This window comes from Nylanderia fulva, unplaced genomic scaffold (genome assembly GCF_048542155.1).
Source record: "Nylanderia fulva isolate GAGA-0341 unplaced genomic scaffold, ASM4854215v1 Scaffold10, whole genome shotgun sequence".
Taxonomy (NCBI): domain Eukaryota; kingdom Metazoa; phylum Arthropoda; class Insecta; order Hymenoptera; family Formicidae; genus Nylanderia; species Nylanderia fulva.
In genome coordinates this window covers 3,250,108-3,315,951 of record NW_028189193.1, presented here as the reverse complement: position 1 = coordinate 3,315,951, position 65,844 = coordinate 3,250,108, and the positions used below count along the sequence as shown (strand labels likewise).

Genomic DNA, 65,844 nt, shown 5'->3' with positions numbered 1-65,844 from the left:
AATGGTCTAGAATGGTCGGCGTTAGAGCGTGGAGGCAGATAAGGCGTAAATTATAATAAAGCCGCACGCAGATCTCACGCTCTCTCATACGAGCGTCTGTCTCTCCTCGTCGCGATTCGACTCGCGAGGCGCGCCGATGTTACGAGGTCATTAATGACTTATTGGCATGTTGAATCATCATTAAGAGACTACTCCCGATTCTTTTCTCTCGACGCGCAGACTTCAACGCCGGCTTTCTTTTCTTCACTTTCCGTCGTCTACGAGGCACGCCAGCCTCGCGTGCGCGGATGCTCGTCCCTTCGTGACAGAAAGTGCAAGTAATAACACGCGTTGGGGCAGAGCTCGTCATTATTTCCTACCGTTTGATCGCGCGCGCGTGTGCGCCACGCGTGTTCCGGTCACGGCATGTATGCGCGAAAGGTTCGGTATCGACGTGCAAATGACACGTTAGACACGGGGAAAATCGCCGGCGCACTTATGTGCGTGTGTATCCAGCCGATCGAGGGTACCCGCTAATTTCGAAAGATATCGTGTTGCTGGGAATTTAAATTTATACCGGAGGCTAGACGCGAAACGCGCCTATCGCGATAATTTTCCACGATTTTATGCAGTCAATTTTTTACGATCGTTTAAACGCGGAATTTTTACGCCGTTTACGTTACGTATTTTTCTATCGATGTGCTTAGTTGTGCCCAGACTATGTTCTCTCTTAGAATCATTTAAAAATATGTTGCATATTCAATATAAAAAAAAAAAAAAAAAAATACACGTTTTACTTTCGCATCCGTCACTTTCACGAAGATCGTGTCATGATGCATTATATATTTATACACCTAGACTTTGTGTAGACGCGCTCGAGGCGCGTCTCGAGGCGAGAAATACTCGCTCGAGATTGTCGTGCAAACATTCTGACGAAATCACTGAGTATTTGACGGATTAGCATTTCAGAGATCAGATGATAGAGCAATGATTTTCAGCTTGGCGAGATGATAGATTAGAATGATTCGCGTGAGAGATTGGATTTTCTCGCGATAACGATTACGTAAGAGAGCGAATTATATATTTTTAAAAAATACAGTGTCTGATCGCAGTATCTGATCACAAAGAGGAAAAGCAATCTACGTATTAACATTGATAACCTTAATCAACATTATATTATGATTTTTTTATTCTCGAGTGAAATTTATGAAAATTATGCAAAGATATGCACACATAAAGCGTAAAGGAGGTAATATGATAAACACACGTTTACGTAAGTGCGTAACACGCGCGAGAAATTTCGCAAAAGTAGGCGTCGAAAGCCACTTATCGCTGATTTACGACGCGACCGCCGTCATTTTCGATCGAGCGGAGAAGAAAAGGTTCGCACGTCGCGTATCTTCACCTCTCGACGTACCGCAAAACGTCGCGTCTGCGAAAATCCCGCAAATCCCCAGGAGACACGTGTAAATACAAGACGAGGAAGATTACAGTGCTCTCTCCTCGCGCGTAAAAGATGCGGACGTTTCAACGAAGGCGGATGCATAATACATACACTTGTATCTCTCCGACAATGCCAGCGGAGACGTATTTATTGCAGACTCTCCATTGGAAAATGCCTCGACTGTGAGCGACCGTACGAAATATATATAACGCACACACAGCGTTATTACGGTCGCGGACGGTGCGTCTTATATGAAATCGATTTCGGCAGGGCGAGGTAGTAGAACCATCTTCATTCTTTCCAACTTGCCTCGCGAAAGCTCCAGGGAGACTCACCTATATTTCATGATACGATACATACCTCCAGGCCTCCGGCGTTTCTCCAATTTTCTCCGCTCATCGTTCCGTATATTACCCGCTTGTTGCCACGATAGCCGCAACAATGAACATTGCTCGGCCAAACAATGTCTTTGCTGTTTTCAACGCGCGATACGGCCAAGCCTCGTCGTTGAGGCAAGTTGAAGTAATGGTAGAAACGGCAAGGTCAGAAACATCGCGATTTGGTCTTGTCTCTCAAAATGGTCTCTCAAAACACGATACAAAGAGATCGAAAGATCTCAGTTGTGCGATTTACGTCAGATATTACTCGGGAAGTTGATAAAAATCTTTTCTTCCACTGTATTTCTTTCACATTGTATTTTATAAAAATTTATAAAAGTATCAAATACAAGGTGTAAATAAGTGATAATTTAGGAGATGATTCTTTGTCGAAAATTAAAAGGGGTTTCTTATATAAACATATAATTTTATATCCTTTCCTGAAGAGTGACACTTTTCTAAAGAGAGAGTTTTTATTTTATATTATTTTGTTTGAAAAATTTTTATTCGATTTCAAAATATATATTATCGGATTTTTACATCTCCAACGATTGATATCCCTATAAGAGAACGAGAAAGAAACTATCGCAATTGTATCGTCGACATACGTATCCACCCCTGCCAACAACATTGTCGACCTGGTTCCGAAGACGGCAGATATAAACGTCGGGACTCGTTCGCAAGCCCACGCAATTTTAGTGACTCACTTCGGGATATGCGAGAGAGGCGCTACGTTCTGTCACTTACAAATGGGTTTCACGACGGAGAGCAGAGCATAATGTACGAAAGACAGGCAGAGGTTTTATCGTGCGCGCTCTGCGAGATAGGATCGCAAAGACATACAGGCCGGTTCTTTCCCGAGCCTTTCTTCGCACAGATACGTCCAATTAAACACTTTCCCTAACTCGCGAGAGATGATTACACGACTGTAATTTATTCCCGCGTATAATCCGCTGCTCTCGAGCCATTACTCTTTCTGTTTAGTACGACGCGGCTTTCTTCCGACTAAACAGATGTTGTAATGTCAACGCGAGGGCAGCTGTTGATATGTATGTTTTTCGAAACGGTTTTTGATATCTTCGCAACGATACTCCGTCGACGTAGGCCGGTTACATTGACACACAACGTGGTAAATTTTACAGTCGTGCCCCTTTTTTTGCATCACCTAATAAGCTCTACATACCACGTCGCGTTGCACGTACACGCTGTCGCACTATCAAGATCCATTTTACAACGAACCCTTCTCCCTTTTTCAGTTCTGGCACATTCGTGTACCCTCTCTACCCTTTTCAACGCAAATATATAGGGTGTCCAGTAATAATCACCCCACATCGCGTGCAGATAGAGCGGGTTAAACCGAGTAGTCCTCTATCGTTTTGCGATCTTTACAATAATTAATGAGAAGTTAATTGAAAATCGGTCAATTGCGCATCACGCTTGTCGAGCGATTTTTTGTTTTCGTAATAGATCATTTTTTTCAATAAGTTTCAATATGTTCCATACTTTGTAAAAAGTTTAATGAATTCTATTAAAGTTCTCTGGGGTTGCCCTAATCGATACTTTGAGATCGAAAGAGAAATAGAGAGAGAGAGAAAACGAGAATTTATTTTTTTCTGTCATTTGTAAATAATATATTATCCCTTGTAAACAACGATGAAAAATAGCGTTGAAAAATATTTTTTAAAGTTAAAAAAGAGTGGTAAAAACGATTAACTTGTTTACGAAGAGTGTGTATTTATCGAGTGAAAAATCATGGCTTTATATGTTAAAAAAATAACCTTGGTTAACTTTATGTACACATATCTATACATATATGTAATATACGCATATTTTCATTACGTTAAAAAATATATTGCGAAATAAAGAAATTTTATCAGACAAGTTAAATACAGTTTATGCGAAATGCACTTGACAGTTTCGCGAAACCGTGCTTTAAACTAAGTTATTTGCGACGTTTATCATTTTTTTGTCGCGATTAAAAAAGAACTTTAAATATACTTCCCTCTTGCCTCTCTACATTCCCATTCCATATCGCTGAGCATACTGCCTTATACCCGTTTAATTTCCGGCACATCGCGTCGCCGGAGCGCAGCGACGAAAGTTTCCCACAATTCAGCAGAGATAAAGCATTTATTGAATCAGATAAAGTTTAATTTACCGTACTAACACATACAAATAGGAATGGAAACGTCACTCGCGTTTCGGTAATCGAGCAATTCCGCTCGATCGTCGAATTTATTGTTATTAACGTTTTTGTTTCAATCTATTTAAATTTTGCACATGCTCTCGCAGAGAAAACAATTGAAATAGACATGTGTGTACGCTGGCAAAACTAACTTTTATTTAATCAACGAAATATCCTCCTCTTCGGCATTAATTTTATCGGCGATTTTATCTTGATTCACACAAATTTCGCTTTTCGTTTTAATCGAAAGAAAGTCGATCGTGCTTTCAAATATATTCGATAGAGACAATATTGTCCTAGATATTTAAAGGTCTTTGTAGCGCTACGAATTATAGCAACGTCGTATAGATGGATTGCGAAAAGCTGTCCAGTTTGGAAAAGCTCGGGTAGGATTCGATAAAGGAAAGGCGAACCGAGAGAAAGTGAAGCAAAAGGGAAGAGAGAGAGAGAGAGAGAGTGCACACGTGACTGGTATCGACATTTCAAAATTGCAACGCTCCCGACGTCCATTGTCACCTATTTCCGCCTTCTTCAACTTCTATATAAAAAGCACGTACCTATTTTTGACGAAAGAAAATCGAAAGAAGGCTGCCGCGAAGAGCCCCGGGATCGAGAGCGGAGGTGGCGGAAGATAGAATATCTTGTCCCTGTCGAACGTCCGGAGACAAGCTGAAATTGAAGTAATATACAGCCCCTTGCGAGAAGGTGCGCCTTTAATACCAACCCCGAGAGAAGGATGTTTCTTCGCTGGCAAAAAATTATTGACAGTATGCCGATAAAGTACGTTTGCAGAGTTATTACGGTACAAGCAAAGTCTTTACAGTGTACAGGCAAAGTCTTGATATGAGATTTCACGTCAGAAAGTGCCACGTGGATCTCTTGGATTATATATTGCGTATTCTCGCATTTATTTTTTCAAGTTGTTTAAGCAAAGATAATTTGCGTATATAATTTCGAGATTAATATAAAGTGAATATATAACTCTGCTTGAATTTCGAGAGAAGTGAAACGCGTCTTGCGAGAATATATTATCTTAAAATATACGGGAGAAAAAATTTGCAAATTAATCGATTCGACGGAAAAAGAAATATATGGGATATATGTGTAGATTAATGAAAACGAGTGGGTTTGACTCTGAGGTATACAAGAATATTTTATTCGTCGAAAGTAACAAATATACAATTCTCTCAAATAAATCGTCGATTTAAATCATGTCTGTTATAATTAGCTCGTTTTATGCGATCGCGCATCATCGTCCTCGTGTAATCTCGCGATCTCTGTATTGTCGACACGCGTAAAAAGGATATTATATACGACATTCACGAAATTCTGATGCAACAATTAAGAAAACGGAAGTGTATACGTACGCTTACAAAAAAACCGAGGTAATTTTGGCACGATTTTCAGAAAAATAATCACTCGCTCGTGCTCGCGTGCGTTCGTGTTCATAACAAATCGATATAATATAATTGCGTCATCGCGTCGAGGTGACGTCGCGGATATTGTCGCGATCCGCTCGAACTTTACTTGGTGTCCTTTATATATAATATATATCTATATATATAACATATATTTATATAGAAACATCCATCTAAAATGGATATATTCATCTGCGCGCGCGTTTTCTTCTTTTTAAATGTATGTATTTACATGTATGTCCGTCTAAATGCACAGTCCCTAATTACTTCGTCACAATTATATATAATATACGGTTTTCTTTCTTATAAGCGGATTATACCGCTTTTGAACTCGCGGATAAGCATTTCTCAGTCCTTAACTCGCGTCTGTAGGAATCCCTCTTCTCAAGAGGAAATTCCCTCGGACCTGCCACCATTAACTCACGTTTATATATACAAAAAAGTACCGGCGCGTTTGTCGCGCACAATTAAGGCAGTGTTTCGATGAGTCCGTTTCGGAGAACTAAGGGTTCTCCCGCCTATTCTCTTGCTCCTTTTCCTCTTCGCATTCGATCCGGACTTCACTCGTGTTCACTCGCCGATCAATTTACCGTGTTCATCGGTCGCCGTGTTCGATCACCCACCGATATAAACACTGATCGCCCGGGTGGGCGTACAACGGCGTCGACTTTCACTCACCGCTGAAAACGCTCCTCCGGATCCGGTTTTCTGTTTGTTCAGAGCCACGGGCCGAGCTGCGCCTCCAGAATCGTGGCGGCGTCGGTTCTGCCCATTATTCTAAGATGGTTCAGCAGATCCGTCACCGCGGTCGGTTCCCGGTGCCTCGCCTCCCACAGATCGAGAATGTGCTCGGTCGGGCTGGCCTTGGTCGCGAAGTAATTGATGTACCTGTTACACACCAACGAAGGCACCGGCTGCGTGATTATACCCGGGGAAAGTGGTACGAGCGGATATGTATCGCTCGCCGAAATAGAGCGAGCTTATGCAACGCGAGACGAGTAAAGGTGCCTTTTCATACGCAGCAAATCGATCCAAATTGATTAGAGCATATTTCTTCGTTCTCTTATTATTTCAAGGTTGAAATTACGATTTTTGCTTTTATATATTCTCATAATCTATTTTTTTTATTCTTCAAATCCATTATTTGTTCTTCCGCTTTTGCTGGTCTTTCAATTGAACTTCAGCAAAAGCAACAAACTGCTGCAGCAGCATGCTGCACATGAAATGACATAGCTTAACTCGAAACTCCGTCGCGATATTATAATTTTCGAAATTATTATCGTGCGAAAAAATGAATAAACTTTATTGAACGTATCATTAATCATTAGAGAAATTCTTCGACTTTATTATCGAAGCAAATATTTGCCGTCGAGGTGCACGAACGAACGCATTTTATAAACTGTACTGTATAAACATACCGGCGTATCTAGAGAAGTCGTAGATTAAGTATGGATAATAAGCAAGACGAGAAAGAGAGAAGAGAGTCAAAGGCACTAACCTGTCGACTTGAAGCCTCTGCGCCAGCATTCTCCAGTCGTTCCCCAGCGCGTTCGGCGGGTCTAAACACTGGCAGAGCTGCTTCCTCAAGGATCTCGTAAACCGAAATGGTCGCAGCGTAGTGGAGTCCGTCGTGGCGTTGTTAGCGTGTCCGCTGCTTACCACGGTGACTTCCCTGAGTGGTCTCGTGACGCTACCCGAGGAGATTAACTGTTTCGCGCCGTCGTAAACGATTCTGAAGACCTGTCTCGTGTCAGAGTTGCCTTGCGAGACCTGCAGCTTGTAGCTCCTCGTGGTGGTCGGGCCGAAAGCCGTGTCCAGGCCGAAGGTCACGTGCTTGGCGTTCTCCTGGCAGTTCCAAACGTCCCGGAACGAGACTTCTTGGCGTTCCGTGGGCGACTTGCTCTGCCACTCGTTGCCGACTTCTTCGAGGCTGACGCAGAGCGATTCCCCGTTGTCTTGGAACAGCAACGTGCGCGGCTTGTCCAACAAATAGCCCCTGATCTGCGACTCCCGATCGACTATAGCCTTCATGGCCGCTCTCGTGTCCTCCACGGCGTAAACCCTGACGCAACACTGACCGGCTTGGCTGGCGAAGAGGGCTAATCGCAGTCTCTTCGTGGCGATCGAGCTCTCGCAACTCTGACCAGCTAAAACGTAACCGCGAAGCTGCTCGGTCACGATAAACGCCTCCGCGTGGTCCAGCTGCGTGAATAACGGTGTATTGATGGTCTCGTTGCCTAGAGTTAGCACTCTGCTCCATGTAATCGACTGGTGGTCTTTCGACGCCATCGAGGACGAACCGTCGTCAACGTTAACGCCGTCGCACGCCCAAACGCTCAGTTCCCAGGTTGCCGGATGCAACATCGCGCAATGCTCGAATTGAAGGATCACAGGCTTGTTGAAGGTCGCCGACGACGGACCGCAGGTCAACACGGCCGATAACTGGGTTATCCCGTCTGAGGAAAAAAAGGGAATCGAGATTCGAACCGCGAAAATATGCATGCATTGTCGAGCTGAATGCCGTTATTGTATACAACGTTATCGTTATCGCGTCACAATTTCCGTTACGTTAAACTCTCGCGTTTGATTAATCACATTTCATATATTTAATGTGATTTAAAAGCGAAAAACACACGATCGTCCAATAACAATTTTATCAGAGATTGTTTTCTTTTATCTTCGTTCTTTGCAACACAAAAGAATCGATGTGGCGCTGGCGTATCGAACATTAAACGCGGAGTATGTAATCCGAAGCACGTGCAGAACGGCATTGATATAAAAATAACATCGCGTTATTGCGAACATCTCAGGTTCGCAGCTGCGATCGTAAAGCAGCTCGGCATCTGCTTCTCGGCGTGTAACGCGCGCAACGCCATGAATAATTTGCACTCACCGGGTAATCGGGGCCTGTAACGATCCTCGTTGAGCACCGCAAGATAGAGTTCCGCCCGGTGGGGTTTCGGCACGGCGCCCTCGGGCACCGACATCGAGATCCCGGAATCCGGAAGTACCAGGAGGGCGCCCCGAGTGTTCACCGCCGCCCTGGCGACGTTTCCGGCTTCCAGTTTCGGTAGTCGGACGCTCTCCGAGGCGACGTTGTACGTCGAGTCCGAGGACGGGTAGGAGCTAGTTACGCTGTTCTCGCTGTCGGAATGGATCTGCTTGTCGCTGCAGGACTCCTGGGTCGACGTGCTCGGGGTGGGCGACATCGGCGAGGGTTGGGGCGCGATCGACAAGTGTGGCACGTCGTAGTGATGCTCCGAGAGGGATCTCGACATCGACAGTTTCGGATCGAAAGGATACTCGTAGCAGGCCGGCACGCTCGTCGCCGTCACATCCGGCTGCAGGCTCAATTTCTTGTCCTGGTCCGGGAAGAACTCCGGCTGGAATTCTGAAACGCACACGGCCGTAGGGCGGCTCGTGGGTATCTCTGCGCGCTGCGGATAAACGCCGCCGAGATACTATTCCGATTTTACGTGTGTTGGGTCTACGATCGAGAGACTCGCGCGATTTTATTCATTGTTTTACGAGATATATATACCATATATATCTCGATTGGGTGATAAGACAAATATTTAATTTTATTTTTGCTCGTCTAGATGTAAATTGTTTATGCCGATCTCGAAATAGTATCTTGCTCATTTCTAATTTCACGTCCAGAGAACCACGCAAGAGAGAGATTCAGCTTTTCGTGACGCTGAATATTATAGGAAATCATTTTTTTATTGTGGTGCAAATATTTACTCTATTCGTGCATTTAATTAATCATAAAGAGAGAGAATATTAATTCTTTTTTTTTTTTACAATGCTACGAACATGCACACGTTCTTTTTCACTTCTATATATATATACATAATGCTTACCATTACGAGCCATGGAGTACAAGGAGTGATCCCGACCTTTCCGTCGCACGAGTCTCACCAGAAAGATTCCCAAACCGCCAATTACTATGCAGGCGACAGCTAGACCGACATACAAGGCTACATCCATCTGACGATTCGCTGTAAAAATCATTTCAACATTTTCCACCTCGTCCAATTTTTATAAATGGGAATTTGTGGATCGCGCGCGAAAATTTGTTTCTTCCTAAATAACGCTTATTATTTTAAACGGTGAGAAAATTGCGAGCAATTTTCAGTACACGTTGCGTAAAACCGCAGCATCGTTTCCCCATGAACTACTTAACGTCGTAACTTTTATTTACTTTTTACGCGAGATTCCTTTCGCGGAGACAAAAGAAGCCCAAAGGAGCGGTAAACGCACCCGCTAAATAAGAGTATGCCGTAGAAAAGTTTAAAGGTTCATCACCATTTACGCTCGGCGACACGCTCGTTTTCTTCAGCAGAGCGTCAGTTTATCGTTTTACAGCTCCGCGTTATTTCGTACGGCTATAAAGATTCCGATCATTATTATCGCAGCCATTAACGCACGCAATAAAAGCGCTGCGACATGAATACGTTTCGAGCGAAATAATAATCTTGAGTCTGCGCCGCGTTGCGTCTGATGTTGAAGAGAGAGAGAGAGAGAGAGGGAGAAAAAATCCGTCGACGAAAACTGCGATGTGGTTTAAAACCATCGACCGAGACTGTATCATCATAATGTAGCGGATATTTAACGAAGCATGCGGCGTGATAGATTAAATTACGCGAAGGTTCGTCCTCTGTCCTCGAGGCTCGCCCGGAGACGCGCTTATGCAAAAAGAAGGAGAGCGAATTCATCGCAGGGTGCTTTACGACCGCCGTTCCGCATATATATGGATAATGGGATAAGTAAATGTAACTGAAGAAAATAAAATGCTCGAAAAATAAAACTCGGTATATATAGTAAAATGCGGGACGACGCAGTTATCTGAATTATGGGCGATTCTTTTTTTTTCTTACCGGATTATTTTTTGCTTAACTATTCACGAAATGTCGTTTCCCTCCCACTCCGGGATCGTAAAAGTTTTTCGAGAAATACCTCAACTGCCTGCCATGCGAGCCTGACACTCTTAAGCTTCTTCCAATTTTAGAATGTCAAAGCCATACGTAGGTCGTAACCCTGCTACGTGACTTTCGAGCTCGAACTCCCTTTCGCAGGGATCATGTGCGCCTCGTTGGCGCGCGCCGTGTTCCAGACACGTGCCTCGCACGTCAATATAAACGACAGCGACGAAAATGCATACGAATTCGGGAAAAAAACGAGAGGGATTTCGAAAACGCAATAGTTCCACGTCGTTACCTCGCGGGCGAAGATCGGAAACGCGTGCGACACCCACCCTCCTTCTGGAGACAGTATGAAAAAGTAGCTATTCACTAGCTAGGGCTTCGGGATTTATTTTCCTCGAGACCATTGATAATTCGCCTCGTATACGCCCGAACCTAACGTATCTGAAGCTATTTTTCATTTTTACTTCCGAGAAAGCTCGCAGATATTGTGCACATTTTAAATCTTCTGTCATTAATACATATTTATCAAATTTCTTATTATAATTCTATATAATTATAGGATATTTTTAATAAATAAATCTAAAAATAAATAATATGTAGCATTCTATTATATTTATGTGATTAAAAAATATTTTTCAATTTCAATTATGATTATATAATTCTTCGTGTTGTACAGTTATTATTTTCATATTTATTAAAAACTTTATTTCTTTCCTTTTCGTCGCTGAGATAAAGTTCTGTCATACAATTCGTTGCATCGACGCACTTATATCGATCATCATGAGCTGTCCATTTTAAATGTTATCTCGATTGAAGGTATCGCGTCTTAAATATTTAAACCGAGGGGACGCCTGAGTCCGGGATGACTCAAGGTTCTCGCAAGACGCCTGTCGGCGTAAGGCGGTAAATCGCGTCACGTTCCTCCCAGCCACGGCCGTATCTTCCATCTATATTTTATCGCCGCTTTCAGGAAAATCGAACTCACTTCTAGATTCAGGAAGGGGGGAGGCAGGGGGGAGTCGTTTCGGGGATCCAACCCCCTCGAGGAGAAAGATCCGCATCGTGTACACGCTCGGGGTCTACTCTATACGCTACGGGATAATGGCACTTTATTTGCATGCGCGATCAATTTTCCCCTTCCGCGACGAGGGCGTAACGGCTACCGATTACATAATTTTCTTCGATATTAAAGCCGGTTCTCCGCCCCTCGGCGCAGAGAGGGTGCAGCCGTATCGCGTGCAACTTTGATGTGCCTCGGTCGATAGAATTGGCTACCTTAGGGTGGCGCGAACCGGGCGGGAGGAATGGCGTCTGTGCGGACCAGTGGGCCACCCTTGGCTACCTCATTGTTACGATTGTTTGGATCGACGCGACGAGGGGTCTTCACGGCGGAGCGTCAATAATTAACCAGTCGAGTAATTAAAAGTAAATAGTACCGCGGGAGAGAGAGCTAGCGTTCCGCGCTCCGTTATTGACGCGGAAAAACGCGCGTTGGCAAATACATCGAGGTAAAGCGAGAGCAGAGTTCGGCTCTCTCTCTCTCTTCCGCGTTTCACATCCGCGGGAATATTTTTTGTATTACACGTGCAGGCAAAGTTGCATGCGTGTTTTCTGTGCGGAAAGCGGTCGATTTCCCACGCCGCTATCTAGCGGCGACGCGGTGAGTGAATAAGCCGCATTCAAAGCCATTGCCTATGGCTGAGCCGCGTTTAAAGTCATTGCCCACGGCTAAAGCTGTGGGCAATACATTGCCCACGGCTTTAGCCGTGAACAATGACTTTGAACGCGGCTATTCCCGCAACATGGTGGCGTGCGATCGGCCACCTCGCGCACAGAAAACGTGCAACCCGCACTCGTGACCAATTGTCAATTTTTCGCACTTGATACACAATAAACTATAGCATAAACATGTGCGCGCGGATGAAATCGCTCCGTCGATTCGCGTTATTATACCGGGATTAATGAATAATGCTAATGCGCTCACCGCGCCTGTGTTCGATTCGCGCTCTCTATGTTGCCCCGTCTTTTCTCGAGGCGCATAAAACTCGTGATTTGAATGGTATCAGATCGCGCCGGGATATAGCGCCGTGTCGCCGGGAATATAAATGGCGCGCACCGGGCGTGAAGAATCCATCCAAGAATGTCGCACGACGAGTTAAGGACATTTGCTTCGCGGTTGAACGTTCCTTGGTCGCGCCCCGGTGCGAGGAACCTCCTACTCTCATCTCTCATTTAGTTTCTTTTTTTTTTCGCGATCGAGCGTCTACAAATCCGAAACGAATCGGAGGTGGTTCGAAATACATCGCGGAGAGAGAGATCGTACGGCTTATCTAATCGAGAAACTTTTCTCTTTGCGCGAAACACGGTCGGGACCGACAAAACGAACGGGCATGGGAAACGACGCGAGGGTAAAATCGTAAAAGGAAACGGATCGACGGAGATTAAAAGAGCGAGAAAATGCTTTATTGCTTGCCCAACTCACCTTCCTCGGTGAAATGAGCGCCGCCCACCTTCACGTTGCCGTTGACTGTAAAAGGAAGCGCCGGTATAAGTTGGCTAATTAAAGGATTTCGATACTATCGAAGTCTTCTGATAAATTACTTTGGCAAACTGCAGTAAATCTGCTAGTTAATGCTATTTTATGATTTCGCGATCTATCAATGTTACAAGAAGAAGAAATTAGAAAAACGAGACATCAAAAAAATTCCTTTAAATAATTAAAATAACGATATACACATATAGAGAGAATGAGGATAAAATCGTCGTTATATAGGTACATACTTTCATTCTGTAAATGCTCTAAGGTGACACTTATTTTGACATTACGAGAAACAAAGAGCACACATCCGTAGTTGAAAACTTATTCGAGGTATAGGATGCGATTAGGCTCTCGTCGCAAAAAGATTGCAACGAGCGTGAAACGCAATCAAGACGTAAAGAAAAGTTCAGCGGGTGACTTACCGTTGCAGTTGCCGCCGGTGCAATTCGCCACATTGATGTCCCTACCCTGGCAAGATCGCCCTCCGTGGCTGGGTGGCGGCTCGTCGCACGATCTCCTTCTCGTGTGCGTGCAGTCGCTCCCGCACATGGTCCAAGCCGACCATCTGGACCATCCGCCGTCCACAACTGGGCGAGACAAAAAGAAAAGAAAGAGTAAGTTGGAGACTTCTCTCGCTTCGTTCGGAGGGATCGTTAAGGCGCGTCCGATCGACGTGTAGCGACGATAAAAAAAACGACTCGGACCGAACAAAACGCGCTCGTAACTCCTTTGCGGTCTCGTTGTCGAAGAGAGAATCATACTTGTCAACTCGGTTAACGTTTACTGCCTGGTTGTTACCGGCTCTTAACAACGACGTTTATTTCCCTTTCATATAATTGACTCGTATCGACACGTTTTTCCTTCGAGTCGTCGCGCGCGCGCGCGAAGGAGAAAAATAGAGAGAACCAACCGGGATCGGTGACTAACACCGAACCCGTTTACACATCCTACGGTCTCTCGCTCTCGCACCAAACCCCGGTTGCTTTATTGGCACTTAAGCGCCACCGGATAAACAGCCCGGCGCTCGCTTGCTTTCCGACGGTTTACTACGTTTTATTAAAACGCCCTTATATACGCGGTCGTAGCTGCGGTCGCGGTTTAATTTTCCCGTCCGTGGCCGAGGGCCATGATTCATGCGCATGTGAAGGAGAGACTTACCCAGGGTGTTAGTGAATTCCTCCAAAGGCCCGGCTACTCCCAAAGTGAGCGAGCGTTAAGGGGGAATAAAAAGTGCGTCGTGAATGCATTGACCAACATGAGTGCCGTGTCTCTCGCGTGAAAAACGTCGAAAGAACATCGGATCGATCAATGTCTTGACCGCCCATTCTATATATAATGCGATTTTCCTCCAATATAGTGCCTCCCGGCGGACTCGATCGTTCGCATGCAGTCCGCGTATTCTTTACGAGAATAAGTATAGCTTTTAAGATGTCGCAAACGTTTCGAAAGGTGAATACGATTTAAAAGACTTCACGAAGAGACTGTGATGCGCTCTTTCGATGTCTTGGAAATGGGGGAAGGGGATTAGGTCGTAAATCAAACGAGAGTCTTGTCTCTTCAGCATCGGTAACATCTCTCGTCTATCGTAAAACGAAGACACCTTTTTGCTACACATTAAGTGAGCGACTACGTCGCCGTAGTCGGTTAGAACAAAGAAATATACACGAAAACACAGGCAAGAAGACTCCTCGATAGAGAGAAAGAGAGAGGAGTCTCTTCTTCGAAAGTCTTATTACGTGTGCGCGCGCGGATAATGAATTCAAGGGACTCACCGGGACAGGCTGTGTTGCAGTCCATCTTTTGCTGAGCCGGGCCGAGGCACGGCTGGCCGCCGTTCATCGGCGCAGGATTCGTGCACGTTCTCGTCCTCTTCTGACCGCCTTTCGCGCATCTCGAGTAGCATTCCGACCAAGACGACCAGGAAGACCAGCCACCGTTCACTAATCGAAACAAAAAAAATTTGTTTTAAACATATGAGAATGTTTTTTATTACTTATTAATATTTATTAGATATTTTAACCGGGAAATATATACACATATATAATAGATACAGAGTTAATTATATAAAAATAAATAATATATATATATAATTTTATAAAAATAAATAGAGAGAGAATTCTTACCGTATACTGTTAAGGTAACTGGCTCGCTTAGTCGTTTCGCAGCGATGTTTTCAGCGACGCACGTGTAATTCGCCTGATGGCTAAGTTTCGCTTGACCAATAAGTAGATGTCCCTCGCTGGACACTAGAAGTGTATCCGACTCGGTGTCCACGGGGATATTATTTCTTAACCAGTAAACTCTCGGTGGTGGCACTCCTACCGGAGGCAAACACCTGAGTTCGGTACTTTGGCCTGCTTCAACGGATACGGAATATGGTGGCGATTCGAATTGTTTCTTCAAATCTGAAAAAAATAATTTTGCATGCCCGTCTTAGTAAACGTGATAATAGGACGAAATTATAATTTATAAAATTTATACGAAGTACATTAATTTTTGACTTGTTCTTTTTGTATTCTAATATTTTTCAAAGAAAAAATTGATTCTATTTTATATCAAAATCTTTTTTTGATATGAAATATTATTTAAATTGTTCTTTTTTTGGTAATTTATGAACGTATCTCTTTATCTCTCATTTTTACGTCTAGCTTTTGAGTTATGTAACTTTGAAATTGGCCAAGTGGTTGTCCCTTTAAATTGATTCTCTTGGAAACTCGACGCTCATTGCATTGTCGTCAATTAAGGGACAGAATTAAATAACGACTTCGTTGGCAGGAGAATCAAGATAATTACGAGGGAACACAAAGACAAAGTAATTTGCTATGAGACTGCCGCTATACACATTGCAGCTTTTTATTTTAGTTGAAAAATTTTGTCAATAAAGTATAAGAAATTTAGATTCGTCTTGAGAAGAATTATTGGATTAAATGTACGATCTTACTTTTATATATATATATATATATATATATATATATTATATACTTACAAGCAACATCGATAATTGCCGGCTGGCTCTTAATCTGTCCTGACCCAGACCAAGCGACGCATTCGCATTTGAATTTGTCCTTGCTAAAGTACTCTTCAATGTGATCCCTCGTGACATTTAGCTCGCAGTCGACGATCCTTGTTCCCGTATGAGGATCTACGAAATCCTGCTGCTGAGATTCCTCCGCCCTCACATTATTACAACGGAAATAGATCTGCAGCGCGTGAGCGGCCTTGCAATGCAGAGTCGCGGGTTTGTTCTTCACGACGAAAGAGTTAACGGGTTCGGTGAGAAAAACTGGCAGATGGCCGCCACCTTCGGAAATCAACTCGGTATCGCTGGCTATCGTAGCCGAAGGCACCTCGTCTTCCTCTAGATACGAGTCCTCCTCTGCGGCATCTTCACCCTCTGTAACAAAGAAATAATTTGAATAATTTTTTAATAACTGCTTTTTCATTTTTCACATATATTTATTAATGCATAATTATTATTTTTAAATGCTATCTTCTTCTTGCATAGATATTTACGATATTATTTAATTTATTAATATTCCATTCTTTTTTATTAAATATTTTCCAATCTGCAAACAAACATCGCGGAAGCTCGTATACGTTAAAATGAATAATTAAACGTGACAAGGATATTAGAGGCTATTATAACGTAATGAATCGAGTCAATTTCGCATTATCATTATTATGCCGCTTTAACGTTTCAGCGCGCAATCAGCGCTAAAAATCTGACGAAATCGGTCGTCTACATTCTAAACGCACCGCAACCGTAACTCACGGTTCAGTTATTAATTCGATGATGATCATTATTCACGCGCGGCGCGCTCCGTCGGACTCTCGTGAAAATTTTATATTCGCCTGTCAACACAATGGCGTGTTCCCTCCTGTAAATCCTGACGGTCATTAATGCAGCGTCGCTTCGCGCAGGCCGAATACGCGCTAGGAAACGCCGGAGCTACGCGAACAATCGCGGGTTGCGCGCGCTGCGGTAATGAATTTTCGGATTTACGCGGCGCACCGGTGCACAAGTCCGATGTATTTTCCGCCAACGAGTGGTTAGACCTTTATCCCCGTGCGACATTTGGCCGGGGGCCACAATTTCCACGATAAACGCCGCCCTGTACCGTCGTCTCTTTCACTTCCTTCTCTCTCATACCCTCTCTTATTATTCTCTATTGAGGAGCTTATAAAAAAAAAAATGCGCCGCGTCATGTAATAAACTGCCCACGCAATTCCATTTTTTATACGGTGCTCAATTTGTCAAGCAAAGTCCGATATCGAGCAGTCGGATTGTTGCAGTTTTGTACGATATAAATATAGGGATGAAAATTCTCTCATATGGTTGTTAACACACTAACGGATTAGCACCGCATTCTATATTGTCTCTATATCGTACGTATATAGTCAATGAATTGCAACGGCGGAGCCGGATAAACGCGATGTGTTACGGAATCAATACAGATGCGGCCATTGTCTTACGATCGATTGTTATGTGGGCGAAACGGATTATAGCGTATGATCAGAACAGTTTCGAGATTCTAGCAACGCGTACAGTGATGCATGATTCGATGTTGGTTGATTTTTTTTTCCAGATTTTAACAATCGTTTCGTGTTCGTTAGTTAATTCCATTGCATGCGTTTTGCCAAACGAATATTTCCCAGTCAATGAAATCAAAGGGAGTGTTAAAAAATATATATAAAAAAAATGTATGCCGCAGATTCGAGATAAAATATGGAAAAAGGAGAGGCGATTCATGACGGTGATGACGTTACAGTCGGGGTCGGCGATAGCCTGGGGGGGTTTCCCGAACGGGAAACGTATAACGATGACGCCCCGGAGTCACATGCAGAATTCGGGTAACGCGCGACGTCCTCGTACGAATACGAGACGCGTAAGTAAAATAGGATTTTCATCGGTTTCCGATAATTCGAGCAGATCGAATGGCCGATAGGACCCATCGAAATCATTCTACCCGGTTTCTCCTGATGGCGAATTCATCCATACGAATTCTCGTTAGCCGTTTGGGAGCATGCGACCAGTTCGTTAACCATTTCGCGAACATGCGTATATAGAGCTCTCTTTCGCCTGTATTCGTCGGGGGATTTTATTGTGTACGTATATTTTTCATACACGGAGCGAGAACGTCGTATATATCGAAAATGTCCGTATTGTCGATCGTGTATATCTTTGACATTATTACGTAACGTTGCATATACGAGCACAAAGGTGGATGAAACAACTATCGACCCCAATCGGAATTGGCTGGGTTCCTTAATTGCAGTTGCCTCGAGCGCGTTTATGGTCGATTCTTGCGAATCGGACGCGTTGTATAATTTGTAGCCGGCGTGATCTATTTGTACGGCGGGGTTATACATAGTAACTCTTCTCTCTCTCTGATAGCGGCTTTTCCAGTACACTGAATACACACAAAGGAAAGAGCGCACGCGATAACAAGACGCGGATTTAATCGGGCGACGTCACGCGATGCGCGGAAAGTGGAACGAGATGGAATGGGATTTTCATTGCTTCCCGACAATTCGACCAGATCGAATCATTGATAGGAACGCGCGCAAAACCGTTCGATCTGTCTCTCTCTATACATCGCTCTCCTTCTCTTTCGGCGCCGACTCGAATGCGTCGCCGTCAATCGATTCGCGTGTATTTTTAACAGCGTCCAATGACACGGTTAGTTTCTCTTACGTCGAAGCGAGGCTCTCTTTAAAAGAGCCGAAAACAAGACCCGCGAAGAGAAAGAGAAAGAGAGAGAACGCAGACACGAATAAGCGAACGACTTAATTGAGGCAGGTCACGCGACCCCGTAATGTCGAGTCAGTCGCGGAGAAAAAAGAACGTCTCCTCCATTGGTTCTGGATAATTATTCGGGGCGGCCCCGCGTGCGGAATCTTGCGGCCACAATGAATATTCGATGACCGTGAGCGCGCGGATCAGATCGCGATCATTATTCATTTTATACGCGAGGTACAAAACGTAACGCGGCACGGTCAATGATATCTGTAAAGGAGTGATTTTTTCGGATTCTTTGAGCGTCCTTTCCAGCTTGCAGAATCCTAGGGTTTCTGGTAATAATCATAATTTAATTGTGAGGATCAGAAGCCTGTTGTATTCTTGCGAGCAAATTGGAAAAAGTGTAAAAATATACTGGATCCCTAGTCGTAAGGGTATTACCGGCAATGAATACGTTGACGCGTTGGCGAAGGAGTCTTTGATGATCCGTTCCAGGTGAGTAAATGCCATTACACTAATCTTTATTCCAAATTTAAAAAAGAAGCGAAGAAAGAAGTAGACATAAGGGTGCCAGATATTTTAATCTGGTCGAATCAGTGCTTTTTCTTCCTTAGTATAGCCTGACGGGTTGAGAGCTGCCAAGACGGTTGGTGGTCATGATTTCTCGAATTAGATCTCACCACGTCTCGCTCCGGGGACACTTTCGAGAAAAAAATATTGTTGAATCTCCTGAATGTCCTTGTGGTCATCCATTCTAGGACCTCAACCATGTTTTCTTTAACTGTCCTGAATTTTGTGTATTTTCCAACAGACTCATCACCGCTGTTTGTGATCCTACTAAGTTCTCCAAGCAGAACATAATCTACGAAGAACTATCCAATTTTACGAAACGCACTGGAGTCAAGATATAGCTTCTCATCTAAAGGAAACTATGAGTATTGAAGATACAAAAAATACACAAGCCTGAAGCCTGATTCGTCAAAATTGTCTAAAAATGGTGTATGAGCTTTTATAGCTCCAGCCAAATAAGAAGAAGAAGAATTGGTTCCGCGGCGCGAAAACTGCGTCTATCTTTAAATCCGCCGATTAATACAACGATCGACGCCTGGAAAAAGTTTCGCCCACCCTCTACTCCATCCCTTTCGAGGGAGGGTAATCTAATCGTGTGCGCGACGTCACGCGCGTCGTTTCGGAGAATTGTCATCGATTTCCGATAATTCGGCCCCGATCGGACGGACGATAGGGCCCGGATGGAAACGTATATCCGGTCTCATATCGTCGCCTGAATCACCTGGTCGCGGCGCCAGCATGAGCCTCCCTCTCTCCTTCTCGTTAGCCACGGCGGCCAAGCTAGTTAGTCGTGTCTCCGTTAGATACGCGTCAGACAGGGCAGACGGTAGCGGCTACATACACGTGTACGCACACACATGCGATGTGCATCCGCATCCTCGAACCCCACGTGGCTACTATGCGGGTTGACCACGTATCGCGTCCTGGACGAGACAGAGACACGGTGCATTCGTGTACGGTTTCATGATGCGTCCCGGGGTGAGAGACCACACATGACGCCTCTTAATTAACAAAGGTACCTGCAACACGGCAGCACACCGGGAACACCGTCGAGAGATTCTTGCTCGGTGACCGAAGCGTGAAGGAAGAAGGATGTGCGCCAAGTGTGTACCGCGCGAACGAAAACGAAGAAGAGAGACGAATTAAGGAAGAGACAAGGGGTTCCTTGTTTCTCGCGTCATACGCCTTGTTATTTTAGCCGGCGAACCGAGCAACGTTCCGAACCTTAACCACCTCCACCGCCACCAGTTCTGTTCCTGTTTCGTGGCCGCGGCAACATTGACCCAACGGTAGTTTGTATGTTTTTTTTTCTTTCCCCGATTTGCACCGTCGGAATAATAATACGAGCGAGACAATAATACAACGGAGATTCGAATCAACATGCGAAAATAAACACCTCGAGACACGCTTTCAATGAAATCCCGTCGAATGGAGAGCGTTCGATCCCTCGCTTCGGCGAACAATGCGAAAGGTGCGATTATCCGGTGACTTTTCCGAAATCGGATTAGCCGAAAGTCGCGATCCCGGTGCAGAGCAAATATTTTGAATGGTCCTCGAGAGAGCGAGAGCGACAATAAGGCTTCCAAAAGTGCGGTCGTATTGAATTAACGTTTTCCGCGTTCGTCTATCGACGCAGAGCCTCGTTTCCGGTCGGAGAAATGTTGCGGACGTATACTGCGTGTCGTCACGTCACAATAGCGCATACGGCGCCTAGGCTCAGGTCGGGTCACCATTGTATTCCAGACCGTTGCCAGGATGAGAGATCACGACCTCCGGATTCGAATAACTCGAGAACTTTGTTGAACCGTCATGCCGACTAACGAGAGACACGACGAGTGGGTAGGTAGGTTTACGACGAATTTTTTTTCTTTTCTTTTTTTATCGATCGATGCGTGGGAGATGGGGATATACGGTCCGATGCAGATCCGAGGAGAGATCGATGATGGAGATCGTGATACTTCGCTCCGGCGAGATCGGGCGACGAGATGACACCGTGGGGAAAGGATTAAAGTATTCCGACTGATCCGGATTGGTCGATACATCTTAATCCCACGTATAGATAGACTGGAGAGGGAGATTGCTTATCGCGTGTATCATTTCGCATGTGTATTAGATATTACTCGCACGCGTGTGAAAGTGGCACACGTTGCGCCGCTGGGATTTTAAAATTGCTGATGAAACGAGCCCTACAGGCTTATTTCGAGCTCGTATATAGCGATATATCGTTCGCTTAATTTCAAGTTGATTTTGTCTCGACTTAATTGTGTGTGTGTGTGTTGGGCAATTTTTTTTTTTTTTTTGGAACTTTCTCGCCAAAAGTTCTCGAAATATATAGGGAGGCCGGGAAATACGATTTTTGCGAAAGAATAATCGAATATAGCCCGAAGCGCGGCCCTAACACGCGTATGGCGGCCGCGTATATGCGTCGGCGGCGACTAAATGAATTAAAGAGCTCGCAAATGCACGAGCAGCGAGGGTGAGAGTGGCGCAAAGAGTGGAAAATGGAGGGTGATGATGCGTATTACGCGACTCGATTGCGGCGCGGCGTCGCCGCTACGTTAAGGCGCGTAATTAAGCGAATAACAGAATCAGATACGACTGTTCGCGTGTTACCACCCGCGGTGGCTTCTTGGAGAGTCTATTGATAACAGCGAGATCGAATCGCGCACGTCGTGCCAATGGATCCTCCTCTTCGATATTCGCTCGCACTTGTTCTTTTATACAGTCGCCGGCTATTAAAACCCGATGAAAATTCGCGCTCGATGTGACATTAGTTCAGTTCGTTGCAGTTACGTTGTATCGAAGGTACACCGTAATGATTCTCCAGGACGGCAAAATTGCATTGACAGTTCTATTTTGTTCGAAATGAAAGCGAGCGCGATGTGAAGCAAAGCCAAAGTAAAATGAGTTTTGTAACTGAATCTAGGCGCATATTTTTTATTCTACAGAATACATTTTTATTTTAATGTATTATATATTTATATAATTTCATATATATTTTTTATTTTTTATTATGTGTAAATTATATAAATATGATGATGAATAATAACTCACATGTCAATTTATCAATCTTTTTTACATAAGAAGATTTTTCATCTTCTATACATATTCTTAAATATATATAGACAGGCATTGTAAAGTTCATTCCTATAACGTAGACGGATTTCGAAATCGTTAATAATCCTTAAGCTCACTTCAGACATTCTCATTATTTATAATTTCACATAATTAATTGAAGGTAATCATAAGAACCGTGTGCTATAATCTCGTTAATAAAAAAATAAAAAAAAGAAATTTATCGTGCGAGAATATCACGACTCCGAGGAACGTAATCCGATCGGTCGATATTTCACGATCGCCGTTCTCTCGCATATTCGCGAGGCACTGTTCGGAATCCCCTTCCCTGTTCCTCCACGCCAATATTCTCCCTGATTTCAACAATAATCGTGCTTGCGCAACTTGGGGCCTCCTCGGCACGTTGCGGCGGCCGCTCGTTTGATTTACGATAATTAAAGCTGACCTGACCTTTCGTCGCAACGAGAAGAACGCGCGATTCCTTCTTGATCGGACGGATACCGATGAGAGACTACGTGATATTAAGGAGACTCTCCCACTTTCCGTATTTCATTTTCATTCTCGATTGCCACTCATTTCATTCTCCCTTCTCTCCTCTTTTTTATTTTATTAAATATATACGTATATATTCTGCTTATATAAATATACAGTGTCCCGTAGGAAATTGTTGAAACTGTCGTTTTTTAATGTATACAGTTATTGAGAAAACAAAAATTGTGTTGAAAAGAGAAAAGTGCTGTTTTTAATAGATATAAATAAAATTTTTGTACTAGTTTATTTTATTGAAAAAAATGCTAATAATCACATATGTAAACGAATGATAAATATTTTCGGAGTGCGCACTATTTGAATCTGTACAAATTTCTGTTCTTTTACGAAAACTCGTAAAAACTTTTTCTAACATGTCATTTTTAATGTTATTGACGATCCTTTTAATAGATGCTATTAAATCTGGCACTGCATGTTGAAAATATTTATCATTAATTTATGTAATTTTATGTGATTATTAGCACTATTTTCATTACTTTTTATTAATAAAATAAACTAGTATACAAACATTTTATTTAAATTTTAATTTATTTAGTTGACCAAAACTGGCATCACTTTATTGCATGAAAAATTACATGTTTCAATCACCGCTTGTAGTCCTTATCAAATGTAGATAGAATCAAATCGTTGATAATTGCAAATTTAACATAGATTATAAATTTTTCATGTCGGTTAACTTGACAGACGAGACGAACAATTGTTGTAAGTGTCAAAATTAATACTCCATTTATTTATATCAACATTTTATTTATTTATATCCATTAAAAACTGCAGACTTTCCTCTTTCCAACACAATACACAATTTTTATTTTCTCAATAACTGTATGCATTAAAAAATGCCAGCTGATTGCCAGTTTCAGCTATTTCCTATGGACACTGTAGATAGGTATTGTAAAAAAAATCTTCCCGAAGGTAGAAAGATTTCTATAAGGAGTCTATATTTTTCTCCTTTTTACCTTGTCACAAGAATTTTTTTTTTTTCAATCTGACGAGACAAAATCATCTATGTCGGAATCAACCGGGTAATTGCACGACGCAAGTAGCAATTGACGTGTTCGCGGCTTTTGCATTTTTGCCGGTGGCGATTTTGAGGCGAGAGACCAGATTTCCCTATCGATCGCCGCTCGTCAGCTGTAGTCCGCGCTCGGCGATTATATCGCGACCGATAATCGCGATTTACTTATGATACTTATCAAGGTAGGAGGGTTCACGTGAGTAGCGGATCCCTTTCAAATCTATGCATTCGCGCGGGGTCCTATTTATCCTCTCTCTCTCTCTCTCTCTTTATCTTTCTCGACGTGTAAGCCGCGCTCGAGGATAACAAATCCGATCCGTGAAAGCGATGATATAACGCCCGGCGATTTATAGCGCGATCGTTTCGCGAGGTTTGATTAGAAACACCGCTAGGTACACGAATTCGTCATGGTTCGTGTAATTTACCGTACCGCTGCGATTAAACAAGCTCATTTCGAGCCATTCCGACGGAATCGATTCTTTCGAAAGATACCTCGAGGGCGAAAGGCCGAAACTTGACGAAATCTAGTTACTCTCGAAGAGGCTCGTAAAAATGTCGATCGAAAAAAATCAATTTCGCCGCTGCGCGAAAAGCATATATATATATATATGTATATGTACGCTGCATTCGTATATAAGCTCTGGTATAAATCACAAAGCAACTCTCCGTACAATACGCGCACGAATTAACGATCAATTTCTCCGCATAATCCCGCGCGTCGCGGAACATAAATTCTCGAGCGACGCTATCGCATTCATAAATTTAATACTCGCGCGCGAGAGGAAATGGAGAGCTTCCAGCCCGAATTTGGGTTTTCGCGGACCCGCGCTTCCGTCTCTGCGAAATCGCGCGTCGTAAAAAACTCTCTCTCTCTCGCGCGCGCGAATACATCTCCCCGTGGACGTGAAAAAAAGCCGCGAAATTCGCGCGTTCGCGAGATAACGAGCCCGCGGCTGAAAAATTGCACGTCCCGGTGTTGGCAATGATGCACAAAACGGCTACCGCGGTCGAAACGTGAGAAGAGAACGTCCTCTCCGCGGGCGACCCGTTAATTATTAACGCGGCTAATATTTTTCTTCGGCGACCGCGTTCGCAAGACGGCGAAATTATGACGCGATTTCACGTCGCGATAAATCGTCAAGATAATTATTCACGCACGTGCGAAGTGTGCGTGCGTGCGTGCCTGCGTGCGTGCGTGCCTACGTGTCTCGCCACGGCCAGGTTGCACGTCGGAGAACGGCTAGGCGCCGGTTCGCTTCCTGCCCGATGATGACGACGTTGATGATTACGCCTTACGTTGGCTAGGGTTTGAGAGAAGACTGATCGCGCCGCGTTCCGTTCTTTCGCGATACAGGCGCCGTGTAACTCTCTCGCTGAAATTATTACCGGGTCGGAGGTCGCGATTGTATATTTATCAGCGAGCCGCAAGTGTATCGCCATTAAGGCTTGTTTTTCATATCACGGATGATGGTAACGAGTGCGCGGCGAATAGATAGATTTTTTTTTTTTTTTATATACTCGAGATCATATATAGGTGCGGCCAAGAGTCTAGTATATGCTTCATTAAATTTCACCGAATCGACGAACGAAGTTGCGGGCTTCGATGCAAATGTATGTATATAAGTCTTCGCGCAATTTTAACCGCGTTACTATATCCGCATTGTCTCGCGACGTGTCTGTTGCAAGATAATTGTTACTTATCCCAGAGAGACGTGCGTGAGAAATGGAAGGCACACGTGTGTACTTACATACACACGTGCATATACATATATACGAGATATGACTTCTCGCGCGCGAGAAGAACATCGCGCTTGTTATAGCTTCCATATCGTGGAGGAAGAAGCGCGCGCCAGAATGGGAATTATTTATCTACTCTTGGTGCACATCCCGCGAGAAAAATGGCCGAAGGAAGACGACGCCGTGTGTGTGTGTGTGTGTTTGTACGCGCATTATGTTGCGATTTCTATTGTACAGCACGTACCCAGGGGAATGGAAAACGAATGTTTTCGAGCCGGCGCCGTTTGTTCCTCGTCGATGTGTGCGAGCAGCGCGTGGGCAAACGCGGGATATATAATAAGGATGAGGGCCCCATGTGAGCGCGCGTGCAAGATTATATAGTTAGATCTTGGAGGAGAAGGCGGTTAGCAAGTCATAATTGCATCCTCGTTTCGCGCTAGCGTTAAATCATACACATCCGTTTTTCGTTTACCAGGCGAGAAACAATCGCACACACGCTATATAGGTAGACGAGATGATACACCTAACGAGAAGATAACGCGGGCGAAATTTTCGACAATTCCCGGAGAAGGAAATACGATGGCGAGAAAGAGATTGATCGCTAAACGTGTTTATTTTAGGGTGACGTCGCCCAAAGATACTTTTGTCCCCGGTTAACAAAGATCGATTAGCGCTCGCCCTTTTTACACCAACGCGCGCCTGCGCGCCAGAGCAAGTATATCCGCGTAGAGAGATACAATCCGTCGTTAACGTTCCAACGACAGTGACGAAGATACGTCGGGAGCGCTAATTAGTTGTTCGCGGTGTCCCTTCGTGAAGGGAAGAAAGATCGAAGAAAGAAGAGCGGAGGTTTTCACGTGTAGTCCAGGAGGTCGTTCTCCAAAGTAGCTCCGGGGGAGAGCTGTAATCCATCATCGAAAACGGGCTGGTGTAATGTAACCGGCCGGTTATGCGTCGACTAATCAGTCAGACTGCCTCGCTGTATAATTAGCAGTCTCTCTCTCTCTTTCTCTTGAATATTCCCGCGCGTATTCGTTACGTTATATATATATGTATATATATCTAGCTGCAACGCTCGACTTTCCTTCCTCGCTACATCGTATATACATATGGCCCGTAAAAGGCATGCTTCTGTTTTCATTTCCCGGCTCGCGATCGTTAGCGAAACACCCGAGTCACGGTGTGTATTACATCTCGCGCCGTGTATTACAATCCAAAACGTTGACGGATGATATTTTCGAGTGGCTTGTCGCAATTGTGTAAATACACGCATTTACTGAGCCTTTCTTGTGGATTTTATTAATTTTTCCTCTCTTTCCTCCTTCTTTCTTCCTTTCCCTATCGACCGTAAAATAAGGAAATATATATATATGTGAAACATCTCTCTCGCGAAATAAACGAGGCAAATTAACACGATCGTTCCATCGACGACGTAATGACACACAACGCAATTTACGGTCTAATAGTAATTTCTCTCCGGTGCCTGCGTCCGACAGAAGGAAGGACTACGCGTAAAGTAATTCTCGGACGTTGCGTTTCGAGCGAGAATATTCCAGCCGTATGGGCTGTAGGTATCTGCGGGAATGGGAGATCATTATAGACTCGCCGCGTGAGTTAAATGGCAAACTTAACGATCTTCTATACGAGATCTCTTCCTCAACTGTCTGTACTTTACGTACCTAGTCTGAAGTTTTACGAGAGAGTGACGCGCAGAGCTTTCTCTCTCTCTCTCTCTTCATATATGTAATATTTTTTATTTAAAATTATATAAAGAATTTCATATATATATGTATATTTATTTTTGATCTCAGTTCTTTGACTTACCTTCGCCAGACGTGAAGGGAACCACTCCGGGCAGGAGGACGCAGAACAAGAGGAACAGCGAGCAAGATTTCGGCCACATCGCGCGTATCAGCTGGGGATCACCTCTGTCCAATCATTCGTTCATCTCTCCTCGTACGAAAGGTATAAGAATATCACGTTTAAATACTTCTCGGCGCCACTCGACACAATAACACTGGCCACTCGTCGGCTTGATACGAGCCCGCACCTGTAATCATATAAACCGACGCAATGATTAATACAGCAGTTTCAACGCGCATCTGGGCTTTCTCGTTAACGCGCGAGAAAATAATTTTCCGGGAACGCGAAATATAATCGCCGTAAATCTTGGACATAAAGAGATGTGTTAAGTAAAATGCGCACGACTTTCAGGCGAGAATTTCGAGAAACGCGATAAAGCAACCTACTTCGCTTCTAACGTATGGAAGGTATATATTCTTCTGCGCAAAATGAAAATGCCATCTCGCACGCAACCGGGGCGAAGAAAAGTATCGAGGTGAAATGGGTTTAACGTCGGGTCGGGTCGCCGCTGAACGTTGTTTCTACCGGAAAGCAGTATAAGAGAGACGGTTAGAGGAAAGTCGAGAGTGCCACTTACGACGTGGCTGGTGGAGCCCTTGGCATTTAAATATTCCAACGGCGGCAGACACTTTCCCGCACGCGAAATTTCCTCGCGGCGCCTTCATTTCCAGTCGTTGCTACCGTGAAAGGAAAGCCTGCGCAGGGAGAGGGCGGTAATTTCCCCTTATGTTTCGATAGCTCCCTCAAACGCGAGACTGCTGTTTCTTCAGAGGAGGGACTCTCCGATCGATAACCGTCGGAATTAATTATTAAGCGCGATTCGTCTATTGGAAACGCATTGAATTGATTCGTAAAGAAATTCCGTTCTACAAACTGAATCTTTATATTTACTTATTTACGATCAATTTTAATTCATTATTGTATATCTCCGTTAAACGGTAATGTATTAATTTCTTTCTTGAAAAGTTTTAGAGGTTTGATGGAAAAAGAATTTTTTTACATTTTTTTTGGTACTCGTCGACTGTTATTGTTCGTTTCGATGTAAAAAGAAAATTATAATTTTCTTAAAATAATAATTTCTTAAGGAATTAAAATCGGTAAAATTGTGAAAACGACGCGTTTAAAAGCCAGATGTGAGTCAACTCTGCATAATGAGAATTCCGAGTTTATCTTTAAATAATGTTGCCTGCGAAACGCAATCGCTCTCTAGAACAAACTTTTAGCAACATATATTTCGTCGCACATATTAATCTACATTTGTATGCTTAACCAACATCGCTGTTCGTAGGGCATTACACTACGAGAATTATCCCCTCGCTTTATCGATCGATGCTTTAAACTCTCAGCGAGATGCATCAAATCCACGCGATGTGTGCATATCGTGCAACAAAATTCGCGCAGAAACATAACGTTTGAGGCGAACTTGCGATCGCGAACATATATCTAGCGTGCATATATGCAAAGCTTGTTAGTACCAAGCTGTTATACGATCCTACCGAGTCGGTTAGTTGAAACGCAACTAAGGGATCGTTTATCAATGTCGTTCGTCAAGGTCTTTCGCTAGATGCTCGATTACATCCGTAAGCGCTATTGTACGGAGCAGCCTTCTCGTGAGCAAACGCGTAATGGAATAAGGTGAAATTTAGCATGCTGTGAAAAAAAAGAAGAAACAGCGGAGTCGCCTTTTCAAGTTTCCGTGTTCACGTGACGCGAGTTTTTTGCTCCCCCGGATATATAATCGCGATAACATTAATTTTTACTCGCCGTTTAAAACGATACCCGTGCGAAATGATCAAGTTGATCAGATTAAAATGCTATTTTTAATACCGATATATCTGCGTATATTATATTTCGATATTTTTAATAATGCAAAAATATGTATAACAATATAATTATGTTGGAAATATGAGCGAGAGTTTTTTTTTTTTATTTCTGCGAGATTGAATCTGTCCAATATCGCTTTCATGTTTTCGATCAACAGCAGCGTTCGGAAAATCGATGAAACCGCTACACTCTATATCGGGGTACGCAGGCCGAAAATGCTCTCGAAGATTCATGACGCGGAATAATCGATGCAGCGACGACCCCGTGTGCAATACGCGCATTATGACCGTGTAGGTGTACACACATATATATCGCATGGGCCATGCACAGATTTCCCATCTCTCGAGCTGGTTCTAATCCTGCGGGACGAGAATTCAATTTATAAACGTGTACATGCTCTCGGCATTATATCCATTCAAGGGTTTAAAACACTCGACAGCGTTGCGTCACGCGCGCGTTGACCGCCACATGGCAGTTTTTACACCGCAGTTGGCACGAATTCTCTTCTCCCGGGTCTCTTCCATCTGGTTGAAAAAACCGAGCGGAGTGGAGCTAGTTGGAATTCTTTCTTTCGTCGAACATGCCTGGATGAACCATCCTCTTCTGGCGCAATATTGTCGCAACGTCGGCGACGATACGAAAGAGAGAGCGACTTGAATGACGCATCTTGAATATCGCATGACAACAGGTAGAGCGACTACCAAACTGGACCCCTAGTCGAAAGGATATAGCTACCGGTTCCAGATGCGCCTTTCAGGAAAGGGTCAAAGTACGTACATACATATATGTATATAATATACGATCACACTTTCGGAGAAATTTTTGATGGATGCGAGTTGTGTTCTGGAAAAAAAAGTCGAGTCGGATAAATACATTATAAATGCGGCTGTATATATAAATTTCAGGCAGGCTCTCGATAGTTTATTATTCCTCGGCGAAAGGTAAACGACGATAATCCCCCGTCGGATTAAGAACGTCGGACATAAATTCCGTCTTAATTCTCGATAATTGAACGAGGCGATTTTCATTCATTTATAATATCGTTACGTAAACGATAGAAAAATAAATAATTCATCTCTCGGTGCGGTGTCTTCGTATAGAATATCACGAAGGTGCGAAACCGCGCGACATTCTTCAAGGATGTGCCGACAACCGCAAGATATTCCCTGGGAACACACATCCAGCCGCGAATATCGTCCAGGACTCCTCCTTCGTCTCTCTCTCTCTCTCTCCATTTTTCTCCACCGTATCTCTCGCTCTCGCTCCTCCGTAACGTAATCCGAGAGGATTACGGAGCGAAATAAACATGTCAACCTCCCCCGCAGGGTGCAGCAGGGGGATGTGGGTTCGCGCAGCGTCTTTATAGACCGCACGTACAGGATATCGCCTTTCTTTTCCTCGGCCTCCTCCTCTCGCGACGTCTTCCGTGCTTACATACGGTCGTTCTCCCGCCTTCGACGGAGAGATTCCTCCAGATACCGGTCCTTCCTCGCTCGCTGACTGTTATTTAACCAACTGGCAGATGCGTCTAGTCCTGATTCTCCCGCAAACCCGATCGGTCTTATCCGCGCAAGATCTGAATCCTCCTCAATCAAGGATAGATTATCGCGGTTTTTTATTTTCATCAGCTCGATTCTATCGTGTCAGTCTTTTTTCTTCTTCCTCACAAGGATATATCGTTCTTGTCTGAGAAAAAAAGAAAGAAAGAAAAGATAGAGTCTCGAGAGAGAGGTCTCCGACTTTGCGGGAGTGGAAACCTGCAACTTCGTGAAACGTATACAAATTCGTGACTACCTGCGGCAAAGGGATTCCATTTATGCGCGCCGCTTCTTTGAGGCGCACCGTGTTTCAGCGGTTTTTAAAAGCAATTGTATTGTTAGGCGAGAGAGATGTTTGCAGGTGTTCAAAGATGTGCTGATGTGGTTATCGATTTCCAGCAGTTATTAATGGCCTCTAACGGGATGAATCTTACTGCGCGCCTGCGGTTTGTAGGAATAATAATAACTCGCTTCTTTTTCTCGCCGTCTCAATATTTTTCCTAACGTAGTCACTGACCCCTTCATTTTCGCGACTCCAACCCTATGCGGATCCAACGGGTAGGATAGATTGTTTCTTCACAATGCGAGAGATCTTTTACGCAAGAGATCGCAACATAAGTTATCCGTTCGTGGCTATCGAGGCTAAAACTTCGACTTCCAACGCAAAGTAAACGTAATAACTCGAGATCAAAGAGGCTCTCTCTCGCGAGAGGTGAGGGAGATTTAAAAGAGTGCAACCCGTAAAATCAAGCGTCGCGAACGATCCACGAACTCCCTCGCGATTACTTTGCGCGGGAGAATAAGTAACGACTCGGTGTCACGACTCCAGGAGCATCCGGCACAAAGGATCCTTACAACTTCTAACACGGATAGGATCCCGACCGCGGCTAAAGAGTATTCAACCTTGGTGCCTCTTTCAAGGGCATTTCGAAAATCAAACGCCGAAATACACCTTTCCCTTCGCTCTTTGATCGTTTCATCGCCTATTGCAGCTGGGTAAGAAACGTGGACCTCGCAAACAGAACTGAACGGGCTGAAAATATGTATATATATTATCCGCATCTTCCCCGGACTTTGGATGAAGGATCAAACGTCGCTTTTCCGCGCCGGCTTTTGGCCGACGAGGCAAACACCGTGCCTGGAAGTTATTTGACGTTTTTGCATGAATATAAAGTACAATGTGCGACTACGCGATCGCCCCGGGCGGGATCTCCTCCAGCATCCTCGCGATGAAGCTGCGCACACGATATATGACGAGAGCCGCTATACGAGAAAACGGGGACGCGGCTCATATCATAGCGGACGTAAACGAGAAGAAGGATGATGCTTTCTCGGTCTCTCTTTTTTCGCGCCAAGATTTTTCAGACATTCGACGCCTTCGGGTATTACGACGTGTAAAGAACGATGGAAGGCTTCCTGAAAAATTTTCACCGATTTTATTTCCACCGATAAGAAAAATTCTACGTATGTAGTAAAAATCGGGGAAACGACGTATAGAGTTGTTTACGATAAATAAGTATATATGTATGTTGCGTTTGCGATTTGTGACTCTTCTCTGTCATTTTTATTGTAAACTAACCGGTAGAAACTCAATACCTTTGTTTAAAGATTCCGGGTTACATAAAATAAAATTTCGCGTACATATGCGACGCAGCTGTCGTTAAAATGCATTTTTATTTCGGCGTTTTATTCGTATGTAGTTTTATTACACGCCATTATATTCGGGGGACATGTAAAAGCGTTTCAGCGTACAGATTCGGCTCTCGAATGAAATTACTCGTTCCTTGATTATCTTTATTATATCTTCATCTCGTGCGCGCTTCCCGTTCATACACATTATCTCTTTAAACCTCAACTCGTTGTCGATCAATCAAGTAATCTCAGAATCCTCAACATCTGCCATTCAATCAGCAACTTCATCGCGATTTGTATCGATCCTGTCTCTCGATCAGATTATGTCGTATCGAGACCCTTCAAGATCGATCGCGTCCCCGAAGACATTCATGATTGCGTTTCGATCACCACCGCAGAAATTCGTCGACGCGTGAATATGCTTTTCGAATAGGGAGGATCCTCTCGCGGTTCCTTCCTTTTACGAGCCCGTTCGAGGCAGGTAGGCGCTTCGATGTTCTCACGGAGGCCCCTCGAGTGAATCGGCCGTCGCAGATGGGGCCCTGCATGCGCGTGCCAGGTGGGCCCCTTTCGACGACGCTGAGGTCTTTCCAGTTGAGCCGATGCAACGGCGTTTCCTGCGAGCTGATCGAGACCGCGAGATTAGCGTTTCTGCGAGACCGGACCCGCAGGGGCCCCGTTGATCCTGACGCTACGATAACGAAGGACGAACCGAAACTTATAGTACCGAGTTTTTGATGGTCGGAAAGCCCAGAGTGTATCATCAGGGATCGACAGTCTTCGGGGCACCATGCAGCCGTCTCTCATGCACTCGTAGCACGTACGCGCGAGTTTCCTGTCTTCCTTCGCGGAACTTCCCGACCGGGCATGTATATATATATATATATATATATATATATATATATATATATATATGACGTATATATATGTACATATGTAGGCGCGAACGGAAGTCGGAAAACGCGCGGGAGTGAGAAACACTCGACGAAGACGCCGGCGGCGGCGACGTATAAAATGATAGACGTCGGCATAAAATCGTCGACCACCCCCGAACACGAACGTGAGATCAATGCGCACGAATGTGTACCCTTCCGCGAATAATATCGCGTGTGAATGGCGTATTAACTTGCTTTTCAAAGTATGTATCGGGCCGGAGCTGGCCTTTACACGGATCCCGTGGAGATTCGAGAGTGTAGGTTTCGCGTAATAGTTTCACTCCAGAATATATCCCGACATGATATTTTTATTCATGATGAGGAGGGGGTGGGAGAGGAGAATTTCAACGAACGCATTACAACGAAGCGCGCGCGATGAAGCTGAAATTGCTCGTTCGGAGGAAATGAGGAAAAGCGGTAATAAGCTTTTTGTTTCAACATCGAAAATGCATAGATCGATACTTGGAATTTTATCGTTGAAAAAATGAGGAAAATTTCACTCGGTTATTATTTAATTCGCTATTTATTTAAAAAAAAAAAAAAAAAAAAAGCAGAGAGAAAATGGAGGCAATATTTTTTTTGTATCTCATTCGTAAAATATTGCGTACACATGGCTATTTCATTTCTCATTAAGATTTGTCGAGTCTCTTTTCCGCGCAAAAGTGGTCTTAATAATTTAAATTCTCGCTGCTTTCGGAGCTATATATAGAATGTACATGTGGGTGCGCGCAAACTCCACAAGCAAGAAACACGAGCTTATTTATAATTATTTTCGCGTTGTTGCACGAGAGAAGGAGAAGCAGCGAAAGTTGAAAGCGCGACGATACGGAATCCGGCGCGCGGATGAAGAAGAGACGAGACGTCTCTTGGTCGAGAGAGGCAAAGCCTCACTGTCGGTGACATTCAAAGACGCTCGCGCGTGTCACGCTCAGTCAGTGTATTTACAGAAAGCGACGAACGCGGTAAAGGCTGAAATAAAGGGACCCATTGGCATAAGGCGCCTCGCTCCGCTTCATTATATTTTTTTCGAGGGCCCTTTTCTGCGCGGGGTTTCTAGACGACTCCGGCCTGTGGCGATCGTTATATACGGCCGTGTTACTACAGTTAGTCGTTAATAACGTTCCCGACAAAGTCAAATAAGACTCCTCCTCCTTTCAATCGCCAAGCACCACCCAACACGGCGGCCGGTCAAAATGTTTAGTCAACGGCCGGATCTGTTCTCTTGTAATCGTCTCGAGACCCCGACACATCGCTATCGCGTTCCAAAGTTATTTATAACGATGCAATCATATATGTGTGTTTGTACATCGCCGGGTTACTCGAGATCGCGCATTTATCGATCCGCGATTTAACCCCCCCGGTCGCGTGTAAATAATTTTTGCGACGGGATAGTAATCGCGAGTAAAAGCTTCCTATCGTCTCTGTTTTTGATATATTTTTTTTGCGCGTTTATTATTATTATTATTATCGCGAAATTTATGAGCGTATAATTAGTTAACATTTTCCTGCGAGCGATACGCGAAATTGTTTCAACGAACATGACGGCCATGAAACGGAACAAAGCGATAATTATTAATGTACGGTGCCATTAATATGATTAATACGTTCCACCGTCGCAGTTTAAAGAGATAGCGCGATATTATTAATTAACGACTCGCGCTCGGCGAATGCGCCGTATTTTGTATCGAGCGTTTTCCATTCCGAGAGATTTACTCGTGCCGCAAAGACGCGATCTTTACGAGCGATTGTGAGGTCGTGAGTGTCACGACTAACGATTCACAGCCAATAAATGCCGTAAATAGTTGGAAGCATAATGTTACCGATTTGTTGGGGGATAATGCCGCGCTTACAACAGTCGTTTTCCTCGTTATAAGCGCGCGGATGTATATGATACCATCATCATTCTTACCAGGATCTCGTCGAAAAAGCCGATGATTGAATAGATCGTTGTACAAATCAGCGTTGTACAAATCAACCATCTAGCCAATGCAGCAAGAACGTAATAACGATGTATTATTGAGAGAGAAACGTATTATATATATATGTAATCTACAAATCTTTGGAAAAACTTCCCTCCAGTAGATACCTGATAGGTAGCGCAATAGTGGAAGATTTTAAAGCTTGGACAAAAGATGTAGGCATATACGTGAGACGTAAATCGCCGACAACGTATTACTGCCATTAAGTCGTATCGAAGAACGTGCTCCTGTACAAGTAATCCTAGTAAGTGCCCCCGAGTACTTGTAAATCTCTATTCGACGGTGCATACGGGAGAATACTTTATGATTACGCGTGTACTCTCTTTGCGCGCAGTCTCTCTCTCTCTCTCTGTAGGTTTACCGGGGTAGATCACCCGGGAGCCATTTATCGTACGTTCGACGCTATTTTATTTACACGCGCGGTCGATCTCGCATGTATTTTCATTTGTTCGGCGAAGCTGAGAAAACAGCTGATTGGAAATAAAATTCGCAAGTGTCTTTCAAAAAAAAAATATTCTCGTTTATTTCGCTTTTTTTCTCCCCCAAGTTTTACATCGACGGCACATATACATAAGAGAAAGGGTTGTAAATATAGCTCCGATGAAGCAACAAGTAATAACGTATATCTCGAGTTAATGCCCGCTCATATAATTTTTCCAACGACTTCATTCATTTGATGCGCGGACCTGTAATATCGGCGTTTGTATACCTTTAACCTGCTGTCAAAGCGCAACAGCGGGGGTTGAAGATTATAGTCGTTTCGCGCAAATCCGGTAGTTGATATCGCGAGGCGATCGCCGAATCGAGCTTCGTAACAACCGGTATTTTGGAAGAGGCCCGAACATGCAGAGGGAAGGACTAAGTTGGAGCATGCGAGTTTATGACAAGCCGCGAGTTTTTAATAGGCTCCTGGAGACTCTTGGACCGTGTGGATGTGGCCCAGCGGGAGTGCAGGGGTTAAACGCTAACGTTCATCTTTCGATTTGGTCCCTAGCGGGCTTTTGAAAATGTGCAGTCACCGGAATGAATCGTCGAAATATTCGTAGTCGCTTGAGAGCGTTGTATAGCGAATTTATCTCGATTAGTAGTCTGAAATGTCGCGAGAGAATGCCTGCGTTCGAAGCATTTAAATCACGTTTAAAGGGAAAACATTTAAAAAATTTATGACAAGTTTAATCGTTTGAAAATAATTGTTTTTTACAACGAAATACCTACCGCACGGTGCTCCAATTTCGTTATTTCATTTTGCATAGCTTTGCGAAATAATTTGTGACATTATTCCCGTGAGAGATCGCGATTTACAAACTATATTCCGCGCACGTTTCGACTAGAAGCGGACTATTTTACATATGTTATCGGGACACATTTCCTAGGTCGGCGAGCGATACGAGAAAAAAATTCGCTACACGACACATTACGCAACTAATACCGGATATTACTTACTCGTGCAGCCAATCAGCGAAGCGTGGTTATCCATAAACCGGCTGGCACTTTAACCCCACTGCACTGACACTAGCGTTATCATCGTTGCAAGTTCGTTACACTGCGCGTAGTAACGTCATTCTTCACTCCCGGATCGCGACTGTCGAGATATACGTTCGCGTCAATTCAAGGATAAACTATTTTTCACATCGATATATCTCGTATATCCCGTCGCAACAAAGAGCACTAAATTTTCCCCGTCACGCGGAATCTATTCACGTTCCGTTCGGAAAAAATTCAGAGCCAGAGGTCCGTACGTCAAAAATTCTCTCTCCCTTCACAGGTATACGAACCGTGCACGAGAGAAACCCGTCGTTCTCACCCCTAGTCTACGTTTCACGAGCGGGTACGTGCACGCGCACGTCCCAATATATATATATATATATATATATATAGAGGGTACGAGTTTCGGGATTAGCCGTTAAGAGCGGATAAACACCCGGGAGCCCCAGCACGCGCGGCTCATGTCGGCCAACTGACTCGTAGTCTAGCGCGGAGATCTCGGGGCCCTTCGCCTCTTGGGCGCCGGTGCTGGGCGAACGTGGTGGCGATGGTGGTGGAGGTCGCTGACGGTGGTGGTGGAGGTATCGCGGACAGAGTATAGAGCGGTGGTGGTAGTGCTGGTGGTGGTGGTGGTGATGGTGGTGATGGTGGCGGTAGTAGTATAGTAGCGACGGAGGCGATGCCGTGATGGTGTTGGTACTAACGGAGGCGGAGAGGCAGCTAAGAGGAAAAGAGCGCTCTGGTGGGAGCGTGGATGCTGTTCCGTTCTGTTCCTCTGCAGTCGTTCCTCTGCACACGCGGATGCCGCCGCAGAGTGCTGTCCGAACTGCCGCACGAGACGGAGTGTGTATAGCTCTCCGTGTATACAGAGAGATTGGCCGCAGACTTTGTTAAATATTCATTCCATCCGGTTGTCGCGGATAGTACATCGCATACCCTCGCATAGGAGGAATGTTAGTCCAACCTGCTTGTTTCCCCGATTACTCGGGGGACATTCGAATTTCGGAGCAGTTGATTCGGTTACGCGTGTTGGAGATGCACGACGAAATCGCGGGTAATTAGTATTGACAGAGAATATATTATTTTGCGCGTCTGCGAATTAAATTGATGACTGCGTATATATATATATATATATATATATATATATATATATATCGAGGGAGGGTGAAATGTCGCTCGCTTGATTGTATTATAAAGGAGAGAAAGGTCCGCGAGAAAAAGGCAAAATCTGGGAAATCGGAGAGAGAGAGCTATCTTTCTCACTTTGACAGCAGGGAGATTCGGGTTCAGGTTGAGGATAGAATCCGCATTTTGACCGTGGTGCATAAATTTGTTTTTTCATCAAATAAATACCATTTATTTACAGTGCCCCTTCCGCCGCCCACTTCCGTTCTTTTTCCCGTTCGTCTTTTTCCCGTTCGCCAGCGCGTACTTCGTGTCGTTCGATAAATAAATATTGACCGTCGAGATGGACACCGCAAACAAATCCATTAATAACACACAGATTCAACCTCGTCGCGGAACCATATATATATATATATGTTGTACGTGTACTCGTGGAATCGGATACGTGCGCGCATTTAGTTTCATCTGGACCAATCTGATGGTCGCGAACCCGCCGCGCCTAATTCGACGTTGTCCGTGTCAATTTATGTCCCTACGGTTGGATTCGGCGTTACGGTAGAACAATTTAATAACGTTCATTTTCATGCATTTCCCACTCCAGTTTCGTCCCTTCTTCCCGATCGGTACGGTTCATCGAAAAGATAGAGAGAGAGAGAGGTGGGTATCACGCAGCGTAGAGAGGAAATAGAGAGAGAGGGAAAATAGCTAACCAGTGAGAGACTTCCGGCAAGTGAATTCATGCAAATTCGTGAGATTGTAATCAAATAATTCTCGATGTCCAACCTGGCGGTATATCTCGTTAACGTACGCGTTACAAAGACAAACATACAAGTTTCATCGATAACTCGACATCACCCTCTTCCACCCCTTTCTCTATTCCAGGTCGGAAAGAATACATGCAAGGGGATGGCGACTTCCGGAAGGGTAAGTTCCGCGAAAATTGATTTCCGCGAAAAAATATTCTCTTTAATTTTAAATACCTTTATTGCTTCGATACATGTTAGAGAAATATTTACATTCGTCCCGTTTCATTTCGAATCTTTCTTACGCTATATTTATTTTCTTTTCTCGAATACATTATTTTTTCATGCATTCGAAGCTATATCGGATATTTGCCAGAGATATAAGTAGAAAATCTAGGATTTTTCTTCTTAGATTCGATATATGAAAGTTCAAAGATATTTTAAACTAGAGAGGGAGAGAGAGAGAGAGAGAAAATTTAAATTTAAAAATAGATCATGAGAATAGTGCATATGGCGAACGCTCGGTTCTAGTAAGGTGAATATCTCGTGCGATATCGCTGCGAAACATTTATTTCTTTCCATGGACTCGTAGTTTATTTGAGTAATATTTTTGTAACTTGTTAAAAGTATTTATGTATATTTAAAAAATATTAATTAAAACTTTGTCCGCGTGTCCCTATTCCCGCTATTGTAATTATAAATGATATTATTTATATGTTTCGTGCATTCGCTATTTATAATTACCGAGAATCTCGTATCTGATCCCGATAACACGGTAACACGACGTGGCGCGTGTTTTGTCGACCTGTATTCCTCTGTCACACGACTTCTAATCGATAAATGAGAGTTTTAAGTAGACAATAATATACAGCGCGATAACAAGAGAGGGATGAAAAATCGTAGGTGCCCTTCCAGCGAGTTCCCTTTGTCGTAGCTCCTTTTACGTGGAGTTTCGAATGGAGAAGATGATCGCCTCGTAATCCTATATAAACACGGTTATTTTTATCCCATTACGGGGCGGTTCCGTAACGGCCCGTGTTGCCTCGAGTCTGCATAATGCCACGTTCGTTGTGCACGAAGCTTTAAAGGTTGCCGACGATCGGGGATGACCGCAGGATCCCGAGGGGTGTTTCATGTGCCACACCCCCTCCCGTCTGCTGCCACGAAGCTGCTTTAACAGCAGGGGGCGAATATGCCTGGACCATGATACAGTCCTTCCAAATGGTCGCTGGGTTTTCTCCGACGGTTTTGTGTGCGATTCCATTGAATTCGACGCCTTTCTCTTCGAAACGTTGTATAACATTTCTCGAAAGGAACATGCTAGCGATGAATGATCAACAAATTCTAATTTTTCGTCAAGTATTTTTTAACGCGTAACAAATGTGCTTAATGAGCATATGACAGCGTGGGAAGTCGAAGAAACTGTTAACTGTTAGGTAAATTATTTTGTATCACACGTGCAGGCAAAGTGGCACTTTGTGTGCGTGTTTTCTGTGCGGAAAGCGGCCGATTTCCCACGCCGCAGAATGGCGGCGCACAAAGCCACTTTGCCTGCACTTGTAATACAAAATAGTATGTGTATCACGTGCGGATTGACAATTGTCAACTTTCCGCACTTGATACACAATATACTATTGAAATTATGAATAAATAATTTTTATCGTATCACCTTTGCTAAAGAAATTATTAGCTTTCTCGTTCTTGCGTGTTTTATTTTCACATATTTTTTTATCGATATATATTTTATTTACTGATATATAACTGTATGTGTATTTTCATGGTTATTATTAATACAGGTGTTAGAGGTGTTAGAGATCTGTGACTTTTAGGATAATTGTGGTTAAAAGAGCCCAAACGCATAACATGTGTTATGCATTTATTCTCGAAAGTCTCAGTTGCATGTGACGCGTGACGCCCACAAATCGGTTTCACGTTTTCCGAGTCTCTTTTTTATTTGTTGTGTTATGATATGCAGTACTATCGCCAAAGTATGTTCTCTTCGTCGGAAATCGGTCCTTATCATATAGAAATTAAAAAGTTGCTACATACATTTTCGAGGTTCAGATATATATGATATATATTACAAGACTCTTTCTTCGTGCAGAATTGGTCCAGAAGCACCGTCGAAGGTTCGCCCGACAAGCCGTAGAATATTTTTTTCTCAGACTCTCGTGGGTTGCTTTTCTTAAGAGGAAACTCTTGTAAGTTCGTTTCGTTTCGCCAGGAGGTCAACGAAACTCGAAGATGTCCCTCGCCGCTGCTCCCGTATCGTTCTCCCCTTGAGAAAAGCAGACGTGAAATTCTATGGTTGAATCGAATCGGGGGTGAAAGAGGCAAGTCGGTTTACATAAACAGAAAAATTCGTATTTCTCGTATAAATATGTATAGAATATTTTTTTATGGGAATCCGCAAGATGATTAGAATGTAGAGAATGTTTTAAATGTGCAATCCATTCCAGAAATATTGTTCTTTTATTGTTAGAATGTAATATTCTAAAATATATTTGCCAAATATTTTCAAAGATTATATATATTTTATTTATATGTGCGTTTTATTTTTTTTATTATATTTATGAAATTCTAGAATCCTATTATATACATATATAAGAGTCAGAATAAAAAAAATTCACTTAAAAAAAGAGACAGGACGAAATAGAAACGCGACACGATTCATCGAAGATATGATCGCATCGATGAAATTGACGTGCGGTAAGATCGTAGGAAATTCAGTAGAGTGGAATATAGTTTTTTTTGCGTGTGTCAGCGTATCCATTAATTTTCAAGAGGAAAATCGATGTCGACCATCTAGAATTACGAGTCTTCTCTTGGAAGACCCCCGAGTGAAATTCGAGCTTGTTCCATTTCTCGTGAAAAAAAGGGTCCAAAGCAGGAGGAAAACAAGGAAAAAACTAGGAGAGAAAGAGCAAGATGAAAAATGTTCGTACGACGTATCTTACCTAGGCGTATCTCGGAGGTTTCACCAAGATGTCGAGGGGGGATTGAAAAGACATAGAAGATGAATACGCCGTGTCCAGTTGACGCGTCCGAAAATATCCGAAGATAATATATCCTGACCGAGTGCGAAGAGAAAAAAGACCTTCTTGTCCTTTATCTGGAACGGAGGATCTCTGTCCCCTTTCGAGCCCTTTAAAACAAATACCTCTACGTTTCGAGAGGTATGTTTAGGCGCAGGTAAGCGTGCCTGGCGCATTGATTCGAGCTCTTCGAGGTCTATACGTCTCTCGTTTCGCCTAATAGTACTTAATGGAATCGATAAGTTGTCCGACAAATCTCCGGCGTCCCACGTATAAAACTCGGTGCCGTAAGTCGTAAATTCGATTTGCTTCGAACGATCCGTTCGATGGCATTCTTACATTATTAGGCGCAACGTATGGACTGGGAAGATAGTTGAAGATTTGATTGCCTTTTTTTAAAGCTACCGTGAATCTTACGATCGATATCTACCTGCTTCTTCCTTTATGGATGCGATACGATTACCTTCAACCCATTCATTTCATCGAAGCCGACGATGCATTTACAGAATCCCTTGTTCGAGATCGTAAATAACGAGAAACTGCGAGAGCGTGATTCTATTAAGTATTAACGTCGTTAATCTTGTATCGCGAGATTTCTCGGAGCAGATATCGAAAGCAAATACATAAGTCGTATATTTCGCCGTCTTACGTCATTATACGCATTTTCTCTCGATTTCCCGGGAACTCTCAGTGACATAAATAAAAAAAAAAAATAATAATTGCCCGCTGGCGATGAAGAGAGCCGAGTTCTCGGCTTATATAAGAGGATCCAGAAAACGGGCGACGTCGTCGGGATCTACGGATAAAACAAAGGGAGAGGAGGGGGTGAGAATTCTTCCCTTTGTCTCACAGCGGCACACCCTCTCGCGGCGCATTATTTACCGGCAAGATGGGGCCCGCCTGCATGTCGGGATATTGACGAGGGAGACCGGCCGCTAATGGCACGTTGGTTTTCTGAAAGTCCGACGCGACTCTCCGGTCCGATCTATAACGAAGACTTCTCTCCTTCTCTCTCGTAACCCGGTAATTTTGATGTGCCCCACAATCTGGCAGATTGCATCCCGTGCTCTGCCTAGGAGGCGAATTATGTACGCGAAAGGGACCGCAGTAGGGCTCCGATCTCCAGGTCTTTCCTTGAGATTTTTATACCGACCGGTTATAATTCAGAAACGAGATATTTCTCTCCCTCAATTCTTCTACTTGTGACTGAGAGAGCCCTTCTTCTCTCTCTTTTTCTCTCGCTGTATACCTGATTCTCGTTTTTCTCTGGGCGGCGCCCGATACCTATCGAGATAATGACAAAGCTCTTGCTCCCACAGGATTCCGGGAAGAATCGTGCAACAAATTGTATCCGCGTATAGATACGTGTATCGGATTGTAAGGTTTGAAACGAGAGAATCGGCTCTTAAACAACTGTACGATAAAAGCTAGGCTGGATGTCGATGTGATTTTGTAATACTAAAGTATTATTTATATGCGCAGAATCCAACAAGTGTCTCGTCGTAGAGGAGAATTTTATTGACTGTGCTACGTACTCTGTAATTTCGCACGAATATTCATCGAACTGATATTTGATTAAGTATACGGCGTGATAAATTTATTTTCAATTCATCGTCGCGTGTCAGCGAGATCTTAGTTTATGCCAATCCTAACATTTAACGAGAACATATTTTATTTTCGTATCATTAATCATTGTGACTTAAAGACTTGGTTTATTCCCTGCGTATATTAAATAACGTATTCTCTGATAAATCACGAAAATCTAGACGCTTTTGCGTGATTAACGAATATATCCAACCCATTTCACGTCGAAATTATATAATAACAGTACTCTCCTTACGCGTTTACGAAAGGCTAACAAAATCGCTCGTTAGTTACGAGCTTCTGAAAAGACAACAAAGAGTACACTCACACATATACGAGATAAAGTGAAAGGATATTTATTTCGATTACACATTATCAGAATCGGGGACTTAACGACCGTGTATTTTCGCGCAGCCTCCGAGTGCCTGCCAATCAGACTCCCATTCAGGGTGTATCATTGAACATTACATCGTGAGTCTACTCACTCAATAAATCCAATCAATCCGAACGTGCTATTTACTTCTCCGCCATGCCGCGCTATCGCGATTTTCAATTAACAGAGGAGGAGGTCTCGATCCGTCCAAGGACGACGCGATGCTCCCGTAACGTATATACGTATATATATATATATATATATATATACATATAGGAAAGGAAGAAGGACTCGTCCTGAACGATTCGACGCGCATTCTTCCAACGCATACTCGACAATTTGCGGTATACGAGGGCGCTTTACAATTAGCAGCGAAGCAGCATTCTTTACCGAGCTTCTTGATTCCGATCCCACGCACCAGTCATCGCTCTAGCGAGGGTTCTCGACGGTTTTGTCGTTAAGCATTAATTGAGCTTCGGACCGAGAGAGATTACAGAGAGTATCCGTGAAACCGAATGAATTTTTGAGACTCCGACATCCTCCTTCTTCGCGTTGCCTGCCGCCCTTCTCGTTTCTTTCTTCCTTTCTCTTTCTCTGTCTCTCTCTTTCTCTCTCTCTCCTTCGGGCGCGGTTGCAGCTCTTCCGAGACGAAGCCGAGGCCAACCTGTTATTAAGGGACCCCCGACGATTAGATTGCGCTAATGGCGAACCGCTGTCTCCTCCCGGGAGAAGAATCGGCCTCTCGCCTCTTCTTCTCTCAGGAGTCGCCGTCCACATGGAAGATCGACGGGAAAGCGTTCCGCCGCACGAAAATTCGTGCTATCGCGCCTGTATCAAGCTTTTGCCTCGAATCCCGGATCTTTGGCCGCCGCTGGGTGGATACTTGACGCTAATTCCATTAGTAAAGAGAATCTGCGCCCGATCTCTCTGCTTCCCGAGACTGAATCTTCTCTCGTCTTCTCCGCCGCGTCGCGTCGGTATACTCATTTAAGCGCTTCGTATTTCCCATGGGAACCCGACAGCCCCAACAAAGGCACGAAAAACGTTTAATAAATAAATTGATCAGGTTTCTTCCCATCCCGCGTCGCGCTACCCTTCGGTCTCTTTTTTTTTCTCTCCTATACCAAACGTCCGTCCCGCTTTTCTTCTTCCTGCTTCTGCGGAACACGCGGCAGAGACCCCTCTCAGCTTCCGGAAACGCGATACCACGGACTCTCGAATCCAACTCACGTTTCATTAGCTCGCTAATACCCGGGAGACGAGAACGTTCCGCGTAAAGGATAACGCTTGTTTCTATTTATCGCGATTGTTGCGATCGTGCCGTGATATAATGGAATTGTTGCGAGATTTTTTTTTGTCGAGTACTCGATCCTCAGCGCGAACCCTCCAATTTTTAAACCTCGGGGATCTGGGTCGAGAGTGCTCGCGGCGGGATGTGTTATTATTTTCCGAATGTGTTTCGCGAAACAGAACTATACGAAATATGGTTACGTAAGAGAGAATCGGAGAGTCTCGCTTTCATATTTATATAGATATGAAATGTTCGAATAGTTAGCGCCGCATTGTGCTCGATTCTTGCACGTTAACGTTGATCTCTCTACATTATTCGCGAATAAAATAGAAAATCAAACGACGCTAAATTTAGCGTTCTATGCGACGTTATAAAGAAAGCGAGATTATACGTATATAAGTTTATAGATACATATACGGAGTTGATACACGTAATCTTCGTTGATTGTTGTCGGAAGAATTCTCCGACTACCATAACATATACGTGTTGCTCCTTGGGGCGCGTTGCGAATAAAGATCCAAGCATTGTAACACGAGCACGAGTTTATGATTCGCGCTTCTACGCGCCTATAGAAGCGAACAATGGCCTATCCCGATGGTGTACAAAACTTGTCGTCATTAAACTACCATATGCGATCGCGTATACGCACGCATGTGCCTTCGCATCCGAACTCTAACTCGCCGCCAAGGTTCTATTGTATCGAAACGATGGTTTACGAGCGTGGATAATAATAATCAGGAAAACGCACGCGTGGAAAAGCTTTCTAGAACGACGAGAAGCTCTTCCACGAAAGAATTCCATTCTGAAAATGTCGAAGCAAATGGTGGATCCCTCATGGTGGATATATATTTGTGCTATTACACGGCAGTTTGCGAGAATCGCTCGTGTGTTCAAGAGGGGTTGGAAGAGAAGAAGAGGGAAATAGTAGGACTTAGGCACACGCAACGACGACACACACAATTGTGCGCGGCGGCGAGTAACTCGAGTAGGCTCTCTCGGCGATCTCTCCCCGGTTTCTCCTCGCTGCGGGATATGCATTTGTGCAACAGGCTTTTATACCGAGCCGTTGCGCTACTTATGCAATCGTGAATGCGTCGGTATCCCTCTGGCCGCCCGCGTACTATACGTTTCAATACGTCTTGCATACTCGATGCTTTTGCCCGCACGAGATATCCGCCTCGAGGAGACGAGGGGACTATTGGTCGAATACCGGTACAATTTTCCAAGTTATACGAGGGTTCGTGCCGTGTTGTCGTTAGTTTGGAATTTTACGAAATCATTTCTCTCTTGCGCCATACGACACGCGAGAATCGCTCGACAGAAGTCTAGTATTTCGTAAGATTGCTGATAGAGAGAGGCAGATGTAAGGAAAAAATGTTGACGAGTTGCGCGACGTATTTGAGAAAGGTACATGTTTGACAGCCTATTGCACGTTTAATTAAATCAAAAATGTTATATGATACAGAGATATTTCGTTTGTTTTACAAAAGTTTTTTTCCTCAACGCGATAGTCGTAGCGATTTGATCTCGTAAGATTGTTGATAGAGAAAGGCTGATGTAAGGAAACAATGTTGACGAGTTGCGCGACGTATTTGAGAAAGGTACATGTTTGACAGCCTATTGCACGTTTAATTAAATCGAAAATGTTATATGATAGAGAGATATTTAGACATTTCGTTTTTTTCCTCAACGCGATAGTCGTAGCGATTTGATTTAATCATACCTGAAGGAAATTCATCCGAGCTATTTCCTTCACGGCTCTCGTTACTGGCCTCTTAGTGCGTCTGGCATAATTAACATAATTAATACACGACCGACGAGTACCTCCCGTGGTTCCTGGCCGCGGAACTTTCGGAACTTACGCAGCGTGTGGCTTTACCTGGGAGAGTACTCCGGAGAGAGAAAAAATATCAAGGATAGCTCGGAGAGATATATACGTATAGTGCCCCCCCAGAGCGCGGAAGGAGTGATCGATAGTAGGTACAAAAGGTCGGATTAATAGACGGATGGGGTTGTCCGAAGTCCGTCCCGTCTGTCCTTTCGGTGATAGTTCTTCGTCGGAGCGAGGATAAGAAAGGGATGAACGCGACAGGGCTCTGGAAAGAACCGAGAGATCGATATATACTCCTTCTACCTCTCGTCCGAAAAAAAATTCCGCACGAACCTGTATTCACGAGTTTGCAGGTGTAGATTTTGTTCATTTCGCGCTCTGATGGGGACCGCGCTATCTGGCAGCTGCAGACCCGTGGAAGTCGCTGTCCTTCTTCCGCCGACGCGGATTCACTCTTTGGCCGGCGCTCAGTCTACCTTGACGTCGTCGTGCGGTCGACGGAACAGTTTCGTGCCACTGTTTTTTTTTCTCTCTTCTTTTCTTAGAGTCGAGAGGGCCAGGAACTGCTCTCTTGACAGTCCCGTGGCTCTTGCAATGGATTGCAGGACCGTTGCACAATGCATCGCGGTAACACCGGGCCCTTTGTGCAACGCCGGCACGTACGCGTGCTCTTTCTGCCTATCGTGGTCGTCCTTTTTCTCTTTTTCTCTCTTCTAAACGAGAGAGAGAAAGACGAGGATAGATGGAAAAATCTATTCGCCCTAATTCGCTCTTCAGCGAATAATGCACAATAGATGTACGTTTTCCAGCTCGCCAACGACGAACGTAAAGCGTTGGTTTACGGGAGAATTTTTTCCGCGCTTTCTCTCTCTTTCTGGAGATTTCATCTCCATTCATTCGTTTCCTTTTTTTTCGTTCCCGCGCCTACCGAAACGGCTAGTTCGCTCGCATCTGTTCCAGCTTGTCCGCAGATATCAATCAGGAAGATCGATGTCTTCATGTGATAATTTGTCTTTCGATGTAAGTTCGGAGATAAGTTTCCCAGTTCGTTTACGACTACACGCCGATGGGGCCGCAACGGAAATTTATCATAGAATACATTTCTTTTCTTATTCAACGATCCCAGATATAAGATATGCAAATGAGATCTTTTTCAAAAATTAATTAGTGTTTCTTTAATGTTTCCGAGCTCTATCAATTATCTTGAAAGAATGAATAAAATAATATCTCTATAATATAGTTTCTTATATATTTAATCATTTATTTTTGAGAATCTCTCTTAATTACATTTCGCTTAATAAATTGTAACCTCGTAAGATCGTCTTATTGCGAGAATTTTCATCATCTATCTCGAGCATAGAGACGATCAATCCCCGATAAATTTTCATCCATCAATTTTAATTGATGCGCGGAGATTTTTTACGCGTCCGATCTTTTCTCAGTCTCATTTTTTTTTTTTTTTTTTTTTTTTTACGCAGCAATGTAACACGCGGTCATATCTCGTCAGAATGACCGCGAGCGATGGAATAGCGGTCGATAGCTCGGCGGTGGCAGGCGTGTAATTTTGATAATGGATTTAAAAAGGTCAGAACCTACCCGGGGCTCTCTCTCTCTCTCTCTCTCAGTGGTCCTTCTTTCCGCGCGCGGAATTTAATTCCTCGAAGGATTTACGCCCGGTCACGAGAGATCTCGAGAAAATTCATGGTCCTGGATTCGGGCGACTCCTGAGGGCCATATGAAAATTGAATGGGTGTCTCTGTCTCTGTATACATACATACCTTCGTCGGCGTGTTCTCGATCTCTCTCTCCTCTCGGAGTTCGCCGAGTTCGTTGCTTTCCGGCGTACGTTCTGACGTTACTTCTCTCCGGAGGTAACGCTCAAACTCGGACGATATTGGCGAGATTGCGGCGGACAAGTTGCTCAACCGGCAGTAGCCGTGCGCGTATTGCGCCCTGCGAAACAATAGAAGCCCTTGAGCGTGTTGAGCGAAGGACTTCCGGCAAGTCCGGGGAGTCTGAAGATGGGAATGTTGCAGGGAAATGCACCTAGTATCTCGGTACTCGGAGGAGAGGACGCGAGTCGTTCGTCGAGTTGAAACGCGCGGAAGTTGATTGGGCTGCTTCTCTCGTTATCGAGAGAGAGACGAAATTTAAGTGGACGCGAAAATTCAACATTTTCAATTAATATCTCGATATTTGCGAGATATATTAACGATGATAAAAATACCATTAGTCGCGCTCTCGACGCATCTCTCTCGACGATAAATTATATTCTTCCTCTTTGTTCAACTCGGCGCGCGATTACTCGCGTTAATGAGGCAATTAATTGATTCGAATGACTTTCATGTAGGATTAACAGAAAACCGCATCGTCGTTTGTGAATAAAGCGCGAGTATTAATACGGAATGATACGAAAATTAATAGTCCGCGCGTATCGGCGGTCCATTATCCGATTTTTTCGCTGGGAATCGATTAATCTGAAAACCTCCTGAAACTATAAGACATAATTACTTATCTTAATCCGCGTAAGTGGAAGTTTTACTTCGAAGCGGACGATGTTTCTTCTTAATGACGTGGGACGAACGATAATCGAGTCAGCCGGTCGACTTAACGTCAATCAATCCGAGCAGCATCGCTTCCTCGGCACGCTTTTATTTTGTCTCTTTCTCTCTCTCTCTCTCGTCTGACTATAAATCAGTGTGTTTTTACGGATGCGCTTTTTCCGTTCGGAGCTCCGACGCGCATGGGCCTGATTAAACGGGTTATTAATTACAACCTGCTGACGACGTGAATGAATGCGGTACGCTCGATAAATTGGGGAACCCTCTTTTTTGTGTATTTTCTTATCCCAGAATGCCCCCGGATCGTCGAAATTTATTGCATATCTGTCTGTAATGTAACAAACTATATAACATACAATAATATTTTTGGATGGTTTGCTTTATGGAAATTTAATGGAACGTGTTTTGATTTTAAATCTTTTGCTATACACAAATAGTCAGAGATCATTTACTATCATTTATTATTCTATACTAATGCAATTTTGTAACAAGACTGTTGAAGAAACGTCTTTTTCAATATAATATCGCGTGTCTGTATTCATGAAATAAAATTGAGTTTCTCGTTGTATAAATTCGATTTCACGTGGCAAACAAATAATAATAAATGTCATATAACAAAAATGACATACACAACTTTCGTCTTTCTTTATCTATGTACATACAGCTCTTCCTGCAGTTGTTTTCTTCGAATACGCGTATACTCTTGTCGCACTAAGAGATAGCTCGTGAACGGAATGCACACATCGAACACAATATACAATTATTTATCTATACCTGTGTCATACACGCCTTACAAATATACGTGCAAAGAATGCACAGATAAGATTTCATCTTACGCAAGACGCGATCCTGTCATGACTACATCACAATTTTCTATTAAAGGAAAATCGTATACGCTCGATCGCGATTTTTCTCGCACGATCTGCCTACACACAGCCTCATCATCCACCCTCTCAGACGTGCTCACTTATTATAGTTCCGCGTGCGATCTATCTTTTATCAAGTCCGAATCGATCTGCCCACAGTTGAATATCGATCGTCCGTGAATTATAATTGGCGCGATAATTGTGAAATTAAATTAAAGATTATTAAAATTAAAACGAATAAAAATCTCTGGAAATAAAACTCTTAATATTTTAACTCCTTAAATTTCATTTCTGCACTTCTTCAACGCATAATTCGACGAAAAAAATATCGCAGCACCATTTTCTTCCATCATTTTTCCATAGAAAAAGAATGTGTGGTTTCTCGGACACGTCACACAATGAACATATTCGCTATTGCAGCCGTTACTTCCTGGCGCGTGCTGCCGCAACCAGGTCGCCGGCCTGCTCCGGAACCCGGACACCGGCGACGAGGTGTGGGATGAATGGTTGCGTTACGCTCCGTAACCTCTGTTGGAGAGGCGTTAGCATATCTCTGCCCAGGAACGTACTAAGTCCAGCAATTTTACGACCGTCCCGAAAGAGCTAAGTGTTAGCTAGCCACCTCGACGGCGAAAAATTCTTTCGAACTATGAGTCTTCCCATGTATTAATTTTTTTATAGCTATTTTTTGAGCGTCGTACTATCCATAAGATGGAGGAAGAGAGGAAATGTTATTGTTCTCCGAATGTATATTAAATTTTTGTTTTAATAATTTATTTTCTACAAAAAGATCCTCATATTTTCAATTATATTAATTATGTCAAGGCAGATAACATCTTGGACTCTTCACAGATGAAAAGAATCTTTGAAGCGATTCTAATAATAGGTTTTAACCTACCATTTACACATTTACAGCCGACATACACTCATAAAACTAAACCGCTTTTAATGTAGGGCCATTATCGAAATTTCCGAGAGCGAGTCGCTGGATCGTGCGAAGCGTTGAGATGCCGACGATGCCTCAGGCCTACGAGCGTCTAAGTACCTCACTATCCCAACATGTGGTCAGAAACCACAAACTCGCGCGGATAAACGCCCAGAGCGAGATACTTTTTCTAGCGTTCGTGGAATCGTGCTACGACGACAGAGAAAGGAGAAATACGAGAGGAGGAACGGAGAGATCGCGCGCGTTGAATATGAGTCAGCCGTCGAGAGGCCTCGGCTCATAATTACGCTCCAATTGTTGCCTCTCGGGCCTGTTGCAAGAACGAAGGACTTCTCGCCGGGACGAGTTTTAATGCGTCTCACCGCCCCCGCGATCTCGTTTCGTTCTCGCTCACTTTTTCTTTCTTTCTCGTAAAATACGAGCTTTTTTCCATTCCCCAGTGACTCGCAAAAATTTCCATCCTGATGATCGTTCTCGAAAAATTTACTTCCTGAACCGGGATACTCTGGAGATTAGAAATGCGTAGCCTCCTAATAACGAGAGGATGCTTTGAACCAGAGAGAAGAGTTTAAACCAGATATTTTTCTCGTAAACATGGACGAGTCGATCCATCCTTCAACTGTCGGAATGATTGATCAAGTGAATCTAGTCCGCTGCTTCTTCTTACCGCGGATAACCCGTTCTCCACCTAGAAGCGAATCAATAGGCCCTTTATCTCCTTGATGGATCGCTGATGGAATCTCGCTATCGTCGAAAACCGTTCATTGTCTGCGTGATACCCTCCACTGCGATATACATTTATGAAACATTGATTGATCGCGATAATACGAACCACTTGTTATAAGCGTCGATATTAGTGTTCTCAGACTTCCGGTGTTATCGTCACTCGTTTGATAAGCTTGTTATTTATTTTGTCATTCATATGACGTTACGAGTTTCAGTCAGTACGAAAGGCGACTAGCTAAAATAAATTAAATTAATAGCATATTATTGCATATTTTACTGCAATTATTATAATTATAATTGTAAGATATAACATAATTTTGTGCGTGAGATTAGAGTTGTTTCTATTTCTCTGATAACAAACACGTTATCGTCAGCAACAAGTTGCTTTAATCTCCAGCGTGCGCGGCCTGCACATTGCAATTTCTTTTAAATTAACTTATAAACTTAAAGAGTTTCTTATCTAATACAGGATATTAGCTCGCGAGGATATAACTTCTTGGAAACGGCGACGCTAGTAAATTTGCAACGTAATTTTCAGAGAAAATACATTTAGCATTCTGCATATGCAATTAAGTGTTCAACATGCTGCTCGAGTGTGAATTCGCGGGGAACTAATTACGAATGATGCTGTAATAATATTAATGCAATAAACGATATTGCAAAAAAATGGCACTGCGCGGAACCAGATATGCCAGGAGCTGCATTAACGCATACATACTTGAACTGCCGTTCGTGTCCAACATCATTGACCACTTAACGATACATTATCGGGTCACTTCTCTCTCTCTCTCTTCCTCGCCGAATCGCTTGAGCGTGAAATTGCGAGCGTTCAAAGTATTGTCATTAAAGTTTTTGCCGCGCGAGAGGAAAAGCGACGATCTCGTCATCCTCGAAAATCCCGCAAATCTTCGGGGAAGGAAGGCCAAGTGCGCGAGAAAATGGTGGCAAAGACAGTGGTGATTTCATTCCCACGAAAACTGCTCGAACCTATTATCCCGGCCATTGTTCCGCCCTGATTCTGCCGTCGCACCAGAATAGGCATAGGTATATTATACAGGGCGTAGACAAAATAATGTGAACACCTGTGAAAGAAGGGTATTTATACCTGTTCATTAATCAAATGTTGGGCCATCACTTGTCCCCTTTTTAGTGCAATGCTGTCTCATTTTTTTTCAATCCGTTAATTACCCTAGAGATGTTGAAGAAGGAAATCCGCTTCTCACTCTTCCTCAAAACTGCCCACAGTCCGATAATATTAAGCCATTAAGATGCCCAAACATTCTCTCTAGCCAGCACAATTACCAAATTGGAATATCATCGAGCCACTAGTAAAAAGTTTTTTCACTCTCTTCTCCAAAACTGTCCATGGTGGTTCGATGATATTTGGGTTTGGTAATTGTGCTGGCCAGAGAGAATGTTTGGGCATCTTAATAGCTTAATATCATCGGACTGTAGACAATTTTGAAAAAGATAGAGAATTGACAAATAGAGGAATGAGACAACATTTCACTGAGAAAAAGGCAAATGGCGGCCCAACATCTTATTAACAGACAAATATAAATACCCCATTTTCACAGGTGTTCACATTATTTTGTCTGTTCCCTGTATATCCGCGAGACGATAAATCCCGTGTGCACATTCCGGCCACCCCTGAAGGATTCCTACGTGCTCCGTCGTATATTCCTCGCGGCGCGTAAATAAAATCGGTAAGCGCCGCGACGATTTACGGAGGCGGGCGCCGAGTAAAGGTTTCCGCTCCATCAGCTGTACGCTCGACGTACCGATACACCGATAACCGGTATACTTCCTTCCTCGTTTCCGCCACGGCTCGACAGCTTCCTTCGAGACTCCATCGACCGGGGGTGGCTTTATCGTCCTGTCCGAATGCCTCGCCGCGTTTACGAGCATTGGATCCTCCCTCGTTGTTGTTCCTCGCACATGAGACATGAACGATCGAGACGTCGGCCGGAGCCGCGTATTTCGCGCCGCGAAAGACAGACGAAAGGATAACGATCGGATAATGGAGAAGTACGACTGACGCACATCTCTGATTTACGGCGACAAACATTCTGATTGGAAAAACATATCTGCACGACAAACGATGCCGGGATGATTTAGTTACTCTTCCGTCGAGCGTATCCTGCACGGTCCGGTGAAAAATCAACGCTAGGATTTTCGGAGTAAAGTGCTATTACGCGGATAACGGGAAAAAAATTTTTTTCTCTTCCGTGCGCACTCGTAAACAAACTCGTAAAATTAGACTGGCGGGCGCGTTTTAGATACTTTGCCTTTGCTATTGCTAAAGACTATAAATGTCCGTCGAGAGACTATAATCTCACCGGAAAATTATAGCAATGTCATGCTTCTCTCTTTCTCTCTCGGCGGTGCGCACGGAAAAAGATTAACGCTCGTTATATCGCGCTGCAATAAAGAACGAGAAACCTGTGAAACCACATCATTTCGGTCCGCCACAAAATGTCCCTTCTTCATACCGGGACGACGACGGATTTCTTTTTTTTTTTTTTTTTTTATTATAGAGACTTCGTTTCACGCTTTACGCCGCTCTTGCCGAGCTCTCTCTGGTGAAGTGTCTCGGCGCAATGACCGAGAGATCCCGCGAGGTCCTCTCATTAATCTCTTGTCGCCAGCGAGGAGTAGAAGGCGTTGACGAATCTCGGGCGGGCGCAAAGTGTACATTCTCGTTACCTCGTTCTCGGTCGTGTCTTGGTGGATGATGATCAGGGGGAGACCCGAGAAGGAGCCGGGTCTCTCTCTCTCTCTCTCTTCTCTCTTCTTCCTTACGTCTTCTATCCCGGCGCTGCCAGAGTGGGCGAGAATTACAGGCATTGTGCGCGCTGGCCGTTGCGGTAATGCGGTTCGCTGATTTATCGCGGAGGTGAGCCACGAGGAGGTGTAGCTAATTGTTCTTGCATGCAGATCCTCGCCGAGGCGCGCCCCGGCTCGTTTCCTCGACGCGACGCTTCGAAATTAATTGTCCGCCACGGTTCTTTTTCCCAAAGTCCCTTCTCCCGCTTCTCGCACGCGTTATCTTACAAGCTTTTTTGGATTTTTCCCGGGTCCCTTATCATCGTCCCTTGCCCTCTCCCTCGACTAAACCACGCCGCATTCCGCGAACGTTGTCGGCCAACCTTTCGCGCTGACCTCTGCATCAGCGGTAACGTATTTATTACGGCGCGCTATAGGGAGAAGTGGAGAGAAAGAGAGAGAGTTACAATATATGTAGATACTAATCTCCGGAAAGTTCTCTATGATAAAAAAGAAATCCGCGTGTAATCGATCGCGATGTCGATTAATAATCCCACGCGCGCACATTTGTACGGTACTTTGGCGCTCGAAGATCAATCTACTCCTTCCACGAGCGCAGGATTTATTCGCTGCATGCCGTTATTCATCAGCTTGTTATGATACAAATAACACTTGCTTGACGCAAAGTACTTTTCTATTTAATGAATCTACTATATCTCTTGAAACAGAATTATAATAATTTTAGAAATGAATCGGTCTATAAAAATGAAATTGTCATACTCAATTTTGACAGTTTATCTCATATACATATTTTCGTCTCGAAATTTTCTTTAATCTATTATTTTTTTAACAAGTAATTCTACACTGAAAAAAATTTATTAAATTTGAATAAATATTTATTTCAATACTAATAATATTGATGTGAAAAATATTTACATATTTCATATAAGAAAATCCTTTTCAAAACAGATAAATATTTGTTTCCAATAAATGATTTATTAAACAATATTAAAATAAATATTAACTTGATAATTTTTTTCAGTGTACACAGAGAGAATTTTCTCTTAGAATTTATCTTGAAAATCATGATGAATCGTGATTAATTTTACTATATACATAGTAAAATATACAATGTACATATTAATATTTTTTATTGTGGTAAATATTCTCAGAAAAACTCTTATAAAATTATTCCAATACTATATTGTCCCACGATTACCACGATTTTCAGGATAAATTCTAAGAGAAAATTTCCTCCGTGTATGAGTGAATCACTCGATGGATATAAAATTATTATTATTTTTTGACAGTTTATCTCATACACATATTTTCGTCTGAAGCTTTTCTTTATACCACGCGAAAATAAAATTCGCCCCCGCATTTCGGGCTAAATGTGCGCTGTTTACGGGCCGCAGGCAGTCGTCACTAGATGAACGTTTGATTTTTCTCCCGAGTGGATACAGTCGACTTGCGCGAGTCGAGTCGAAAATAGTAGCAAGCAAGTCGGAATCTTGGAACGTAGCCGTCGTCGTCGTCGTCGTCGTCGTCGTCGTCGAGTATCCGACGACCCATATTAATGGCGCGCCACGAACGCGTGTGGTTCAAAGTCAGGGACCATAATGCCCACGCGCGATATGAAAGGCTCTCTCGTCGCGGAGATACGCGGTTTGTAGCGCGGCGAATCGTTTCCTCCGCGAGGCGTTCTCCAACGTGAGTGAAATGAATGAACCCGTCGAGAATCCAGGGATGAGTATTTTTCCGCGACAGGTCGCATCACTCCGGGAAGAGTCGATCGACCGACGCAATTATTATGGCGAAAACGACGGAACGAAAGCGACGTCCGTTCTGCGCGACGAAACCCGAGCAATTTGTTTTGGCGACAAAGCGCGGCAAAACTTCTTGGATCCCATCCAAGCAAGCTTGCCGTCGTTCTCACCCTCTTCTTCCTCTCTCGGGCGTGGAACAGCGAGAGAAGGATCCGTTTTCGCGATACTCTCGCCTCTCTTCTCTTCCATCGTCGTCCTTTTGTCTCTACGTAGCTCCGCGAAACCGATGGCCCCTGTTTGTCAAGGAGCATCACGGAGGAGGCAACCGTTTGTCAAGGGGATTACACTCGGCCCTTTCTCGCAGCCGAGAAATATTAAAATTCCGACGTATCTTCGTCGAGCGTGGCGCGCGAACCGCCTTCGTTGTACATACTTCTCGCACGTCTACACGGTTGTGCCCGAGGGGCCACAGAGAGACTATTTTTTTGTACCCTCGAAAATACTCCCGCCTCCCGATGCACATTTCACTGTCACGGAACGCAATCCAGCATCTTCTCCGCAGATGTATTCGATTAGTCGAATTTTTATTATGGCGCTAAATTATAATCAAGATGTCCGAGATATATTATAGGAAATTAAATGAGTTTATTCCCTTCATAATCAGATTTTATATTTCGAGATTCGTTTTACTAAGCTTTCCATTTTTTGCAGGATTTTACTCCTGAAATATTTAATTAAGAAAATTATTTATTTATTAAATGTAAATTTATTTTTATTAATAGATCGTTTCACATTTCATTCGGTTATTTTATTATATTTAGTTTGGTGAAATAAAAAATAAATTTTCTTATTTAAAAAAAATTAAATTACACCCCTCAAAATAATTAAAGGATAAAAAAATGGCTTATTTTTTTGATCCCTTAATTATTTTGAGGGATGTATTTTTGCGTCAGAATATGCATATCAAGATTCTTCTTGAAAGAAGAAGAATTTAAAACAAAAATATATAAATCTTTGCGCAAATTAATCCGCTTTTCCATTTATCTTCCTGTACGATCGAGCCGCCGTTGGTGATCTGTCAGTCTACATATATCGAAATCAATCGATCGATCCTTTCTTCCAGTTCGCTCGCGTTCCCGGCGTGGATTCCAGCTGGCTCCGAACTAGTCGGCGACTGGGCACGATCGAACAGCGTAAAGAAAGTCGGCCGAGTGCAACGCACGGCGCTCGTTAACTCCATTATTTATTCGCGCACGACGCGTTCGGCGGCCCGGGTCCGCGGATATACACACATATACCTATCGCGCGATACTTGTAATCGTATTGATAAGCGAGCGCATAAACCGGAGATAAAACGGGAGCGCGTTTTTCCACGGACTCGGGTTAATTGACTCGACGAGCCCGGCTCTCATTAATAAATAAAAGCAGCTAAACTGGACGGTTACGTTCTATTCTCCGACATTCTAGCGCGCGTGCCATGCCGTCCTGTCACGAGATTAAAACAAAAAAAAAAGTTTACTACGAGAGGAAGAAAAATGCGAAACTCTCGTCGTTTCATCCTCTGGCGAATTTAATTTATCAGTTTGAAATTCCTCCCGATATACACGTGTGATTGTTAATTGACGTGCACATTACGCGTCTTGGAACCGCGTAATCGCGTCTAATTCGAAGTGACATATCTCGGATTATTATCTCGTGTATTACGCGAAATGCGCTCTATGAAAACGGTCGATATATATATATATATATATATATATATATATATATGTATATTACATGGAATCGTTCAAACGGATGACACTTGCATTCTAACGCTAACTAGCTGCGCGATACATAACCGGGTCTCAACTTATTACCGACACCAACCGGTTTCCCGGCGAACGCTTCGATTTCCATGAAGCTGAGCGGAAAAATTTTTTATCCAGCGTTATATCAATTATATCCCGGCCTGTTTGCAAATAACTCATAATCCGTGAGATCGATATCTCGTATATCCGAGCTCTTTATGAAGATCCGCCTGTCAGAGATCGTTTTCTCCGGCTGCTTTACTCGCAGTTCTCCGCTGGATAAGACGATCGATATATGGAAATGCCGCGAACAGCAGCTGCAATGTTGCTCTTTGTATGCGTATATCTACAAAAGGAAACGGTACACGGGCATTATCGAAACATACTCGATATGTCGAAGCGAACCGTGATTGTTTACCTAGCACACGCTGTCATCAGGAGTCTGCAATGCCCTATGCAAGTTAAATTCGTTTTCCGTAACGAGAAATGTTTGATATTCGGTTAGTTACCTTATATGTGCGTACATGCGTATTTATTATTAATATAAACAAAGTTTTGTTAAGTGTTACAAAGCGATAATATTATAATTAAAGCAGGAATTGTAATCGCGCGAAAACATTTACGGAACAATTATTTCGACATTTGCACGCGAATAAAGATATAAAGTAGACTCCGTAGACTCAAAATAGATGTTCGCGAGACAAGGATTTGCTCCTTGATGAGGAAGCATCATTCAGTCCTCCGAGTTACAGCGACGAGCGTTTTCTTCTCTCCCATGATAATAAATAGCACCGGCAGTGATGTTTATTCCAAAGACTGATAAGACGGGGCCTGCATCCCAAGAGCGGTATTCTTAGCTAATTGCTCTCGAGATAATGCAACCGCTTCGTCGAGGATATCGTGGCGGATATACGGCTCGGAGTGTTCTTAGATCCGTCTAAATACTTTATAAAGGATTTCGCTGAATCCAGACGCTATCCAAGTGGAGAAGTATATATATACACTTTATAAAAGAATCCATTATTGCGGCAACTTTTACAGACCACGCTTCGCGGTGGTCCGTGCAAAGAAGTTACAAGTTATGCGATTGGAAAGAAAAAGGAAGAAGAAGGAGAAAAAAAAACAGTTCGAAAAGTCAATTAAATGCTTATAGTGTGTTTATTCTAGATTGGACGATAATAAGCGCGACTAGCGGGATAAGTTATGGCTTTGTAATAAGCACAAAGAGCGAGCCGGCCCTCTTACGAGAGTAGCTTGTGACACGACATTTGAATTGGATTAATGAATGTATTCGTACCATCGTGACCCTAGTCGACGATCGAGTCGTTGCCAGCACGGGCCACATAAGATGACTCAATTTAAGAGCGATTCTCCTTTTCCATAGCCGGCGGGCACTCTTGTCTTGTTAAATAGCGAATTAAAATCTTAACGTCATCAGCAACATGTATGTGAACTTGGCCGTTTCTAATCAAATAAATTTTTATATTAGAGAAACAAATATTTATAACTTATATAAATAATATAAATATATATAAATAAATAATATAAATAATATATATAAATAATTACATACATATATATTATATTGGTTTTTAATATTTGTGGTATCATGTAACATTGAGAAAGCAGCAAATGTCATCTGATTATACGCCATGCGAGCATGGTAAGAAAGTTTCATGTATGTATGTAGTTGGAGCCTGACATCTAATCCGATCTTCTCGGAGACAAAAATTATCCTCTCACCGATACGAGAGAAAGGATATTAGTTCTCCTTCGCTCTCTCTCGGGAATCCTGCGGTTCCTTCCTCCTTGTTCCGTCATCCTATACTCGTATCTAACGCTGACCTTTCTCCTCTTCATAGTTGGCAACGTTGCCGCAATAGTTGCTATAGAGATACTCTCTTCTTGACTTTTGTTCGGCATCAGACGACAGCGTGGCCGATTTTCACATCTCTTCGTATGCAACCCTCGTGGCCTTCGACACGTTTCTCTCTTCTTAGGTTACCTGCTCTCGTCCTTCTACTCTCCACAGGCATTCTCAGACTTTCACGCGACGTTGTTCATTCGTCAGCGAAACCGTTCCTCGCCCAATCTCGAAGAAAACGTTGTTACAGCTTTATCATTTTGGCTAAATCAGAACACAAGTAGTACAGATTTTTCACCAATTATTGTATTTCCAATATCGTCTTCTGCTTCGTTGCTTTTTCGTGATAATTTTTCTTCAAAACGTTTGCAACGAGAACATTGCAATAAACATAAACATATTATTGCTAAAAGAGAAAATAACTTCCTAAATAAGAAAGAAATATTTTTATCGGCTCTCAATATTAAGAATATAAATATGATGTTTTTTAAATCGGCCAACAGAGCCAAAGCACGAAAAATTAATTATTCGGAACTGTACCTCTTGGTTTGAGATCACTAAGTTCCATATATAAATTAATCTCGAAACTTACATATGGAGAAATAGGCGACTGCTCTTGCCAACTAACTTCCTAAATAACTTCAAAACCTGTGATTAAATTTTTATAGTCTTGAAAGATGTATATCCTCATTCATTAAGCATCAGGCCAGATTCTCACTCGATACAGGAAGTAACTAAATCAAAAGCGAAGAATCTTGGGTGAAATAATTTACTGCCGCCGTCTGTTATTTTTTCGTCGGTTTCTCGGGAACCCTCTGAACAATTAGACCCTTTATGAGCCGCGAAGGGTAACCGGGGACGCCGCAACGAAGACGCGCCTCTTTCACATCCCGTGCCATTGGCGTAACAGGCGGGGGAGGGAGGGAATGGAGTAGAGAGAAAGTCGTTTAAAGTGATGCCCGCCACGTGTTTCCATGCACGAAGTACCGTGGGTAAGATGCGTGAAGAGACGGAAGCCGCCGCGGAGGACGAAACTAGATAGAGGAAGAGAAACGACGACGCTGACGCCGGTCATAAAAAATTCCTTTTTCACGTTTCTTTAACGGAAAATCCATTAGAAACAACGGTGCCGTCGCGACATTATTAATATCCACCTCTACCTACGGGAAGTCCATTATATTTCGTGGAGATTTAAGCGCACTTTTAACCCCGTCACCATAGATATTTATGATTTGTTCTTTGTATATGTGCGCATCACGTGTGTATAGAGCCAGTGGTCCATTACGTATCTGTTTGAGGTTCGAGATGGGATTGACGATTTGTAGTGTGCTACAACTCGTCGGGGACGCGATTCCATCTGTCTCCCCGGTCGCATCAATTTACGATGTTTCCACTCGTATCGATTTACGCGATCGAGTCTTATCTGATGATATTTTCTCAGTAATTTATTAACAACAAGACTACGTCTGTTTTAAACTAACTGCATCTCTCGGGATAGATATATATATTTATTTGCACAATGTTGAGAGAGAGAGAAAGCGCATATACCCTGAAAATCTCCGTCTTAGCAAACGTAGACGATGTCTGGTTGTCTTTGCCTCGTCTCCTCGTTGTTTCTACTTCTCCACCTTCCGGTGCTCGTCCTCGAGACGCCTATATGTCCCACCTCCAACACCGCTCGAGTTTCAGGAAAAACGTATATGCCCGGCTTGCGTTTCCACGGCGACGTTTCAGCGGGTGGAGAAGGAACCAAGGCCTTCGGGTTGGAGGGTAGGTATATCATCGGGCCGTACACTCTCTCGATTAATGGACTACGCATGTTAGACGCTTGTAGACATGACGCGAATACGCACCGCCGTCTGACCGTCGGGTAGACGCTATAAATTGGTAACCACCAGTCGGCGAAGTCCACCGGTCGGTCGCGACAGAGGGAAAACTTGATATTCGCGTATGCACGTTGTCGTTGTCATCGACGGATAATTTTCCGCGCGTCAGGTGCGCGCTCCCGTTATTATCTCTATGGAGAGATAGCCACCGGGGGTGCATAGGCGATTAGAAGACTACGGTCTGTTTGCGACTCTGGCCAGACGCAACGCGCATCCGCGAAAATATTATATTACGTTTCGATGACATGCTCGGGGAAAAAAAAGAGAGGCTTCCGCTATATTTCTCTACTCTCCGACTGACGATCGATCGATTCTCCTCCCGATGCTGTCGTTCGCTCTCCGCAAAAGCGCCGCAATTTATTTCCTTTATGTCGCCGTTCGACGCGAAAGGCTGCGGGTATGTGTAGGTATTTGATTGTACGCTACGTAGAAACGGCTATTGCGGAAACGTTCCAGGAAATTACACATTTTTTTTATATATCGTGGATTATTGTATACATATTTTTTTATTGAAACTTGCACGTGTGATTTGATGGTATAAAATCAATTCGCGCGATAAAATAATTATAATCCGATGTAATTAATATTTATTATCGCTTGAATCTGATGATGAAGAAGAAAAGTATTATTGAACATTCTCTCTCTTATTTTATTTTTCATTTATCTTATTATTTCAGCAATATTGAGTAGGAAAAAAATTGTGCGCGAATAATTATTTTTCCAACTAGACGAGCATAAAATTTTATATCGTTTTTTTTTCGATTTTGCTTTCTGATTTCTCATACAGCGTGGTGACAAACTTTCGTAATTATGAGAAAAAATTAGGGGGAAAAAAGTCGAAGAGAGAAGTTCCTCTAATATTTCAGCGAGTCGCGGCGTCGGCCGGACATAATTTTTCCCAGAATGAAGCGCGGGAACATGGTCGGACTTTTCGTGGAAAATTAGCGCATCCCACGTCCTGTGTTCCTAATCTCTCGATTGCGGAAGGAAAGGAGAGGAGCTAATCGGCCGCCAAGTGGATTATAAATCCTGGCGCCGCGGAACGAAGTAGGAAGATGCGTCTGGCATCTCGCCGGCAGTTCCCGGACCAGAGAACAACCTTCCTAATTATTAACCGTTTTATCTGCGGAGGCGAAGATCAGCGGGGTTTCTCACGCGCGACGCGAACTTCTCGGATATTTTCCCCTTCGCGTAATTAAAAGTAACGACTCACGATGGGACACTTTGCGCGCGTGATCGTCCTTGAAAAAACACGCCGATGTACGCGAGATACTCTTTGCTCGCCGTTTGCCACCGAGCCCGCCGATCGGTCGGCTGGCAAACCCTTCCGCAAACTGGTTTGGAACGTAATTGGAGGCGACTCCAAGCTACGTTAAAGCCCGAGCACGAACGACGATGAGCGTCCGTCGTTGGGCTTCGCCACGACCGCGAACGGGAAAGTCTCTGGTGTCACCGCCAAATTTATTTTGTCGACCCTTTGCCTGCCGCGCATTAACTTCGCGCACTTAACTGCCTCGATCTTGGAATTTTCGCTGATTCGGTCGACGAACCTGGAATCTTTCGTTCGTTTGTTGAGCGCGCAAGGGTGAAATTTATTTTGCAATTATTTTCTTTACAAATGTAATTCATGCAAAATAATAGTATATTGTGTATCAAGTGCGGAAAGTTGACAATTGGTCACGAGTGCGGGGGATGGACGCACGAGCCGAAGGCTGAAGCCGTGGGCAATGACTTTGAACGCGGCTTATTCACTCACCGCGTCGCCGCTAGATGGCGGCGTGGGAAATCGGCCGCTTTCCGCACAGAAAACACGCACACAAAGTGCCACTTTGTCTGCACGTGTAATACAAACATATAAACCCGTCGATTTTCTGCGACACGTCTTTTGCATGTATAATTCATTTGATTAAAATACTAGTGGTTGAAAAGGTGATTCTACTTATGTTCAATCACGTTCGGTAACAGATGTAGGGTTATAATTGTGGTCAAAAAAGCATGTTACCGTTATGTACGCCTCAGAATAGGCATAGCATGTTTCCGTTCGATTGCTCTGCTAATTGTTGGGGAGCCCCGGCGATGTTCGTGTTTACCTTAAAGCGGATAGATCCAATTACGGAGCGCGCTCACCCTCCTGTAGCTTCCGTCCGCAACGATCGTGCTTGTATATGTACGTTCTCTCTCTCTCGGCATCTCGCGCCATCGCATCAATCTCCCGCCAGGGGATTTTTTTTACATTTCTCGCTTAACCATAGTTTTACGGACGGGATTTCTAGCAATTGCGCGCCGCAGGAAGCCGCGCATCGGCGGCTTCCTCTAGTCTGGCTTTCGTCGGAAAACCGAAAGCTCCGACGAAGTAACAAACTCACGCGAAACTTTTGCCTTTCCGAGCACACCGCTCCGGTTCGGCCGGCTGGTCGAGGGCGAAAAGGTCGAAGCCTGCCTCCGCGTTGCCCTTTCTCTTACCCCATCCCGCACCCTCCTCCACCTTCATCTCGCCCTTCTGGTGGGGTTAGCGCGGGAGCCGCGTAATGAGCTTCCCAGGCCGGTTGTAACGAGCAAAAACTTATCGTCACTCTCCCTTCTGATTTACTCAGTCTGCCACGTCGTTAGTTGTACTGTCTCCCCTCTTCCTCTCCCTGACAAGGAGCTCTGAAAAAAGGAGCCCTCACTGCGAGCGTCATTTTTTTCAAAGAATCGTAACTTTACCGCTTGTTCCTCGAGCGAAATTTTCGAGCCATTCGATAATTATCCTTTGCGTCGCTTTTTATAGCTGCTGCACAAACTCTCCGTGATTTACTATTGACGTTAACGTTATACGTGCCTCGAAATGAGATCGTTGTAATAAATCTGGACTGTATAGGCAGCGAGAGAATAAACACACGAGCAGATTGTTTCAGATATGATTTTAACGAAAGAAAGTCATCTTTCGTAATTTTGTCGAGCTTCGAAGATATTGATGTTTAAATTATAATTAAATTTTGATTAAACAAGATAAGACTCGACATCATGATAGACGAATATTAATTTTGGTTTGGATATTTTAAAAGTTAGACAAAAATTGTTAATAAAATTAAAAAGAAAAAAAGAGAAGAATACTGGTCAAAGTATGACTAAAGTATAATAAGAAGCTTCTGCAGAAGGTTTTATCTAAAAGAAACAACTTTAGAGATGTCAAGTATTCTCAAGTGTAATCTGTATTGTCAAGAAGGAGACATTCAGTTTTTCTATTCCTCTTTTTAGATAAAGCTCGGGAACAGTCTCAAGAGGATAACATGATAATTTTGACACATGAAATATCTTTATTCGTTGAAAAACGAGAGATTGTAAAGAAACGAGAAATGAGTCAATTCGCTAGGTACATATATTTTATATATGTATATAAAATTATCGAAAATACATACATATATACACATGAGTGCGAGAGTCTAAAAAATTTTACATCATATGAAACGGCTATGCAATTAATTATTTCTTCTCAAACAATTTTTTTTTTTCAATTTTTGCACTGCTACACGCATGAGATGACTTCGAATAAAAGTGAGACCCAATAAAATGCAGATCGTCGACGAGATATATTGAGAGCTGACACTTGATAGATTGCTCGGCGATCAGTGTCGGATTAAATAAGATGAGAAAGCATTTCGTGCCGTAATGGTAACGGTTTCCTCCATAGGCGAATAGGCCTCCCGGATTGCTTCCTGGAAAAGTTGGGAATTCGATTAGATGGCTCGCGGCGTTAATCGATAGTCTTATTAATTATAAACGCGCCGATTGTTAGCTGACGAAAGAAAATGTCGATGATGCGTCGGACGTAGCGTCTCGGACGGCTTCAGGCCATTGCCCGACGTTATAGTCGCCCGACTATGGGACGCGATTTGCGCG

The 65,844-nt window shown here is 43.6% G+C and overlaps 1 protein-coding gene across 2 annotated transcripts; it reads right to left on the bottom strand.

Annotated features, from left to right (window-relative positions):
- Nucleotides 1-5,120: 5,120 nt before the first annotated feature.
- Nucleotides 5,121-37,283, bottom strand: LOC114931945 (netrin receptor UNC5C). 2 transcript variants are annotated; one of them, XM_029304103.2, is made up of 12 exons: nucleotides 36,771-37,283; nucleotides 27,381-27,606; nucleotides 15,857-16,264; nucleotides 14,994-15,275; nucleotides 14,643-14,810; nucleotides 14,029-14,061; nucleotides 13,293-13,457; nucleotides 12,814-12,858; nucleotides 9,267-9,404; nucleotides 8,297-8,794; nucleotides 6,902-7,859; nucleotides 5,121-6,291 (listed from the first exon to the last, which is right to left on the bottom strand). In XM_029304103.2, exons 2-12 carry the CDS (start codon nucleotides 27,457-27,459, stop codon nucleotides 6,120-6,122), a joined length of 2,946 nt encoding a protein of 981 aa, XP_029159936.1. In that variant the 5' UTR covers nucleotides 27,460-27,606; nucleotides 36,771-37,283; the 3' UTR covers nucleotides 5,121-6,119. The 2 variants fall into 2 exon arrangements, with proteins under 2 accessions (XP_029159936.1, XP_029159937.1); XM_029304104.2 differs by lacking the exon at nucleotides 14,029-14,061.
- Nucleotides 37,284-65,844: the final 28,561 nt, after the last annotated feature.

Bases quoted from the DNA above. Each gene is read 5' to 3' on its own strand.
- LOC114931945 (XM_029304103.2), bottom strand. From the start codon at position 27,459: ATGTGGCCGAAATCTTGCTCGCTGTTCCTCTTGTTCTGCGTCCTCCTG. The intron at 14,811-14,993 runs GTAAGAATTCTC...TGTTTCGATTAG, and splicing joins AGTTACCTTAACAGTATACG to TGAACGGTGGCTGGTCTTCC. The intron at 9,405-12,813 runs GTGAGTTGGGCA...TGATTTTTACAG, and splicing joins CGCTCATTTCACCGAGGAAG to CGAATCGTCAGATGGATGTA.